At 40.1% G+C, this 64,253-nt stretch overlaps 2 protein-coding genes across 2 annotated transcripts; one reads left to right on the top strand and one right to left on the bottom strand.

Moving 5' to 3' along the window:
- Positions 1–4,097: 4,097 nt before the first annotated feature.
- Positions 4,098–31,825, top strand: LOC132823434 (ubiquitin-conjugating enzyme E2 A-like). Its single transcript, XM_060837271.1, has 6 exons — positions 4,098–4,364; positions 7,874–7,954; positions 12,327–12,352; positions 13,932–14,021; positions 17,428–17,516; positions 29,126–31,825. The coding sequence occupies exons 1-6, from the start codon at positions 4,321–4,323 to the stop codon at positions 29,252–29,254; spliced, it is 459 nt and encodes a 152-aa protein (XP_060693254.1). The 5' UTR covers positions 4,098–4,320; the 3' UTR covers positions 29,255–31,825.
- A 23,479-nt stretch (positions 31,826–55,304) lies between these two features.
- cdkn2aipnl (CDKN2A interacting protein N-terminal like) lies at positions 55,305–61,856 on the bottom strand. The gene is made up of 3 exons (XM_060836834.1): positions 61,561–61,856; positions 60,795–60,894; positions 55,305–56,209 (listed from the first exon to the last, which is right to left on the bottom strand). Exons 1-3 carry the CDS (start codon positions 61,773–61,775, stop codon positions 56,201–56,203), a joined length of 324 nt encoding a protein of 107 aa, XP_060692817.1. The 5' UTR covers positions 61,776–61,856; the 3' UTR covers positions 55,305–56,200.
- Positions 61,857–64,253: the final 2,397 nt, after the last annotated feature.

The raw sequence follows: 64,253 nt of genomic DNA, 5'->3' as shown, positions 1-64,253 counted from the left end.
CCACCGAGCGGATTTATTTTTAAAATTACAGTCAAAATAAAACCAACCACGGATAAAGTGAGCGTAATGTGCTGCTGTTCTAAATTTAACCAATATTATCTACTCGGATGAAAGGACACGGACTGCCTGACACTTGATGTTTGTTTATATTGAGCAGTCTCTCTGCACCTCTGTCTGCCCTCAAGTGCAAATGGTATATCTTTCTCCTCCAATGCAATGTCTCAACAGCCTCTAACATTTTTCACTTTCACCATATGGAAATTACTGGGCATTTAAAGTCATGGAGTTGTACAGACCCTTCAGTCCAACTCATCATGCCATTTAGATATCCTAAATTAACTATCCCATTTGCCCTTCTAAACCTTTCTTATTCATGTACCCATCCAGATGCCTTTTAAATGTTGTAATTGTACCAGACTCCACCATTTCTTCTGGCAGCTCATTCCATACATGCACCACCCTCTGCATTAAAAAGTTGTCCCTTAGGTCCCTTTTAAATCTTTCTCCTCTCACCTTAAACCTATGCCCTCTAGTTTTGGACTCCCCCACCCCAGAGAAAAGATCGTGGCTATTCACCCTATCTATGCCCCTCATGATTTTATAAACCTCTATAAGGTCACTCCTCAGCCTCTGACACTCCTGGGAAAATAGACCCAGCCTATTCAGCTTCTTCCTATAGCTCAAATCCTGGCAACATCTTTGTAAATCTCTTCTGAACCCTTTCAAATTTCACAAAATCGTTCCGATAGCATGGAGACCAGAATTGCACGCAGTATTCCAAAAGTGACCTGACCAATGTCCTCTACAGCCGCAACATGACCTCTCAACTCCTTTACTCGATGCATTGACCAATAAAGGCAAGCATACCAAATGCCTTCTTCACGATCAAAAACAGAAGTTGCTGGAAAAGCTCAGCAGGTCTGGCAGCATCTGCGAAGAGAAATCAGAATTATCATTTCAGGTCCGATGACCCTTGCAGAGGGTTTCTCTTCACAGATGCTGCCAAACCTGCTGCGCTTTTCCAGCAACTTCTGCTTTTGTTTCTGATTTACAGCTTCCACAGTCCTTTCGGCTTTCTTCACTATCCTATCTACCTGGCACTCCATTTTCAAGGAACCATGAACCTGCACTCTTGAGGTCTCTTTTGTTCAGCAACACTCCCCAGGACCTTATGATTAAATGTATAAGTCCTGCCCTGATTTGCCTTTCCAAAATGCAGCACCTTACATTTATCTAAATTTAAAACCATCTGTCACTCCTTGACCCATTGCCCATGTGATCAGGTTCCCATTGTACTCTGAGGTAACCTTCTTCGCTGTCCTGTACGCCTCCAATTTTGGTGTCATTTGCCAACTTATTAACAATACCTCCTATATTCACATCCAAGTCATTTATATAAATGACAAAAAGCAGTAGACTTAGCACCAATTCTTGTGGCACCCTACTGGTCACAGGTCTCCAGTCTGAAAAGCAATCCTCCACCACCATCCTCTGTCTTCTACCTATAAGCCAGTTCTGTAGCAAATGACTACTTCTACCTGTAACCTGTGTGATCTAACCTTGCTAATCAGTCTACTATGAGGAACCTTGTGAAGTCCATACAGATCACATGCATTACTCTGCCGTCTTTGTTACTCCTACAAAAAAACTCAGTTGAGTTAGTGAGACACGATTTCCCATGCACAAAGCCATGTTGATGATCCCTAATCAGTCTTGTTCAATTAAGTTGCTTCCACAAGTCAAAGCAGACAGTAGAATCTTGTCTATAATATAAAATTTCATTTAAACTTTATCTTCTTCAATCTGACTCTTTGAAACAAATGAAATTATTAATCCTGTGTTCATCCTACAAATAAAATCTTCCTGCAGTTCAGAAACCAACAGCTCCGATTATTGCTGGGAGTGTTACAAACATGCCCCAGTTCCATGTCAAATACTAAATGTGCAATCGGACCTTAAAGATCCACAAACCTCATGAATAAAACAAGTCGAACACCATAATGTGAAAAGAAAATTTGGCTCCATGTCCCAACTACTATCTGTGGCTCCCTTGAGTCACATTAATGTCCCTGTGGCACATTAAAAATCTTGATAGAATCACTCTGTAATAATCCCCATAATACATCCTGTAAAGGGCAGTATGGTGGCTCAATGATCAGCACTGCTGCCTCACAACTGAAGGACCCGGATTTGGATGCCAGCTTTGGGTGAGTGCCTGTGTAGAGCTATCATGTTCTCTCTGTGTCTGTGTTGGTTTCCGCCAGGTACTATGGTTTTCTTCACAATCCAAAAATGTACGGGTTAGGTGAATTGGCAGTGCTAAATCACCCATAGTGTTCAGGGATGTGTAGGTTAGGTACGGTAGGGTAGGGGGATGGGTCTGGGTAGGATACCCTTCAGAGGGTTGTTGTGGACTTGTTGGGCCGAACAGCCTGTTTCCCCTCTGTCGGGATTGTATTCTGTGAATTTGTGATATTCATAAATGATGTTGATGAGAATGTGGCTTTGGATGCTAAGTAAGTTTGTGAATAATACAAAAATTGAGTAGGGTGGTTGTCAGTGAGGGGGAAAAAAATGCTAAGATAAAGGATACAAATGGATTGTCAAATCGACAGATCAGCAGCTGGTGGAATTTAACCCTGATTAATATGAGATGATGCACTTTGGAAGAAGTAACAAGAGAAAGAAGAACTCAAATTATGTAGAGAGGATGGATAAGCTCAGGTTGCTTGCTTTGGAACTAAGAAGGTTTAAGGGACCTAATAGAGGTGTATGCAATTATGACTGCAATGGACAAATTCAATACAAGTCAGCTTTTCCCTTTAATCAAAGGGACAGGAAGAAGGCAGAGATAGACTTTTAAAGAGAAAAGCTGGAGGTTGAGAAAGGGTTTGAGGAATTTGTCTTTTAGCCAGAGATTGGTGAGGTCAAGATTGCACTGCGGAAGAGGATAGTTGAGGCGGGTAATCTCACAACCGAGCAGCAGTACTGCATGATTGTGTGACTGGAAGTGTTCCTGCTTCCTCTCCAAGCAGCCGCCCTGTTTAACTGCTGCAAATCAATTGTTAGCACAGACGCAGCGGTCTACAGCGAATATATTTGACGATCCTCACTCCACTCAGGCATAACCACATAGGTTCTCATACTATAACAAGATCTTCCTCCCGCCTCCACCAGGGAGAACGGAGTAGACGAGCGTCTCGTCTCAGTCAGTGCCCGGGACACGCCTGCACGATCGACCGCGAACGTCACACGGGACACGCCCACCAGACCGACCACGCCCCCCACAACGTAAACGTCCCCACCCACTGACCTCGCTCACCACATGGGACACATCCACTCCCACCCACCCATGACAATGCTCCTCACCCTTTCACCGCACCGCTACCCCTGCCCATGCCCCAACAACAACACACCCTCCCATCATTCCGCCTCCTCATGACGAGGCCGCGCCCACCCCTTCTTCACCGCCTCCCGTTACCAAGTAACGTCCCAAAGTTCACCGACACCTCAATTACGTCAGAAGTCGGGAACCTTCAACAAAATAAGGGGGTGGAGGAGAATGATCCCCTCCTCGCGAGACCGATTAAAACACATGCTGCCGTAAAGTGTAACCCATCCATCAAGTTCTGTAGACATAGGGAACAGTAAAGACCTGATAACTATCTCAGAATCCACATTGCCCCCTCCCCGACAATCTCAGAATCTACATTGACACCCCCATCCCCTGCAAAGGTTAAAGTGGGCTGAGCTGCATACCCCTTTCCTCTTCCCCCTAAGCTGCGTTTGGATTATGATTGGATAAAGTCCGACCTAGACCAGTTCCGATTGGTGTATTAGACGTGATCCATGATTGGCCGTGAGTATTGACATCACGGAAAGGTGATTGGTTGATGATGTCAGTACCGACTGGTAATTGGCTGAAGGCGTCAGTGCCGGGTACATCGCTGGTCGAGGGCGTCAGGACCGAGCTGATGATTGGCTAATGTGGTCATTGCCGGACGGATGATTGGTTGATGGGATCAGTGACGAGCTGGTGATTGGTTGATGGGTTTAGTGCCGGAGTGGTGATTGGTTGGTGTGCGCCGGTGCGGGTGGGGACGGAGGCAGGCTGGCCGGCCGCTGTTTACCGGGAGCGGGCCGTCGGAGGGAGGAGGGCAGAGGCAGAGAGTAGACGGTGCGCCTCCTCTGCTACCGCCAAGTGGAGCTCGCGGTCAAACCGGGACACGGCCGCGTTTCTTTTGTAGCTGTGAATGCGGGATCGTTGAGGTCGGTCACCGCGAACTGAGTGGCTTTGCCGCGGCTTGATTTGTTGTCGCTATGTCCACCCCGGCGAGGCGGCGGCTGATGAGGGACTTCAAAAGGTGAACACAAATACACATACAAATATACCAAAAGGATCGGCCCGCGGGTGGGAGTTTGTCTAAGTGTCCAGCTCGTTGTTATTTAATTTGGGGGCTGTGTCTGCTAGGCCCGCCGTGTCGACCAGGCCTGCGGTGTGGCCAAGGCTCAGACAGGTAGCTCCTCTGCAGAGGTCGGCCAAAGTAAATGTTAAACCAGGCCCTCGGGGCTGCTTGGGTTTGGAGTGCAGTAGCCCTGAGAAGGTGCAGTGTGTCCGTCCATATGTCTGTGGCAGTTTCGAGTGGTAGGGAAATACTGTGTGTGTCAGTCAGCAAGCAATGACACTGCTGACTTGGTGGCAGGGTAAACAGGGCAATGTAAATCTACCTCGAAAATAAGCAAGTGCGAGGTTTGTGTATTAATTAATACAATGCATGTACTTACTATTGATTTCACAAATTAGTCCTTAAAATTGGAACAATATTAGAAGCACTGTTATAGTGCTCGTCACTTGGATGTTATTTTGGGGAAATGTGTCTTAACACTTTAGTGCTTCATCTACCTCCCACCACCAGTGCTTTTTTTTCCCCCCTCCCAGGTGAATGACTCTACAGATGCTGTTAAAAATTATACAACACCAGGTTATAGTCCAACAGCTACCTTATGAAGGAGCAACATTCCAAATAGACGTTTTGGACTATATCCTGGTGTTCTGTGATTTTTAGCTTTGTCCACCTAGTCCAACAACAGCACTTCCACAACATGTCTACAGATGCCACCAAGTTGTTGCATTGTCTAGATTGACATCCCTCATGAATGAGCACAAACAGTATGTGCTGGCACAGTGCTGCCTTGCACCTTTCAACCAAGGGTCACGAGCAATTCTGTGTTGTAGCTTGAGATATCCTGAGATCGTTAAGGATGCCATATAAATCCAAGTTGTTCCAAACCAAATATTCTACCTGAGTAAGTGTACTTACACTCTTTCAGCACATTGCTGATTGGGCTGGATAATGTTTTCAATGATTCACACCAGAATTGTACTTTGTTAGTCACAGCTTTATAACTTCAATTGTCCACCAACCCAACTGTTTATCACCATAAGTGCTTCACCTTGGTATCATTTAATTTGCCCACATTTGGAAACAAAACATTTGAATTGAATTGCTGTTTGTTTTCAAAGTTTGTAGACACAGTGCATCAAACAGAGGTATTTAGAAACTGTAAATTGGAGGGTCAAGATGGCTGAAAGTTCTGTCCTGAGTGGAGTAGAGAACGCGATATACAAGGGAAGCCAAATTATGGATGCAAGAGTGAATGTGAAGGCAGGGATTGTTGTAGCGAGAGTGTAAGATTACTGAGTGGTTTGTAGATGAGTCAGGATGTTAAATTATAACCTCTTGTGTTAGTTTAAGCAGCATGCTAAAGAATTAGAACTAAATTTTCAGTCCTCTGAGCCTTGGATTGTGTTTATCACAAGGATGCCAAAAGAAGTTAAACTGTATTTCACTTTTTGTCTTGGCTGAGGTGCATGTGCAGAAACTATTCAAAAACTTTCATCTTTTGTGTCTGTCCTGTATTAAAGACATTGTTGAATCTGGAATTACTTTGTATGTTAAAAATGTTGTAACATATTTGTGAAAAGCCTTCTCATCAACTTATCCAAGGACTTTTGAAGATTCCAAGACATGCATGGAGAATTTTTTTAAGATGCATATTCATTTATGATTAGTGTACACAAAGTATTGAAAGTGTAGGATATTGACAATGTAATCCATTCTGTTGTCCAGTTTCCAGATCTGCACTTCCATCAGATTTAACTGTCACCAAGATTAAACTTGATTGACATTTAACATAACCGTTTTTTTTCTTGTTACTCTTTTATCAATCGTTTTTCAACTGAATGAAAACTATAAAATTGAACCTATGACCTTCTTTATGGTGCTGTCTTGTCCTTAGTCTACTGATGAGCATGTGTACTGACTTATTAATGGGGGGAAATGTCTGTAAATTAGTTAGCAGTTATTTTTAGACTATCAAAAGTGCCATAATTCAGAGATTAAGTTGAAAATCTGACAATACCAGGTTATAATCTAACTGCTTTATTTGAAAGCACTAGCTCTCTGCGTGTTGCTCTTTCACCAGGTGATTGTGGAGTATAAGATCGTAAGACACAGAATTTATAGCAAAAGTTTAGAGTGATGCACTCCAAATTATAATTCAGAGAGGTGTGTTACAGGTACAGCTTGGTAGGTGGTAAGGTGTCGGTTTATGACCAAACACCTGTTTTGACCTTCTGGCTCCTCTTGGACTCCAGAGGGTTTGGTAAGGAAATAGTTATCATCAAGCAGTCTCTGATAGACAATAGCTCATGCAGGCCACATTCTACCCAAACAGCTTCAACATGTCCCAGAAAGAGAATAAACACATGAAGGGTACTGTGTGTCTTCAGCAAAAGTTCTTCTTAGGGTCAGACTTAGGAATGTTATTGGAACAAAGGTATATCAGAGTTGGAAGCATTAGACAATCGAAATGTGTGGTCTTGCATTGCAAGAAGCCCATTGCAGTTTCTGATAGGTAAGTGTGGAGGAAAGCTTAACTATCAAACATAATTTGCAAAACATCCACCACACATACAATACCTGAATGATGTTTTATGTACTTGTTATATGCAGCATTTTTTCCATCCTAACAAATATGTTGTGAAACTGGATGAAAGCAATTAAGAAATGTGACATTTACAGATAACACCAATTAAGCACATGAGATCAAGCAGCTAAGGTCTTGTCTCTCATTTAAAAAGAGGGTACTATCTCTTAACTCATTTAATCTCATGAGCCACCAAGCTATGCCTCTATTTATACTGTCCATTTTCTAAAAATAGCTTGTTTTAGAATCTATTTTAGAAGTATTATGAACTTGGATGTTCCAGTAATTCCTGTCATGATGAGTTGGCTTTCACTTCTCTCTAGGTTTGAGAATTATATTGAAGACTACCTTAACCTTCACCACTTCAGTTAAATGATTTTTCGTTACATGACCAGCTTTCAGCTTTAATGGCACAATCTGTCAAAATCTAGGATAGTTGTACCGAATATAAGCAGTATTGGTTGGCTGTCCCTCAGGATTAGGTAGAGCAAGGCATGACTCTAATGTTTGGGGATTTGCTGCTGTTGAGGAATGAAAATATGAATGGCATCCACCCAAGTGGCTGCTTTGAGCATAATTCTTTAGCTGCCAGTAAGATCTGTTTTGCTTTCCCTAATTTGTTAGAGTATCATATTCAAAATAACAACAATTATAATCTGAAAATCACAATTAGAGGGTGATTTTTAAATACAATACTCAAATTTGTGTGAAACTCATCTTGAAGTCATGTGCATATCCCCATCCCCTGGGAAATCTGTGTAATATCTTGTAATAGAAATCCCACTGAGTGTAATTTTTTTTATTCTGATTTAGCCTTACTACAGGTTATTATTGATGAATCAGAAATGTTAAGTTTGAGTTTTAAAATGTACTGTCTAACTAGGCTACAAGAGGATCCTCCAGCTGGTGTTAGCGGAGCACCTTCTGACAATAATATTATGTCCTGGAATGCAGTTATATTTGGGTGAGTAATGGAATGATGATGGGGATATATGTCGCTTTGGTTTAGTGCTAGTTAAGTGATGTAGCTAAACAAAAACCTCCAGCATTTCTCATATTTAAAAACCAGAACATAACTCAAGACCCCACCTATTTTGCTCTTAGCTGTTAGAAAAGGAGATTGTTCGTTTACATGCTTTTTGGTAAACATTCATCTTAGTCAATTTACTCACTGACCTCTTTTTTTCACCTATTTTTGTATATTCCCAATTAAAATTTAGCTGATCATTGTCAGGTGGGAGTGCCAAAAGTAAGCCCACCAACAAAATAATACTTAATTTAACCATGCAGTTTCTATGTATGTTACAGACCTTGCACAAAACAAGGCAATTCTTGAAGGTTACAACTCTGAATATACAAGAATGAATAATCACGCAGTAGGCCACTTCAAGATTTTAAAATCCATCTTGAGGAAGTGTGATGCAGTAGGTCATTTGTATTTTGTTGTACTGCAGATATTGGATTCAAATTTATCTCCTGCTCATGCAATGAGATCTTGCTGTCCTGTAATAAAATGTAGAGCAATCATAGATGACTTTGTAGATGTAAGTCCACAGAACAGAGCTGCTCATAATTTCCTACCAATTTAGCGCTACCACCCAGAGGAATCTGTTAGTTGATCTATGAAATAGAGTCATCATACCATGCTGAACTTTAAAAACATTAGCATATCTTCTTTCTTAGAAAAAAATTAGAAAGATAATGAGATTTTGATACATCAGTGCCAAAATAAGTTTCGTATTTATACTGAATTCTTTAAGTATGAAAATAAAGAATAGTGAATTTGATAGCTAACATTTTTCATACATGGAAATATGTTGATGTTTTCTTTCTGATTTCATCCTCTGCTATTACTGATTTTAAGACGGTGCAAAAAGCCATATATCAATTGTAAGTTTGTACAGTGACCTTCCAACTTCCCAGATATGTGCACATCTAACTTGAATACTTTAATTAGTGTGGTTAGTGAAGAAGGTTGCCAACCTCAGCTGACATTTTTAATCTCTTTCTCGTTAAAGAGTGCAAATCTCTTGGACCTTGCTTGTCCAAGTAGAATAAATTGTAGTCTATTAGGGATGCAATCCAGGCATGACTACAGCCCAGATTTTGTTTCCAACGGTGAAAGAACAGTTCATGTCTCTCTCAGCTGCCCACAAATCTCATCAGAGATTTCCTCTAAGCTTGTTTATTATCCAAGTGGCCACTCCTAAAGGAGATGTGGTGTCTGCGACAAATAGCACTGAGACTCACTGAAGAATCTTCACAGCATTTTCTTCAAAATTTCAAACACTAAGCTATCTCAGGACTGAAACGTGACACTTTTAACATTTGATTTTTCAAGACCTAGAAAGTTTTTCAATACCGATCACAAGTACCCAATAAAATCTCATTCCTCAATGCTGTAGCCAAAATGTTTCCTGCAAATTTTAATATGGAAGTAGAAGGAAAGTTAATTATAAGAAATAGGTGGAGCTGAAGGCCATTTAGACTATCGATCATGCTCCCCCATTTGATAAGATCATGGCAGACCTTGTTGTGGCCTTAACTTCACTTTCCTCCCTGACCCAGTCACCCTCAAATCCCTTGTAGATCAAAAATCTTATCTAACTTAGCCCTGAACACATTATGAATTGTTCCAGCTCCCACGGTTCCCTGGGGATGAGAATTCCAAAGACTCTGAGAAAAAAAATCCCTTTCATCTCATTGATGGGGGAGTGGTGGGGGAAGGAGTCCATTGTTTTTTAACTATGCTTCCAAGCTTTAAAATCTCCCATGAAGGGAGATGTGCTGTGGGCATTTACCCTCACGAACCCTTTAAAATTATCTTTTTCAAAGATAAAACTCCCACACCACTAGGTTATAGTCCAACAGGTTTATTTGGTGGCACTAGCTTTCGAAGCACTGCTTCTTCAGGTGGCTTATGAAGAAGCAGCACTTCGAAAGCTAGTGCCTCCAAATAATTCTATTGGACTATAAATTGGTGTTGTGATTTTTTTTTAACTCTGTCCACCCTAGTCCAACACTGGCTCCTCTAACTCATTTTTCTAAACTGCAATGAATATAAGCTTGTCATCTTCTGTTGACTTCTCCACCTCCTGGTGCCTGGCTTGCTGTGTTCTTCCAGCTTCCTGCCTGTCTACTTTGGATTCCAGCGTCTGCAGGGTTTTCTTTTGTCTCTAATGACTATAAGCTCAGCTAGCTCAACCTTTCCTCATAATCCAACACTCTCACCCTAAAAATCAGCTTAGTGAACTTTCAGTGGCCTGCTTCCATGTACCCAGACTGACTTTAATTTTGTTCCCTCATGCCAATATCATTTCTTAATACAGCCTTGATATCATCCTGAACATCAATTCCACCTCCTGCTGCTGCTTGTCTGTGCTTTGGAAATAGTGAGTACCCTTAGAAATTTCACTGCCCAGTCCTGGTCTCCCTGCAACCGTATTTCAGTAATCCGCACCAGGTCGTACCCATTGGTATGGAGATAAAAGCAAGGAGAAAAAAACTGTATATTCCTCCAATTGTGGTCATTTTCAAGACCCTGTTTGACTGAGCAGTTCCTATTTTATGCTCCATTTGCATTTTTAATTACTTGATATACTTGCATGCTGACCTTTTGTCATTCATACCCAAGGATACCCTGATCCCTGTCTACTGCAGAATTCTACAATCTGTCTCCATTTAAATAATAAATGTTCTTCTTTCTGCCAAAATGGACAAGTTATACTTTTTCACATCGCACTCCCTCTGGCATTTGTTTTAACCCACTCACTAAACGCGTCGATATCTCTTCAACACTTTGTATCGTACTCTCCAATTGCTTTCCTACTTACCTTTGTCCCATCAGCAAATTTGGCTACAGTTCATTCTGATCCTCATCAAAGTCACTCATCTACATTATAAATAATAAGTCTCAGTACTGACCCCTGTTACAGGAGTTTAAAGTTTGCCAACCCAAAAATGAACTACTTACAATGACTTTCTGTTAGCCAGTCATCTATCTATGTTGATATTTTATCCACAACACCATGAAATTGAATCCTGTCTGGAAACATTTTATGTGGCATCTTACTGCATTCCATTTGAAAATCCAAATTTACTACATCTGATGGTCCTACTTTATCCACCTTACTTAGTACATCTTGAAAGAACTCCATTCAATTTGCGAAATCCTGTTTCCTTTTCACAAAATTATGTTGACTCTGCCTGATTGTATTCTGTGCTAAGTGTCCTGCTACTATAGAGGAATCTCGATTATCCAGCATTTGATTATTCGAATATCGGATCAGCCGGCAAGATTGCAAGGTCCTGATGCTTTGCTAAACTGTTATCTGGTTTTTGATTAACCGTGCAAAATACTCCCAGCCCGTGTCCTTTGGATAATCAAGGTTCCTGTGTACATATTTAATAACATTATTCTAACATTTTCACAGTGACAGATGTAAGACTAACTGGTCTTTGTTTTCCTGCTTTGTGTCCCTCTTGAATAGTAATGTTGCATTTGTAGTTTTCTAAACCATTGTGGTTCTTTTGGGGCCAAGTCTGTTGCCAGGGGTCCCCAATACCACATCCTGTGGGTGAACAGGGTATCCCCTGAGAGCAGCTACTAGATTACCGTATCAAACTCTGTACAACAATGGAAGTTCAGCACTGAAAACCTCACTGTTACTTTTGTCACAAATTCTAGGCCAATTTCTTTGTTCTCTATTGCAATGCGTGATGTAATTATTCAAAAATTGAGAGTGCTGTAATATTTTAAAATTGTACAGATCCAGATTGTTCACAGATTATAGCAGACATTTTAAAAGGTTATTTTCAAAGTTTGCTGATAAATGACTAACATGGTAATTAATCATATTTGAACAGTTAAGGAAAATAGTAGTTGTTCCAATCATCAATAGTGAGAGTTAACTTCTATAAAATTGGAGAATGTCTAAACTAAGGCAAATTTTAGTAAGAATGGAAAAAAAACCCAGAAAAAAGGAAGAATATTTATGAATCTGTTCTAGGAAAGCGATAACTGTAATCATTCCTAGTAGATTCTCCTTGGGAGCCAATTCAGAATAGTTGTGGGATACTGATGTGGCCTCTGTTATCTAAGTAAGCTGCAGATGACTTGGTCAGTTTGTCACGGCATGTGGTAGAGCAATCTTAAGTTGCGCAAGTTCGTAGTAATTTAAATACTAAATGTTAATGCACTGGTTTTAAAATTTGTGTGCAAATTATATATTGGCTTCTTTTATTCTGCTGTTTAGAATATACATTTATGTTGGTTCCTGATGTGTTTCAATGCTTCTAATGGTTTTTAATTACTTCTTGACTTTATCTGCTTCTAGACCAGAAGGAACACCTTTTGAAGATGGTAAGTTAGCATTGCTGAACGAAACTTCCTGAATCAATCATTTTTGTTAATTTATTTCAGCAAAAAGGTGGGAAAGCAGGACAGAAGATTAATCTGCTCAGTTCTGCATGTTGTTATCTGGTGACTTCTGCTGCTGAAATTGAAAACTAATTGTGTTGACAGTTGCCAGCATGGTCTTGGGTCTTGCTGCATATCATATTGGTTCATTTACATGTTGGGTCACTGAAGTGATTTAACACTCTTTAAAAAGATGCTTGACTCCTGATGTATAATAAGCAGCCAGAAGAACACAATACCTTGACACAGTATAATGCACACATTTCTAATGATGCATGGAAGTATAGTGACTGCTAATTTCTCGAGTAGCAATATCAAAGACCAAATGGAATGAAGTTGCCATTGGAATGGCTAATATTTATTGTCCGTAGCCAGGCTAGAAGGGGGACTGTTTGTTTGTTTTTCTTGAATCATGTCAGTCTGCATGGTGTATGTGCATCTACGATTCTATTAGGGAGGCATTCCCACCTTATGATCCATTGATAATAGAAGGGACAATATATTTCAACACCAAATTATTGTATGTTTTCAAGAGGAAGTTGCAGTTCTGGAATTGCTGTGGACCTGCTATATTTGTTATTATATCCAAAGCGTAAAATTGCATTTAAGTTGCAGATCTAGGAAGCACTGTTGAAGAAGCAATGTAAATTATACATGCTGCAACTACTATATCACTCATGATTGGAATTAATATTTAAGGTAGTTAGTTAGGCACTGTCAAGCCAGCTGCTTTGACCTGGACAGCCAAAAGAATGGTAATGACGGTTCGGGTCGGGTTCATATTTGGCACTGGTAATCCCTTTGCATGGATTTGTATTTGGGAGTGTTTATTTCCAAAAAAAAAAGCTTGTCCATCAAACATTACACTACAAGATCCATCATGCAATAATAAGGCAGAACAGCAGAAATAAAGAGGAACAAATCTGCAATCTGAATCCTGTGGCCTCAAGAGGCATCCTATCCCACAAAAATCTGTCGGTCAAAATCAACCTGTTAAGTTATGTGGAGACCCATAATAGAAATATGTGACCGTGAGTAGATACCATTCCTGAATCAAGGGGCAGATGAAGACAACCGTCTCAACTTGATGCAGTAATCAGTTATAGGTTGTAGGATGTTTTTACAGGGGAGAGTTGGACATAAAGAAAAATCTTTGGGGGAGTGGGGGAGAAAAATGCATATTTAAAGAGAAGCTTTTATGGAGCTTTCAGAATTAATGCTTAGTATGTGTATCACTGTATCTATTTAGGAATTAATGCTTAATTTAGGTAATACATAGAATTAAAGTACCTATAAAATTTTATAGAAATACCCCGTATGTTTTATAGTTAGAAGGAATACTTACCAAGGTTTTGTAATGTATTGCATACTCTAAAACAACTTCTTTCCTTGGGGCAATGTACTGAGGAGATTGAATGGGAGGATGATGGTTCTAATTCATAACTAATATTTCACTTGGCAATTCAGTTTTTTTTGTTGATATACAGGTACAAGCAAGAATCATTTGTTTTTCTGTTTATAGGTACTTTCAAATTGGTCATAGAATTCACAGAGGAATATCCTAATAAACCTCCAACTGTTAGATTTGTATCAAAAATGTTCCATCCAAATGGTAAGTGTTTAAACTTGTTCTTTAAAATGTAATTGATTCGTAGTGGGATATAGTGTCCTGACACCTCTCTGGTTTCTTGACCGTTCCAGTTTGCCATTCTTCAAATGTGAGCCAAGGTAATTACCTAATTGAGACTAACTGTGGAAACCACTATAGCAGATCTGAACTTATAGCTTGAGGCACTTTTCCAAAGAGGACTTTTGCACAATAATTAGGAACAGGAACTTTTCTGTAGCAAGCGCATGAGCTCATCGGGTAGAATACACAACAGGGAATGTTGTAAGTGTTTATAGGACCTTGATATTTGTAACCCTTCCTGAATCTGACCCATCTTCAAATGTTGGGATAAAGAAACATTTGTTTTTCTAAAAAAAATCCTTGCAGACTTTGGATAATTGTGCACACCAGGAAGATCAAACTCCAAGGGTAGTCTTTTATAGTTCATTACAACAGGTTGTTATGCTACAGAAGGAAGCCATTTGGCCCATCTTGTGTGTCAATTAGTGTCATCTTCTTATTGTCTTCAGATAACCCTATGCCTTGGTTCTGTTCAAGTAACCATCCAATTTCCATTTTAATGCCTTAATTGAACTTGCCTCAATCACATTGTTAGGCAATGAATTCCAGACAATACATATTCACTGAGAGAAAAAGCTTTTCCTTGCACTGCTTTTACTTATTGCCAATTCCTTCAAACCTGTACTCTCTCCTTTATCTTTTCATGAGTTGGAACAGATATTCCCTATCTCTCCTGCTCCTTCATGATTTATAATAATTCTGTCAGATCTCTTTTCAGCCTCTTCTCTCCAAGGATAACAGCCCTTATTTCGGCAATCTACCTTCATATTTGAAATTTCTTATTCCTGGAACCATTCTCTTGAATCTTATCTTTTATGCACTCTCTGCAGTACCTCACATCCCTCCTAAAGTGAGGTGCTCAGAACTAGTTACAGCATTTGAACTAACTACTAGAGTCCCACTGCTCCTGCATCTCCTTTATTTGTACCCTCTAGTTTACATTGTTTCTCCATCTCTGTCTCATAAAGTGAGAAATCTCCGTTTCTTCACATTGAACTTCATCTCTCGTTGACTGCCCATTCAACCAAGCTGTTGAGATCCTTTTTTTTTTATGTTTTGTGCTCTCCTCACTTATAACACTTTGAAGTTTCATATCATCTGCAGGTTTTGAAATTGTCATGTATGTCAAGGTTTCAACTCATTAATATGTGTGAGAAAAGCAAGGGTCCCAGCACTGACTCCTGGGAAATTCTTCAACAAATATTCCTCTAACTTATGTCCTCCTTCTTCATTCCATGAGCTATAAAATTTGCAGACAAGTCTGTGTAATGCAATGTCAGATGTCTTTTGCAGTCCCACACTCACCACCACAAGAGCATTGCCTTCATCAAACTTCTTTGTTACCTCATCAAAAAACTCCCTTAAGAAATCCATACTGGTTTTCATTAATCAGACCTCAGCTTGTTTCTAAAAGTCTTTGTGGCACTGAACTAAATTGGTTGGCCTTTCATTACCAGGCTTATCCTTACACCCTTTTTGAATAATGTTAACAGGTCTCCAGTCAAGTGGCATCACCCTAAATCCAAGGAAACCTGGAAAATAATGGCCAAAGCCCCAGCATTTTCCAATCTCACTTCTCTCAGTATCCTTGTGTGCCCTGGTCCTGGTTCCTTGTCAACTTTAAATACTGACAGGCTATCAATTATTGACAACCTATTTAATCCCACTACCGCATCCATTTGAAAACTTCTAGTGCCTAAGTTCTCTCTTTCATCAAGACCTAGGTAGCATCTTGATAAAGACATGTGCAAAGTATTCATCTAATACCTTAGCTATGCCTCTCCCTCCATGTATAAATACTCTTTTCGGTCCCTAATTAGCACTATTCCTCCTTTTCTCATTCTTTTACTGTTTCTATCACTACAAATGACATATAGTTTCCCTTTTTTATATTAGCTACTTGTCTCATTTTGTACTCTCTGCATTTCTCTATTTGCTTTCTCACCTCTCTAAGGTTTCTAGACCTAATCTGGTTCTCAAATATATTTTCTGTCTGACATGGAGCACAGTTTTTCTTCTTAATCATCATTTAATCTCTTTTATCATCCCTGGAGCTCTGGCTTTGTTTGCCTTATCTTTCACCTTAACTGTGCCTGGGCCATCTCCTCTTTTTAGGTAACCAATTGTTCAATTACTGTTTTTCCTGATTACCCATAGCTCCTACTTAGAGGAGAAAGTGAGGTCTGCAGATGCTGGAGATCAGAGCTGAAAATATGTTGCTGGAAAAGCGTAACAGGTCAGGCAGCATCCAAGGAACAGGAAATTTGACGTTTCAGGCATGAGCCATTCATCAGGAATCGCTGATTTCTGATGAAGGGCTTATGCCCGAAACGTCAAATTTCCTGTTCCTTGGATGCTGCCTGACCTGCTGCGCTCTTCAAGCAACACATTTTCAGCATAACTCCTACTTATTCAGGTTAGATCTGTGTTTATGTTGAAGTTAGCTTTTCTCCTGTTAATTGTTCAGCCTAAACTGTGTAATGCAGACACTAATGTACCCTAAATGTTCACCCACTGAAACTTGATCCACTTGGCCCACATTATGCTCAAGAACCAGGCTTGGCAGTGCCACCTTTCCCATTAAACTGTCGTTAAAGTAGCAAAAAGCTATTTGCACCATCCTCTTGCCCCCAAGGAAGCTGTTGTACCCTACTTATTCAGAGCTCCCTGGAGCTCTGGGTATCGCATACAGTTCTGGTCACTGCATTATAGGAAAGATGTGGAAGCATTGGAAAGGGTACAGAGGAAGTTTACTATGATATTGCCTGGTATGGAGGGAAGGTATTGAGGAAAGGCTGAGGGACTTGAGGATGTTTTCATTAAAAGAAGGTTGAGAGGTGACTTAGAGACATACAAGATGATCAGAGGATTAGTTAGGGTGGACAGTGAGAGCCTTTTTTTCCTCTGATGGTGATGGCCAGTATGAGGTGACATAGCTTTAAATTGAGGGGTGATAGATATAGAACAGATGTCAGAGGTAGTTTCTTGACTCAGTAGTAAGGATATGGAATGCCCTGCCTGCAACAGTAGTAGTCTTGCCAACTTTAAGGGCATTTAAATGGTCATTGGATAAACATATGGATGAAACTGAATAGTGTAGGTTAGATGGGCTTCGGATTGGTTTCACAGGTTGGTGCAGCATTGAGGGCTGGAGGACCTGTACTGCACTGTTATGTTCTTTATCATATCATGTTGGTTATTGTTGCTCCCTGGTCAATACCCATTTTTGTTCAATATATTCTGAAAACAAAGTGGTAACTGTAGTTTTCATATCTTGTTTGCTTTACTGTTAGAAACAAAATTTTCTACAGTGTTTTTTTGTTTTCAGTTTATGCAGATGGCAGTATATGTTTAGACATATTGCAGAATCGATGGAGCCCAACCTATGATGTTTCATCAATTTTAACGTCTATTCAGGTAATTTTTCTCTCATTTATGTTTTCTGATCTATCCAACCTATGAAACTGAATTTTTGAAGTCACTTGCAGTTGTGTTCATAGTTAATTTGGTTCTTTCTCTACCAACTGCAAATTGATAGTTTGTCTGCACATCAAATGATTTTAACTTGCTCTATACAGGGGAATGATCTCAAAACTGATCTTCCTGGAACACTAGTGTTTATTTTCTACCTGCTGATAACCATCCTTGAGCCACTAATTTGCTTTCTATCCTTTTATCATTTACTGTCCACAATATTCCTGATGAAGGGCTTATGCCCGAAACGTCGAATTTCCTATTCCTTGGATGCTGCCTAACCTGCTGTGCTTTAACCAGCAACACATTTTCAGCTGTCCACAATATCTCAGCTAATTTATTAACAGGCCTCTAGGGCAGCTTGTTACAAAATACCCTTTAACAATCCTAAATATCTAACACTCATTGTATTATATTCTCTTCATCAATATGTTATGTTATTCATTGAAAGAACACTATGTAAGGTACGATTATCTTTTATAAATCATAGCTGGAAGCTTCTAAAGGGAGAATATCTTTCCAAATCAATACTTCGCTGTGTATTTTAATCTTTGAGTTGTACCCACTGCTAATATCAGGGTGGCTAATATGTGGTTACCAGATTTACCCTTTTCTCACTCTTGATCAGAGGTGCTAAACTCGCAACCTTCATGTCTAAGTGAAGTTAAAGTTAGAATTAAGTTGTTCACTCTTATCATGTTATATCCTTTCATTCCACTATCTTTTTTTCATGAAAACAGAACCCCAGGTACTCATTGATGTTAATTTGTACTAAATTTTCAATGGTCCCTACACTTTCTTTAATTGTTTTTGCTCCAAACTTGTTTAACCTTTTGTTTGCTTTGATTTCTTTGTTTATATCTCTATACATTTTTACTCCTGTTGTTATACTGTGCTTGATTTTTCCTTTCGGTCTTAGATTTATTAAATCCACAGGCCTGTTTTCAATTTTTTTTATTGCTCATCTCCAAAATTCCAATTGTTGAACTTTATTTCTAATCGAGGAATGCTACTTTGTATGGTGTTTTTCCATTCTCAGTGCAGATTTTAAATTTATTATCCAGTTTTTGACTCCCTAATCCTCTAAATGGGCAGCTGCTCTCCAAACCTGTCTGGTACCTTAACTTGAGTAGTAGAAGGGGATACCAGTGGTAGTGATCATGAAATCTGAAATGATTTAAACAAATCTGTTTGTCTTGTGTCCTTGGGAGAAGTGAAATCTGGCTGCCTTTCTTAATCTGCCCTACATATTACTTAATATCCTCAAGCAGCTCTTTAAGCGGCTTTTTGACCTGCAAAGTGAATTAAACCACTACAGAAGAGTTGTAAAGCAATAAAATAGATGGATTATCTGACATTTATGTATGCATTGAAATGAGAAAAGCACACCCATCCCAATCAATTCTTATTCATTAGCATGTGAGCACCTATACCTGAATTGGAAGGAGTAGATGTGGTGATATGTGCAGAATAATGTTTTCAAGCAGTATCCCTGTCTCCTTTATCACCATCCCTGGATAAACCCTTTAGTTGACAAGGCATTAGAGCCACCAGATCGTCACAATGATTTGGAGTCAGGAGGGAATGACTATGGTAACTTTCAACATTGATCTGAGATCCAATAAAATCTCATGGCACCAAGGGTCAGGGAAAATCTTGCGGGTTGTCATCTTATCTTGCCTCAATTGACAAATCTTATTCCTTCAAGTTGAACACTACTTGGAAGTAGCTAGATAATAGATGTGCTGCAGCTGGGAAACTTCAGTTTTCATCACCAACAGTGGATCAGTGGCACTAAACTGGCAAAGTCCTGAAAAGCAATCTACCAGACTGGGCATGCAGTAGTTGGTGACGGAGCTAACATTGGAAAACTTTTTGGTCTTATTCTCACCAAACAGGCTATTGCTGATCCATTTATCCTTTCCAGTAATAGTAAAAGTGATCACTGCAGAATCTTTATGGTGTAGAAGTCCTGTCTTCACAAAAAATCCCTACTCTTGACTCAAGACTTCCCTAAGTGGAGGACAGGTCTCCAGTGGGGTTGTGAGCTGAAACTTTGGCATCAGGAGCTCTGAGGCAGTAATTATTGTCATGGAGCTCTCACTAGGTTATATCTGCTGCATTTCTGCTCGAGCAAACTGGCCTCTCAGAGGGCCTTCCTACCTCGCAATTCTCATTGATAGTGTCAAATGTTTACTGGCCTCTAATTGGGATCACAATGGGCAAAAGGTTGTGAAGTGCTGTTCTAATGAGCAGCTAGGGATGGGCAATAACTGCTGGTCTAGCCTGTGACACTCCAAGCCCATGAAGAAATTTAGATTAGATTAGACTTACAGTGTGGAAACAGGCCCTTCGGCCCAACAAGTCCACACCGACCCGCCGAAGCGCAACCCACCCACACCCCTACATTTACCCCTTACCTAACACTACGGGCAATTTAGCTTGGCCAATTCACCTGACCCGCACATCTTTAGACTGTGGGAGGAAACCGGAGCACCCGGAGGAAACCCACGCAGACACTGGGAGAACGTGCAAACTCCACACAGTCGGTTGCCTGAGTCGGGAATTGAACCCGGGTCTACAGGCGCTGTGAGGCAGCAGTGCTAACCACTGTGCCACCGTGCCGCCCACAAATTTAACAAGCATTGTCTATTGTGCTATGTTATGTTATCACTGTGTTGAATAAGAGAGGTTAAGAACAGATGTAGCTCAAAAAAGTGCATCACTGAGGCACTGTGAGCCACCGCAATCTAGAAATTTAATTGTCTAACACATGCCTCGCTACACCATTACCATCAAGCTGGGCAATTGACCCTGGTTCCATGAGGAATCTGGGAGACCATGCCAGGAACAACAGCAAACATACATAAAATGAGGAGTCAACATGGGGAAATGCAGAACTGAACATATGCTAAACACCAGAGGCTGCATGCTTTAGTCAGAACTAAGCAGTCCAGTAACCAACAAATCAAATCAATGGTCTGCAATCCTCCTATATCTTATTGTGAATGGTAAGCAATTAAACAGCAATGGAAAAGGGGGAAAGCATTCTGTGAATATCCCCATCTCTGATGGTAGAGCCCAGCATGGGTCCTGACCTGGGATCCTGCTAATTTTATTTTCTTCTGCACAGACTTCTGAGGTTTTTGTGTGGCAATGCCTTCAGGAATTGGAAGTCCTCACGGAGCTGAAAGGGAATGTTGCTTCTGACTTCAGTACACCCAAGCATGGACAAAACTGCTGGGTTGGAGTGACTTCTCTTGAAACCTAGACAGCACTTGAAAGAGTGTTCCTCTGTAGAATCCTAATAACATTGTAGTAAGGAACTGAGAGGGGTGGGGAGGGGTGATGGTGTTGTGGTGGCGGGCAGGGAAACTAACCACCTGCTGTAGTCATATCTAGAACAGATGAAGATAGTTGTGATTTTCAGCAGCCAATTAAAATGCCAAAGCACTATTGCAGGAGTTGTTCAGGGAAATAACCTATATTCCATAGTCTTCTGCTTTGTTAATAACTTCCCCATTATAAGGTTAAAAGTGGGGATCATTCAGAAAAATAATATAATATACCATGGCAGGGGGCCATTCAGCCCATTTAATGTTATACCTCTTCTGATGAACTGTCCTGTTAATTCCAGTCGCTGCATTTTTTCTATTAAGTATTTATCCCAGTCCACTTTGAAGGTCTCTCTTTAAAGTCTTTCCAACACCCTATTAAGCACTGTATTTCAAATCCTAATTATCCTTATCCTTACCTTTTTCTTTCACTTAAATCTGTATCCTCTGTTAGTGATCCTTCAGCCACTGAAAGGTTTATCCAAACGTTTCATGATTTTGAGAATTGCTACCAATTCTGCATTTAGTCTTCTATACTCTTAAAGACACAATATGTGCTTCTACAGTCTAATTCTACGGATTACACTTCTACACTATAGAAGTGTAATCCGTTATCCTATAAATAAGACCATAAGACATAGGAGTGGAAGTAAGGCCATTCGGCCCATCAAGTCCACTCCGCCATTCAATCATGGCTGATGGACATTTCAACTCCACTTACCAGCGTTCTCCCCATAGCCCTTAATTCCTCGAGACAACAAGAATCTATCAATCTCGGCCTTGAAGACATTTAGCGTCCCGGCCTCCACTGCACTCCATAGCAATGAATTCCACAGGCCCACCACTCTCTGGCTGAAGAAATGTCTCCGCATTTCTGTTCTGAATTGACCCCCTCTAATTCTAAGGCTGTGTCCACGGGTCCTAGTCTCCTCGCCTAACGGAAACAATTTCCTAGCGTCCACCCTTTCCAAGCCATGTATTATCTTGTACGTCTCTATTAGGTCTCCCCTCAATCTTCTAAACTCCAACGAATACAATCCCAGTATCCTCGGCCGTTCCTCATATGTTAGACCTACCATTCCAGGGATCATCCGTGTGAATCTCCGCTGGACACGTTCCAGTGCCAGTATGTCCTTCCTGAGGTGTGGGGACCAAAACTGGACACAGTACTCCAAATGGGGCCTAACCAGAGCTTTATAAAGTCGCAGTCGCACATCTCTGCTTTTATATTCCAACCCTCTTGAGATAAGAGACAACATTGCATTCGCTTTCTTAATCACGGACTCAACCTGCATGTTTACCTTGAGAGAATCCTTGACTAGCACTCCCAGATCCCTTTGTGCTTTGGCTTTACTAATTTTCTCACTATTTAGAAAGTAGTCTATGCTTTTATTCTTTTTGCCAAAGTGCAAGACCTCACACTTGCTCACGTTAAATTCCATCAGCCATTTCCTGGACCACTTACCCAACCTGTCTAGATCCTTCTGTAGCCTCCCCAATTCCTCAGTACTACCTGCCTGTCCACCTAACTTCGTATCATCTGCAAACTTCGCTAGAATGCCCCCAGTCCCCTCATCCAAATCATTAATATATAATGCGAATTGCTGTGGCCCCAACACTGAACCCTGTGGGACACCGCTCGTCACCGGCTGCCATTCTGAAAAAGAACCGTTTATCCCAATTCTCTGCCTTCTGTTAGACAACCAATCCTCAATCCATCCCAGCAGCTCACCTCGAACACCATGGGCCCTCACCTTGCTCAGCAGCCTCCCGTGTGGCACCTTATCAAAGGCCTTTTGAAAGTCTAGATAGACCTCATCCACTGGATTTCCCTGGTCTAACCTACTTGTTACCTCTTCAAAAAATTCCAACAGGTTTGTCAGGCATGACCTCCCCTTACTAAATCCATGTTGACTTGTTCTAATCAGACTCTGCTCTTCCAAGAATTTAGAAACCTCATCCTTAATGATGGATTCTAGAATTTTACCAACAACCGAGGTTAAGCTGATTGGCCTATAATTTTCCATCTTTTGTCTTGATCCTTTCTTGAACAAGGGGGTTACAACAGCCATCTTCCAATCATCTGGGACCTTTCCTGACTCCAGTGACTCTTGAAAGATCTCAACCAATGCCTCTGCTATTTCCTCAGCCACCTCTCTCAGAACTCTAGGGTGTATCCCATCGGGGCCAGGAGATTTATCAATTTTAAGACTTTTTAACTTTTCTAGCACTATCTCTTTCATAATGGCAACCATACTCAACTCAGCCCCGTGACTCCCTTTAATTTTTGGGATATTACTCATGTCTTCCACAGTGAAAACTGACGCAAAGTACTTGTTAAGTTCTCCTGCTATTTCCTTATCTCCCATCACTAGGCTTCCTGCATCAGTTTGAAGTGGCCCAATGTCTACTTCTGCCTGTCGTTTGTTTCTTATGTACTGAAAGAAACTTTTACTGTCATTTCTAATATTACTGGCTAGCCTACCTTCATATTTGATCCTCTCATTTCTTATTACACTCTTTTTGTTATCCTCTGTTTGTTTTTGCATCCTTCCCAATCTTCTGATTTCCCACTGTTCTTAGCCACTTTATAGGATCTCTCTTTTTCTTTAATATATTTCCTGACTTCCTTTTTCAGCCATGGTTGTCTAATCCCTCCCCGGATAATCTTTCTTTTCTTGGGGATGAACCTTGGATATTTGAATGGCTAAATGTTTCCAGTGGCTTGTACCTCTAAGACTTTATAAAAGGCAGTATTGTATGCTATACTTCTATTTCATTGGTAAGCATGACTTCTTAATTTCAGTTTTCTGCAATCTTAACTGAACTTATTGGTCATCATTAGAAGTTATTTTATTTGGTGCAAATATAGTTACAGAGCCGAGCGATAGTCTTGTCAATGCCTAGGTGGAGTTCTTTAAGCCAACGTTCAATTTTGGTTGGTGGACCTTGCTCAACAATACAAGTCTTGTTTGCACTTGCACCTTGGATGTTCTTGGCAACCCCATTGTTGGTGACTTTGCAGAAGCCAATTCGCAAAAGATTTAAAATGGACCATTGTTTCAATGGGCAATCAAAGCAGGTGGATGAACAATAGGGTTTATAATGCAAGATTTATTTCTTCTGGAATTTTTATTTGCTGTGTTTATTCTCCTGTTTTAGGTCCTCAATTTCTTGCACGTAGATTTAATTCTGGACTCCATGTGCTGACACTCAAAACAATTTATTAAAAAGCTTAAATTAAAAATGAAAAGAATTGAAAAAGTATAAATGTTTTTTAAAAAGTGTTAAATGTATTTGTTTTTATTGCACATGTGATGTGGCATGAGGGAAGATATGTTGCTAGTGGGTTAAGAGGGTCAATGAAAAATAGCATACTTGGTTTCGAGTGAATTGCCTTGTGCCTGAGGAACTTGGAGCAGTTTTTGTGGGACAAAAGCAAAGTTTTGCAGATGCTGTGAATACTCATGCAGATCAGGCAGCATCTGTGGAGACAGAAAAGAGCGTTAGTGCTTTAGTCTGCTTTTCACCAGAGCCTCGAGCAGAGGGAGAAGAGGCAGAAAGGACCAGGCAGGTGATTGAGGTGAGAGTACGTAAAGGGGCAGGGTGCACACAATGACCCTGTGTGGTGAATGTGGGTGAGGGGCAGGTGATGGCTTTAGGGTATGTAGCTGGGTGGGGATACAGGGCAGTGAACATACGGTGGATATGGGTTTTCATCACAGGATGACAGATGAGGATGGAAGAGGTCTTAATGTAATGGAGATGATGGAGAGATACAAGGGGGAGAAGAGGACAGTTAATTTAAGCAGCCTTAGTGAATTTCTGCAGTGCATCTTGTAGATGGAATGCACGACCACAAGCAATGAATATTTCTTAGTGTGTGTCAGTCAAGCGAGTTGTTTTATTTTTTATGGTGTCAAGCCTCTTGAGTGTTATTGGTAACTCTACACACCCACACTCCTGACTTCAATTGCAGACAGGCGTCAAGAGGCTGGTTACTTGTCGCAATATACTAGACAAGCTATTTGATCCAAAATGTATATACTCCGTTCCCTTCATGGTCAATGGTGGGGAATTAGATTAGATTACTTACAGAGTGGAAACAGGCCCTTCGGCCCAACAAGTCCACACCGACCCGCCAAAGCGCAACCCACCCATACCCCTACATTTACCCCTTACCTAACACTGAGGACAATTTAGCATGGCCAATTCACCAGACTTGCACATCTTTGGACTGTGGGAGGAAACCGGAGCACGTGGAGGAAACCCACGCAGACACGGGGAGAACGTGCAAACTCCACACAGTCAGTCGCCTGAGGCAGGAATTGAACCCGGGTCTCTGGCGCTGTGAGGCAGCAGTGCTAACCACTGTGCCACCGTGCTGCCCAGTTCAGAATTCAGAAATGTTAATGGGGAATTCAGAAATGTTAATGCCATTGCATTTCCTGTTGTAATATTAGTTTCTCTTGTTGACAATGATCAATGCTTGGCACTTGCGTGGAGTGAACATTACTTGCCACTTGTCAGCCCAAGTTGGGATTAATGGGAGTGAGCTCATGTGTGGAGTGAGTTGGTTAGAAGTAGAGAAACTTTTGGTTCCAATAGAGTTGTAGTGAAGTAAAGTGAAGGAATGAATTGGGAGTTGGGTAGAGCAGTTTGGAGTGGCGAAGAATAAGGGGCATCTTGAAGAGTTGTGTGCTTTACTGACCTATACCACTGATTGTAGCAAGCTGCCAACAATTTTGAGAGAATTGCTAGAACTTTTGATCTTGTAGTGAGAATTTGCTTTTCCTTCGAGTTATGCATTTACCATGCTGTATTTGGACATGGATGTATCCAGTATCTGAGAAATCGTGAATGGTGCTGTGTGTTATGCAAGCATCAGCAAGTGTCCTCACTTTGGGCACTGGGGGAGGTGGGACCTGTACAAACTGGCCAGGTTACACCTGGGCAGGACCAGAACTGATGTCCTTGGAGGGGTGGGGGAGAAGGGGGGGGTGTTGTTAGAGTGGTCGGGGAGGGTTTAAACTAGTGTGGTAAGGGAACGTGAACCAGAGGAGTAAGATTGTAGATGCAGAAATTGAGGGAGATGTATAAACAAAGACCAACATTACTAAGAACAAAAACAGGCAGGGAAATGCTGCTGCAAAGAGCAGGAGAGTTTGTCTGAAATGCACATGTTTCAATGCAAGAAATATAATAGGCAAGGTAGATGAGCTTAGAGCTTTGGTTAGTACTTGGAACTACGCATTTTTGCAATTACAGAAGCTTGGCTGAAAGAGGGACAGGAGTGGCAGCCGAATGTCCCAAGATTTGGACATTTACAGGTGTGATAGATGGGGAAGTAAAAGGGTTGGGGGAATTGCATTACTGGTAGAGGAGTATCTCTCAGCTGTACTGAGGGAGGAAACATCAGGACTTGTGTAGGGAGGTAATATGGGTAGAACTCAGGAACAGGAAAGATGAAATCACAATGCTGGAGTTATACTGCAGGCCTGTCAGCAACAAATGGTAGATAGAGGACAGAATATATCGACAGATTTTGGAAAGATATAAAAACAGCGGTTGCTCTTGTAGGTGATTTTAACTTGCCCTATATTGACTGGGACTCACTATGTGCTCGGGACTTGGATGGGGCAGAATTTATAAGGATCATTCAGCTATGATTCTTGACACAATATGTAAACAGTCCAACCAAGGAAAGGGTTGTACTGGACCTAGTTTTGAGAAATGAACCTGGCCAGGTGAGTGAAGTTTCAGTGGAGGAGCATTTTGGGAACAGTGACCATAATACTGTGAGTTTTAAGTTTCTCAAGGATAGGGATAATAGCATTCCTCAGGTGAAGGTGTTAAATTGGGGGAAGGCAAACTCCAACAATATAGACAGGAACTGGAGAATTTTGATTGGAGGTGACTATCTGAATGTAAATCGGACATGTATGGAATGAGCTGCCAGAGGATGTGGTGGAGGCTGGTACAATTGCAACATTTAAAAAGCATTTTGGTGGGCATATGAATAGGAGGGATTTGGAGGGATATGGGCCAGGTGCTGGCAGGTGGGACTAGATTGGGTTGGGATATCTGGCTGGCATGGACAGGTTAGACCGAAGGGTCTGTTTCCATGCTGTACATCTCTAATCCACCATTATTGTGCCTGTTGCAGTTAGTCACTTGAAGTGGAGGGGTGCCAGTGTTGCTAAGAATTTGGAGCCGGGAGGTGAGTTGGTCAGAAAGCCTGTAATGATGCATACTGTTGTGTTGAGCACAGAGGAGGCAGATTGGTGCCATTGTGGATCAGAGTATGCAGTTAAGTATGCAGTGACAAAACTGGAGGTCTTTGATGTTTTGGCCTGTGAACCTCATGATGAGCTGGCCAATTTACCGAGGATGATGTAGTGGGTTTTAATGTTCTGCAGTCCTGATGAAATACTGTTGGCACAACGAATTTTGTCAAGAGTGATGCCTAGATTAAACAGGGTGGGGATTATGCTTATTACTAATAACATGTATATTTGGAGAATGCTGCAATAATCTTGACTAGTTGGGTATTATCATAGTTTGGAGTTTCTGTCGCTCAGTTTATCTTTGCAACATGTTTTGTATTAGGTTTGGTCAGGATCTGCTTATTCTATCACTTACAGTCAAGTGATTGGAGTGTGAATGTTTCTGTGGTTACAGCTTACCCAGACTGGTGCCTTATGGTAAAAGCAGTTTTTTGTTTGGTGTTCATTTATCATCCCAGAATAAATGTTGACAGGCTTTTTTTATGGCTATGTGGTACTGATTATGAACCATATCAAAATACCATCATATATGTTGAAAGATTAAATAATCACATGACTTTTTAAAGAAAAAGCAAAAACAAGTTGTGACTGATCTAAACAAACCTCTTAGCAAGAAAAAGGAATGATAAAAATCTGAATATGATTTAATTGGTTAGAAGAGAGGACCCTCCCATTCAGCCTAAACTAGTTAGCTTCTTAATTTCTCTCTGTCCCACCTACCAACCATTTAAGTGGTTTAGAGATGAGAGTTTGGCAGGTTTAGCCTAGTTCTTTGTGCAGTAGAGATTGTTGGTCAGTGTTTAGCATTAATAGATTGTTAAAGGTGACATGTTTAAACTAAGTGTTCAGTTAGTTCATGCTATATTTCATCTGGTGGCATTCAATATTTTGATACTCTCCTTCAAGTAAAGGAAAAGCACAATTGATTCTAATTCTAACTGTTCTTACATAAATAATTGTAAAATTTGTACGTACATTTTAGGGAGGCAGTGGCATTGTGATGTCATTGGAAGGTAAACCAGAACCCTGAGCCAGTGTTTTGTGGTCATAGGTTCAAATCTGACCGTGCCAGATGTTGAAATCTGAATTAGCAGCAAGTTATTGGTGGCCATGTAAATTCTGATTTTTTTTTAAAATCCCATCTAATGTCCATTGGAAATCTTCCTGGCTTGACCTGCATATGATTCCAGACCCAATATATTGGGCAGTGAAAATGAGAAATAAAATCTTGCCGAGCCAGAGATGCCTACTTCCAAAGAACAAGCTAATAAAAAGTAAAAAAAAAAGTTACCTCTCAATAAGGCCAGTAAAGTGAGCTAATGTAACCCAAATTCATATACCTTATTATTACTTATTTGAATTTGGCATCTGATTCTGTGAAAGTAAATAGAAATGATTATTTCTGATACCCGACACTGACATTCTCACCTGTTAGTAAAATTAACTCCCCAATTCATCTGCCAGTTATGCTGCTGTGTCTAAAGTTTCTCATATGATTAATTCTAACCTCCAACTTTGTCTGAGAATTGATGTTAAATGGTAGTTGCACAGTGGATGTGAACAAGAATCTCCTGTGGTGTTGTCAAGAATCTGAAAGCAACTGGGTCCAAATTGTTATTGGCAGTTTGGAGGGTGGAACGTTTAAACAAGTGCCCACTGCTTCACCTGCAGTGTGGTACAGTGCTTTTAACTGGTCAGAGTGGCAGGAGACTTACTTAGTTTTGTTTACTATTAGAAAAGCTTAGACCATCAAAATGAGTGCTGAAAATGTGTTGCTGGAAAAGCGCAGCAGGTCAGGCAGCATCCAAGGAGCAGGAGATTCGACGTTTCGGGCATGAGCCCTTCTTCAGGAATCAAAATGAGTGGTTTGGTGTGAAATGTCCAAATTTAATCCTAACCTTTTTTCCTTTTTCTTTCTTTACTCCTCTAGTCCCTACTTGATGAACCAAATCCAAACAGTCCAGCAAATAGCCAGGCTGCACAGCTTTACCAAGAAAACAAACGTGAATATGAGAAGAGGGTATCTGCTATTGTAGAGCAAAGCTGGAGTGACTGCTAACCTATAGCGAGAAGAATCCTCTGCCAACTGCCCGTGCATTATCCTACCTGAGTAAATGCAAACAGTGTCGTAAGACTGGCAAAGAAGTCTGCGTACCTTCTTTGTTGACATTCTTAAGGAATTTTAGCCCTTTATCGTTTGTGCTGTTAGAGGGTTCTTTTGTTGCATGATGTGAATTTTTAAGCAGTATTTGATAAACTCGTACACTCGGTGATCTCTTCCCTTGTTTTGGCATCACCACTGACCCATCTTTACATCAACTAATGTATTAGCACCTTATTGACATGAGTGAGTGTGAATTCTTGAATTGTGAACAACAAAGTCTGATCTGCATCAGAGCAACTTCTAGTTTTGGGATCCATTAAACAAAATTTCTAGTTTTATTTTTTACAAATGTCCTGAAAATTAGCTGTAACACCTAAAGGACATTGAGGTGGAAGACAATTAAATGTAATTTGCTCAGCAATCGTGAACAATCTGTTGTGGCATTCTCTTAATAGAACTTTCAATCTAGATTGGTTATGAGCTGACACTGTCTTTTCATACAGTTTTGCAATACAACTAAAATAGATCCAACAGAAGAATACATTTCCACATTATCTTGCAGTTTATTTTGAGGGTTCTTGTAAGGAATGCATCTATTTTATCACATAGGAAAACTATACCATCTGCCAGATCTGATTGGTGCAACATGACTGGAAGCATCTGTTTACAATAAGCACTTTGTATGTAGATAAATCAGAGAAAGCTTAAGTGTGTAAACCAGGCATGAGACAGGCTTTTATTATTTGGGTGCCCACCAATTTGTAATTGCTGGTGCTTCTATTATTTGGACACACACAGAACTACAAGTTGTTGTTTGTGCCTGCTATGATTGATGGCTCTCTGCATTTTGAAAAATCTCTCATTTGTAACTGCTCTGTAAAACATGTCCGTTTCTGTGAATCAATTACAATATGTTTGGGAAGTACTTTGAATCTTCTTTCATACAGACAAATTATTTAGCCAAAAAGAATCTCTTCCCTTAACAAATTATTGACTGTCTCACTCAAAGGCATTTGAGAGGTGTGATCTAGTAGTTGCTGTTAAAGCAAGTGAATATTTTTTATGCAAGCTTGGATAAGTAGAGCATGTATGATCTGATTGGAAAATATTCACAGTCAAATCTGATCTTCTCTGATTCCCATTCTGTTGCATTTTAATTTAAAGACTTTATTTTTGATAAATTGATATTAGACATCTCATTCTACGAAAAGCAGAGAAATTCAAGTTGTTTTTGAAAAGAACAATAATCATAAATTACTATTCGTTTGGTATCCTCTTGATAACGTCATGATCTGACTAGTTGCTACTGTAAGTGGAGAAAACATTCTAGCTCATTCCTGTGCCTGAACAAAAACAATTCTGTGCTTGGCAATCTTGTGTATGTATAAAGTGGTGAGTTTCATTTTTAGATGCTTTGTTTAAGCTCTATTAAACAACCTAGAATAGCAAAAAAAATCCCACAATCTTCTAACTTTGAATGAAATGCCTTCTAAAGAGTAAACACAGCTTTGTTTTGCCAATTTTGAGAGATAGCTGAGTCAATTAACTTCTGAATGTCTTCATGAATACCTCTTATGCCACGGTGGAATAGTCTTACCCCGCAAGAAAGGATGCTTTCCTGACATGTGGCTACATTTCAAGGAAAGCCAGCTACCAAACCTCCCTCTTTCCCAGATGATTGCAAAGCTCCATCACTATTGGGGTAGATGCTAAGCAGGAAAAGACCCAGAAATTTGTTTATGTTCCAGCAGATAATACTTACAGCCTTTATCATTGTTCAAGATAACTTTCATAGCCCAAACAATGATCAATCCCTTTGTGGAGCTTTGATTTAAGTAATGCACGTGTGTGTGGAAAAAAATTTTAATTTTTTTTCTTTTGCAGTAATTGATTGTAATTGCCCGTTGTTTCTGTTGGAATGTTGTCACGTTTTTCAAATGGTTAGATTTTCTGCTGTGGTTTATGAAAATTAACTACTTCTGTTCATGGTGTAAAAAGGACTTATTTTATTCCTTCTTTTGTAAAGTTTTTTTTTCAAAACTTAGCCCCCTTTTAAGATTATCAAACATTTTTGTACCCTATTCTCTAGTACTTTTTTTTATATAAGGAAGTCAGTGAGAGAAGTGTATTTATGATACTGTTCCAATAATTACAAAGTAGTACCTGGTTGCCATTTATTTTGCTGAAGAAAAATTATTAATTCACTTAGTGTAACAAATGTTTTGTACAGAAAGTGATTCTTGATATTAACTATGTAATGATGTTTGCTGAGGTCGTTTCCCCCTCTCTTTTCTTTTCTCCTCCTCCTTTTTCCCTCCATGTTTTTACTCTTCCTCTTGGAGGCTTGGAAGACAATTGAGCAACTGATGGGTCTTGTGTTTCATTTTTATAGGTAACATGGCGAGAATGTTCATAGCCCTCTGTGCGCTCTGCAGTTTCATGATGCTTGTATGCTGTACAATATGTATTGATGCAAACACCTTTTTTCAAAATTTTTTTTAAATAAAACAACTTTGAGAGTATAAATGCTTTAAAATATATAGTGAGGAACTTTTGTATTTGCTGTTCACTGTCAAAGACTACAGAACCAAATGCTGAAGGCAATTTTTCTATTTTGATTCATCCATTTAATGAGAGTCTCGCATCAACCTTGGGTGGCATCCAACTGGTTCTTCAGTGATTTCAGGGTTTCGTCCACAGCTTCTGTATCTGGTCATTACTCTACACATTGATCACCACTGATAATTTTATCCTTGGGTTGTTTGAACATCTGAATGCAAATTCTACTCAAACAAGTTAAAGTAAATTCTGAGGTAAACTTTTTCTAAATCCAAACATCTTTGACACAGATTTGTCTGTTAAATGCCTTGTTTTCAAGATGAAATACGCAAGTTTCTCCATTCTTTTCTCAGAAGAATGGGGATATCTGTGTGATTATGTACTTGAATGCCTTTCTTGTTTCTTAGTACAAGACGACAATATAATATTTAAAGTACAGTTAATGTTAATCTCAAAGTTGATTTGTTTCCTACTTTGATTTGTGTTTCCTTATTTATGCTCTGTAATATGACCTTTTGTTCACTTCAGACTCATAGAATCATTACAGCAAGTCTGTAGTCATTTATTGCATTATGTCTGTACCAGCTGTCTATGAGCCTTCTCCCTGTATCCTTCCAAATCTTTTCAGGTAACTATCCAATCTTGTCTGAAAGCCATGATTGAATTTGTCGTCACCATTTTCTCAACATTGGCTAAGTAAATTTAATGTTGTGTTCCTGGATGTCTTAACTAGTTCAAAGTCCATCTTGGAGTAGCCTCACTTTCTATATAATGAACTTATTATGATCCCAGCTTATGTGAATGAGTTATTTTGCAAAAATTAATTTTGACTTAATCGAGCAAGTGAAGAAGTTAAATAAATTGTTGAATTGTGGTTTTTGTAAGGAAGAAAACCATATTGCCCAGGGCAACATTTATGGGTTCATTGCTCATTTATGGCTGAGGCTAAATTAAATTTAGGCTGACGGAAGTAGAAATGAGTTTGAAGTGGTCACAGATTTACGGAAAGATTTTGCCATGTTTTAAGTGGTTAAAGTTCATAACAAAGTGTGTAAAAGTCTATGAATATGTGTAATATGTTTCTTAGTTTCTGTAGTTGGTTTTATAATCTTGTACTATTTCAATTTTCTCAGATGTATAGCTGTGAAATGTGGTACATGGCAGTTAATCACTAGGCAGTGACACTACGTACTCTAAGGATTTTCATGTATTTATTTACCGGTGCTGCCTTATTTTGGTCATGTTGCGGCTGTACAGGACATTGGTTAGGCCACTGTTGAAATATCGTGTGCATTTCTGGTCTCCTTCCTATCGGAAAGATGTTGTGAAACTTGAAAGGGTTCAGAAAAGGTTTACAAGGATGTTGCCAGGGTTGGAGAATTTGAGCTATAGGGAGAGGCTGAACAGGCTGGTGCTGTTTTCCCTGGAGTGTCGGAGGCTGAGGGTTAACCTTATAGAGGTTTACAAAATTATGAGGGGCATGGATAGGATAAATAGACAAACTCTAGTTCTGGACTCCCCGACCCCAGAGAAAAGAGGGCATAGGTTTAGAGTGAGAGGGGAAAGATATAAAAGAGACCTAAGGGACAACTTTTTCAGATAGAGGGTGGTACGTATTTGGAATGAGCTGCCAGAGGGAAGTGGTAGAGGCTGGTACAATTGCAACATTTAAAAGGCATCTGGATGGATATATGAATAGGAAGGGTTTAGAGGGATATGGGCCGGGTGTTGGCAGGTGGGACTAGATTAGATTGGGATATCTGGTCTGGATGGACGAGTTGAAGCGAAGGGTTTGTTTCCGTACTATACATCTATATGACTCTAAGAAATCTATGCCGTTGGTAAGGTAAGAGTCGAACTGTTATAACAGGGATGATCTTACAAAGCAATTAGCATTTTAAAAAAATGAATCAGGAGGCAATAGGAAGTGACGCTACTAAAGATGGCTATTACATTAAAAGAAACCAACTGGGAATTTAGCAGAGTACTGTCCAATCCAAGAGTAACCATGGACTAATGAGTTAATTGGAATTCAGAATGTCTCTGATCATATATTGGGTAAAGTGGCTTGCTAATGAAGCCTAAGGGTTTTCATACACAAGAAGGGAGACTAAAGATGACAGGAGAATGTCAGACAACAGAAAAAATAAGTGTCCAGTCAACCAGTGTCATGAACTGATATCTTAAAGTGGATGAACTATAAACCACTGCTCTTAAGTTTTACTTTTGTACTTGTAATAAACTTAATGAAAACATTTCTACCTGGAATAAGTCTTGTAACTAATCAGGACAAGCAAACTTTTAGATTGGCTGTCTCCAAAATGAACCTATAATTACAATTGACATATGACTTTGATCAGATGGGCAGAGTCGTTTAATTTAGATAAATGTGATGTGCTGCATTTTGGGAAGGCAGATCAAGGCAGGACTTGTACTCCTAATGCTAAGGTCCTGGGGAGTATTGCTGAACAAAGAAACCTTGGAGAGCAGATTCATAGTTCCTTATAGTGAAGTGGCAGATAGACAGGATAGTGAAAAGACTGATTGGTACACTTGCCTTTATTGGTCAATGCATTGAGGAAAGTAGTTGGGCAGTCATAGTGTAGATGTACAGAACATTGGTTAGGACACTTCTGGAAGACTACATTCAATTCTGGTCTCACTGCTGTAAGAGTGAGGTTTGGAGCAAAAGGCAGAGGCTGAATAGGCTGGGACTATTCTCCCTGGAGTGACTGAGGCTAAGGGGTGGGGTGACCTTTTATAGAGGTTTATCAAATCATGAGCTCATGGTTGGGGTAAATAGACAAGTCTTTTCCCTGGATTGGATGAGTTCAAAACTAGAGGGCATATGTTTGGTGAAAGGGGAACAATTTAAAAGGGATCTAAGCAACAACATTTTCATACAGTGATTGGTGTGTGTATGGAATGAACTGCCAGAGGATGTGGAGGAGGCTGGTACAATTCCAACATTTAAAAGGCATCTGGACAGGTAAATGAATACAAAAGGTTGAGGGGGATACAGACCAAATGCTGGAAATGGGACTAGATTAATTTAAGATATCTGGTCAGCACGGACAAGTTAAAACAAAGGGTCTGTTTCCATGCTCTATGACTCTTGAGTAAAAGGAACCTCTGAAACTTAGACAGTAATACTGAATACTTCAGATGCCAGAATGAAACTTGGCTCAGTAGATCATAAGTTTTATTTTGGGGTATCTTGGTTAGTCACTAAACACATTTACACAAGGTTGCCAATATTCTTGAACAAGACATTGCACCCTTCTTGTACACTTATTGTATATAAAACCAGAACTACATGTATTACTCCACCCAAAAGAAATATTACTCCTATCTTAGCTCTTTAATCTTTAACCTTACAGTTCTCCCTGGACTGCTGAAATATGTGATTTTAGTTCAGTTTTGATGGCCTAAGTCTCCAATTCTGACAGTTTGAGAACATCTATACAAACTAGGTGGCACTGTGGCACAGTGGTTAGCACTGCTTCCTCAGTGCCAGGAACCTAGGTTCCATTCCAGCCTCTGGTGACTGTCTGTGTGAAATTTGCATGTTCTCCCCGTATATGCTTGAGTTTCCTACTACAGTCCAAAGATGTGCAGGTTAGGTGGATTAGCCATGCAAAATGCAGGATACAGAGATAGGCTAAGGATGTGGGTATGGGTGGGATACTGTTTGGAGGAGTGGTGTGAACTCAATGGGCTGAATGGCTTGTTTCCATACTGTAGGGGTTCTATTCTATGAAATTGTCATAGAAACCTAGAAAATAGGAGCAGTGTTAGGCCCACTTTACCCTTCAAGCAGATTGTCATTCAATGTGATCAAGACTGATCCTCTATCTCAATACTGTATTGCTGCTTTTTCCCCATATGCTTTGATGCCTTAAATGTCTTAAAAAAAAACTCAGTGCTGACCTCCACAGACTCTTTTTTTTAAATCCTACCCCTAAATAGTCTATATCACATCCTGAAACTTTGTCTCGGGAAATCATCATCCTCTCACAGTTAATCTGTTCAACCCTGTTGGAATGTTTCATGTATCAATCACAATATCTCATCCCACAAGTCGGCGGCACGGTGGCACAGTGGTTAGCACTGCTGCCTCACAGCGCCTGAGACCCGGGTTCAATTCCCGACTCAGGCGACTGACTGTGTGGAGTTTGCACGTTCTCCCCGTGTCTGCGTGGGTTTCCTCCGGGTGTTCCAGTTTCCTCCCACAGTCCAAAGATGTGCGGGTCAGGTGAATTGGCCATGCTAAATTGCCCGTAGTGTGAGGTAGGGGTAAATGTAGGGGTATGGGTGGGTTGCGCTTCGGCGGGTCGGTGTGGACTTGTTGGGCCGAAGGGCCTGTTTCCACACTGTAAGTCTATTCTAAGTCGAGTGAATACAGGCCCAGTCGAACTAATCTCTCCTCAGGACAGTCTTGCCAACCTCTGTATCAGCCAAGTAAACATCCACTGCACACCCCCTATTCTATGTATATCCTTTCTTAGGCAGGTGTGCTCTCATCAGGGCCCTGAATAACTGCAGTAAGACATCCCTACTTCTGAACACTCATTGGCATTCATTGTAGAATGATACCATTTGCCTTCCTAATTGCTTGCTGCACCTGCCTGTATGCTTTCATTGACTGGTGTACAGTAGGTCTCTTCGTACATCTGTATTTCCCAATATATCTTCTTTTAAATAATAGTTTTTTGTACCAAACTGTATAACTTGACGTTTAGCCATGTTGTGATGCACCTGCCATGTTTGCTAAATCACCTTGCTGTTAGTCCTGCCCAATTTTGTAATTTCAGCAAACTTGAAGGTTTTGCATTTAGTTCCCTCATCCAATGTCATTTATATTTATCATGAATAGCTGGGGCCCCAAGTACTGATCTTTGTAGTATGCTATTCATCACTGCCTGCCACTCAGAAAAAGACCATTTGTCTCCACCCTGTTTCCTGTATGTCAATCAATTCTTGATCCATGCTAATATCCCCCCATCCCACTTCAATTTTTCTCATCAACCTCTTAAGGAAGATGTTATGATAATCCTTCACAAATCCAAATTCACCCACATCCCCTGGTTTTTCTTCATCCATTCTACTTATTACATTGCCAAAGAAGAAAAACACTGGTTGATTTGTTACGTATGATTTGTCTTTCATAAACCCATGCCGGCTTTGTTCAATTCCATTAATGCTTTCCAAGTGTTCTGTATTAAGTCTTTGTTAAATTTTCCCCATTACTAATTGATCTTTTGAGTTTATTTGGAATAACAGAACTGTGGATGGTGGAAAAGCTCAGCAGGTCTGGCAGCAGCTGTGAAGAGAAGTCTTGAGTTAACATTTTTGGTCTGGTGACCCTCAGAACTGATGCTAGCTAGGAAAATGTCAGTTTTTATGCAGAAGTTTGGGTAAGGGAAGGGATGAAGGGATGTGTAAGGAATGAACAATAGATAGAGTCAGAGGATCCCCAATTGAGTTGGTATTCTTCTAACTTACACTGAGCTTCCAGCCTTCTAGACTCAATATCAAGTTCAATAACTGTAGGGCTTGAATTCTGTTATGTCCTAGCCCCACCCCCATACACTGGACCTTGTGATCATATAGTAGAAAGTGAGGACTGTAAATGCTGGAGAATCAAAAAAAATCCCTAATGAAGGGCTTATGCCCGAAATGCCAATTCTCCCGCTCCTCGGATGATGCCTTATCTACTGTGCTTTTCCAACAGCACACTCTTGACTTGTGATCATATAGTCTGCTATTACACACAACCTTTTGTTAGCCGCTAACAGTCTCCATTAACAGCTATTCACCCTCCTAGTTGGATTGTTATCCACTCCTTTGTCCAACTGTTCTCTCTTTGACCCCTCTCCCCAATCACCTGTTGTTTTACTCCTTTCCCCTCCCATTTAAAAAATGACATTTTCCAGTTACCATCAATTCTGAGGAAGGGTCACTAGACCCAAAACATTAATTCTGATTCTCTTGACAGATGTTGCCAGACCTGCTGAGCTTTTTCCAGCAATTTCTGTTTGATCTGTTATTCTCTCTTCTCTCCCTCCCTCCCTCCCTCTTTTAAATAGTGAGGTTACATTTGCCACCCTTCAATCTGTAAGAACTGCTTCAGAATCTGTAGAAGTTTGGAAGATGAGCACCACTACATCCAATATTCTCAGGGCCACTTTCTTTACTACTTGGGGTATAGATTATCACACTATATTGATTTGTTAGCATCAGCCTTTAATCCTAATAATCTCTCCAGCATCATTTTCTTGTGACTTCTGATTTTATTAAATTCTGCCCTCACTAGATGCTTGGCTCTTCAATATTTATGGGATATTACTTTGTCCTCTTCTGTGAAGTTGAAATGAAAACATGTTCAATTCTTCTGTTTCTTTGATCCCGGTGGTAATTTCTCCAGTTTTGCTGTATGGGATCCATGTTTGTCATCTTTAATCTTTTTCTGTTTATTTATTTGTAGATGCTTTTATGTTTTGATGTTCCCTGAAATTTTACTCCCACATTCTATTTTCCCTTCTGGATTACACTTTTTATCTTCTGCTTTGAAACTTCACAAAAGTCTTCCTCCTTCATGTTTTCCTGTATGTGTTAAACTCAGTAGTGTTTTTTTAAAATTAATTAACTCCAGTATCTGACTAGGCACTTAAATTGAATGTTTTCTTGGAAATTAGGCATTTAAATTTTCTCTCCAAATTGACTTTCTGAACTTTTCTTTTTACCTTTACAGAACGAAAACCAAACCCATCTACCTCAACTTTAACACTCCAAATTGTGTAATAAATATTAGTCTTTTATCAACCACCTCCCTTCCCCCAGGAGAAGAAACAAGTGTCCTTAGTAGTCATTTTTAGTTTTCTCTTTCTTATTTCAATGATTTTACTTTCCCTCACTTCCCCACTGTCTAATTCAACAGGCTTGAAATTCTGTTGCAACAGAGCCAGGAAATGGAGTATGTTAATCCTGTAAGCTTTTGATTTCTTTTACTTCTGGTTGTTCCAACACTGTCAATGAAACCAATATTTTTGAACCAGCTGGATCATTCCCAAAGATTATGTCCTTCTATAGGGATTTCTTGCACTATTCTGATTCCAAAATCTCGACTGACTAAGTCATTCTTAGTCTAACTCTTCTTAATTGGACTAGTTTGAAAATTATCATGTATACCCCCAATTATACCTATGGAAGATGATGCATCATCAGCCCATTATAAGTGACTGACTTGGGGAAATGTCTCTACCTTTTGAATTAAAATATTCATAACCTCCAGTTACCTTGTTCTCTTTACCAATAGGTGAGGAAGAACAGTCTTTACTATCCTGAGTTATCTCTCGCTAGTATGATTTCATCTCCTATTTAATGTCTAGTCTTCCTCCTTTATTATTCTGGTGTCTTTGTTTGCTCCCTAAAATGTCTTTTCCATTTCCAGATTTTCCATTTTTGCAATTTCCTTCTTGATTTCCACGTGATTATTATAAAGACAGTGATTTTTTTTCAACATTTTTCCTGTGTTTTTCATCGTACATTGAAATAGGAGGAGAACTTTTAAAAAAACGAAGTATTGCTCAAGAGATTGCCACGTGTTTTTTTTAAAGGAAGTAACCTGACTCATTTTAATTACTGTTTACGCAGTTTCTGGTTCAAGCAATAATAGAAGGTGCCTGTTACTTGGGGGAGAAAGTGAGGTCTGCAGATGCTGGAGTATCAGAGCTGAAAATGTGTTGCTGGAAAAGCGCAGCAGGTCAGGCAGCATCCAAGGACCAGGAAATTCATTATAGACATTTCGGGCATAAGCTCTTAATCAGGAATGAGGAAAGTGTGTCCAGCAGGCTAAGATAAAAGGTAGGGAGGAGGGACTTGGGGGAGGGGCGATGGAGATGTGATAGGTGGAAGGAGGTCAAGGTGAAGGTGATAGGCCGGAGTGGGGTGGGGGCGGAGAGGTCAGGAAGAAGATTGCAGGTTAGGAAGGCGGTGCTGAGTTTGTGGGATTCGACTGAGACAAGGTGGAGGGAGGGGAAATGAGGAAACTGGAGAAATCTGAGTTCAGCCCTTGTGGTTGGAGGGTTCCCAGGCGGAAGATGAGGTGCTCTTCCTCCAACCGTTGTGTTGTTATGGTCTGGCGATGGAGGAGTCCAAGGACCTGCATGTCCTTGGTGGAGTTAAAGTGTTGAGCCACGGGGTGGTTGGGTTGGTTGGTCCAGGTGTCCCAGAAGTGTTCTCTGAAACGTTCCGCAAGTAGGCGGCCTGTCTCCCCAATATAGAGGAGGCTACATCGGGTGCAGCGGATGCCTGTTACTTGGAGCCTAGGATGTGTACAAATGGAGCTGATTAATCTGTGAGCTAGTGACCAGTCACCAAGCACCAAATCCTTTTGCCTGTCATCAATTATGTAATTGGCTCCCAGATAGTTTTTCCCAATCTTGTTTGCATCCCCAACTACCAGATCTCCACCAGCCTAGGAGCTGTTTTTGATCTCTGAAGATTAGATTAGATTCCCTACAGTGTGGAAACAGGCCCTTCGGCCCAATGAGTCCACACCGATCCTCCGAAGAGCAATCCCCCTCTGACTAATCCATCTTGCACTACAGGCAATTTAGTACGGCCAATTCACCTAACCTACACATCTTGAGACTGTGGGAAGAAACTGGAGCACCCAGAGGAATCCCACACAGACACTGGGAGAACGTGCAAACTCCACGCACACGATTGCCCGAGGCTGGAATTGAACCCAGATCCCTAGCGCTGTGAGGCAGCAGTGCTAACCACTAAGCTACCATGCTGCCCCTTTTATTTTATCTTCAGTTGTTGAAAGTTGTGATTTTTTAATTTATAAATCAGGGGCATTGTATATGTTCAAACTAGCCACCCTGCCCTCTTGCAAACCAATGATAGTGTCAGGAGTAGGAAGACTGAGAAGCAGCATTCTGCTAAGCAGAAGGGCCATCTCAGTAACCCTGTGAACGGGAACCACTGAGCTTTTCAGTTTTTCTCTCTGGCCATAACATTCTCTCCTCTTCCCCCCCCCCCATTTCCTGTCTGTGTTTGTGTTTATAGGAGGGAGTTTATAAGCGGATTAGACTTTGTAGCTAGTGGAGTTATATAGCAATGCTTCATTGTTGTTTATCTGTACTTAGACTTGATATTTTTGATTAATAGTAAGTCCTATTAAGTACAGCAACCAGGTCCATGTTTTCTATCGACCTGGATGTAAAAAATGGGTAAATTGGGGAATTCTGTATATTTGTAAAAATCTTTAATTTTTGTGATGACTCCAGGAATAGCAGGGCATGATTTCCAGTGCATTACCCAAGTGAGGCATAACATTTAGAGGTATCATAGGTGCCTGGCAGAACTGATTCATCTTGGACCTTTGATACCTGACTTCTATCCTAAGAAATCTTAAGACTGGAATGCTACTTAGTCATTATTATTTCCTTGGTGTTCTCTTAAAATTACCTAAGTGATCAAAACTGTTGATCCAGTGGTATTTTCTTTTGCAAAATCTACAAATGTGCAATTTTGTTTCTTCCTGTTATCCTGCATTTTAAATAATGCGCTTCAGGGACAAGTTCATAGTTTAAAAAAATAAATCAATCCTCATACTATGCTCAAATCTGTAGATTTTATTTCTTCTAACAAACTGGTGTATACATTTACAACTGTCAAAGCACCCTGTAACGTTAAGGTCCAAACATTTTTTTTAACTGCTTCAGGTTCCCAGGTGCATTTGAAATTCAATATCTGTTCCCTCCATTATCTGTAAATTTTAAGCACTAAATGTTGATTTCTAGTTATATCAAATCCCTCATTAGAATCACCTACCTCTATTTTCTTCCTTCACTCTAAACTTTGCACTTGCCAAGTCACTTTGTGAGTTCTCTCCTTTAAAAAGCAAACACTTTTAATACTTTTTTAAAAAGTCTTCGTTTTTCTTTGCCCAACTCACCAATTCTGCATTCTTATTTACAGAAGAACATAAGAAATGGGAGCAGGAGTAGGCCACTTGCCCCATCAAGCCTGCCCCACCATTCAGTAAGAACATGGCTGATCTTTTTGTGGACTCAACGCCTCTTACACACACACTCACCATAACCCTTAATTCCTTTACTGTTCAAAAATATAGATTTTTAAAAGAGTCTTATTAAAAAAGTACTACCCATAAAATTCATGGGGGACTTCAATATGCAGGTGAATGGGCAAAATCAGATTGATAGTGGATCCCAAGCAATGAAAATTGGAATGTCTGAGGCTTTGTTTTGGAGCATCTTTTGATAGGTTCCACTACAGAACAGGAAATTCTGGATTTGGTGATGTGCAATGAGGCAGACCTGTTTAAGGAAGTGAAGGAAATTCTAGGGGTTAGTGACCATACTATGATAGAATTATCCTGCACTTTGAGAGGGAGAAGCTGGAATCAGATGTATTAGAATTACAATTGAATAAAAATAGCTACCAAGACATGAGGGAGAGGCTGGCCAGAACTGGTTGGAAGAGGAGCCCAGCAGGGAAGACAGTGGAGCAGTATAAATGTTAACAACTGAGAATTTAAATTACTGTTTAATGTTACCACTCTCCCTTGAGATCATAACACCATGAACATCCAGAAGGTTTTTGGTAACATGCCATATAACAGACTTGTCAACAAAGCTGAAGCCTTTGGAAGTGTAGCAATCCTAGCAGCATGGATATGAAATTAGCTAAGTGGCAGAAAATGATCCAGATGAGTGATTGTATACAGTCCTCTAGACTGAAAAACGATGGGGAGTTGGTGTTATATGCCAGCCTATTAGTCCAGAGACAATAGTAACGTTCTGGGAACTCTGGTTTGAATCTGCCATGGCAGATGGTAGAATTTGAATTCAATAAACACTTGGAATTAAAAGTGTAATGGTGACGGTGAGATCATTTTCAATTATTGGAAAAATCTACATGGTTCTCTAATTTCCTTTAGGGAAAGAATCTGCTGCCTTTACCTGGTCTAAAGGTAATTCCAGACACAGAAATGTGGTTGACGCAACTGCTGTCTGGGCAGTTCAGAATTGGTAATGTGTGCTAGCCTACCCCATATCCCAGGCATAAATAAAAATATGGGATTCCTTGCAAATCAGGCTGCTACTCAGACTGATCTGAGCACAACACCAGTCTGGTCAGAATGAATTTATTGGAGTCAGTAAAATGGCTGCCTGCAATGTATGCGCATCTCGTGATCGAGGTCACATGACTACAATAAATCATCGGGAGTCATAGAGATGTACTGCATGGAAACAGACCCTTCAGTCCAACTTGCCCAGGCTGACCAGATATCCTAAACTAATCTAGACCTATTTGCACTTGGCTCATATCCCTCTAAACCCTTCCTATTCATAAACCCATTCAGATGCCTTTTAAACGTAATAGTACCAGCTTCTTCCTCCACTTCCTCTAGCAACTCATACACACACCACCCTCTGCATGAAAAACATACCGCTTAGGTCCCTTTTTAATTATTTCCCCTCTCACCCTAAACTTATGCCCTCTAGTTCTGGACTCCCCCACCCCAAGGAAAAGACCCTATTTATGCCCCTCATGATTTTATAAATCTCTATAAGGTCACTCTTCAGCTTCTGATACTCCCCAAGGAAAACAACCCTAGCCTATTCAGTCTCTCCCAATAGCTCAAACCCTCAAACTCTGGCAATATCCTTGTGAACTTTTTTGAACCCTTTCAAGTTTCACAACATTGCTCCCGATGAGAGGGAGACCAGAATTGTGCACAATATTCCAAAAGTGGCCTAATCAACGTCCTGTGTAGTTGCAACATGAACTCCCAACAGATATATGTTCGATGCTCTGACCAATGAAGGAAAGTATATCAAATGTGTACATTAATGTATTTCAATCCAAATAGAGACTTAGTTATACAAACAGAAATGCTGGAGAAACGTAGCAGATCTGCCAGCATCTGTAAAGGGAAACACAGTTAATGTTTTGAGTCCAGTGACCCTTCTTCAGAACTGAAGATAGTTGCAAAGGTTTTTTGCTGATAACAGGATGAGGGACTGAAAAGAGTACATAAATGTATTATTCATTGAATTTGACAGTATCGGCTGATCTTGGGTATTGTAAAAAGAGGCATAAATTGGAAAATCAAAGAATTGATGAAATTGATCAGTTTAAAGTGGAGTGTTGTGTCCAATTGTGGTATCACACATTAGGATGGAAGCAAGGGCTTTAGGGAGGATGGTGTTTTGTGGTGTTCTTCTTCACATTGAATTCCCACTTACATGCTGAAGTGGTAAATAGTGGAGGCTCAATTGGTTTGAAAATTATAAACCGGTTTACTTAACACAAACTGATAAAGTGACCCATGACACATCCTGAGTCTGGCACATTTCTGTTTGGTCTTCTCATAGTCACTGGTCATGTGGTGTCATCCTAGTCATAGACTCATTAACACAGTCAGTTCTCCAAGTACTAACACAGCATTCATTTCTTTTCTAAGATATAGTTACGTGTAATGTATGGAAAAAAGCCTTATATGTTAGACAGTTTGCAAAACTAGTTACTCAAATAAGAATTGCAAAATTTCAGCTTCAAGTGTCTAAGATTCAGTAAGAGATATAGATGCTTTAACAAGCCTTCCAGATTTCGTGGTGATCTAATTTTATGAAAGTCAAGGCTCTACATTGGCTGTTCTTATATTCGTGCTAGTCTTGTCATTGTTGTTAGTATTATTTTGGTCCTGATAGTTTTCTGCACCTTCATTATCTGAGCATAACTTCATGTGTTCTATGAACTGCTAGAGTACTATACAATTCCCTGAATTGGCTTCAGTTTCTTCTCAATGGTGCTTTGTAGGATCTGTCCACTTTGTTTACCACTGCAGGTAACTTGAGTAGGATTATGATAATGACCCTAGTGTCTTATGCCAAAATTAGGCAATTGCAAACTTGACCAGCATATTATTTTCATTGTCACTTGTTTTTTTTTGTGTGAAGTTTATTCTGTATTTTGGAAAACATGAACAGGTGCTGACTTGAGAAGGTTATCCTAACTTGCCTGACAAACATTATCTCTATTGGCAAGGCTTCTTATCCAGAGGTGTAGTATAACAATATCTTGTTTTATTGCCCTGTACTTCATGTTAACCACTTAGTCAGCAACATTGTTGGATCTGTGATAATGTTGTGGGGACGTAGAAGTTCTGATGATGCTGTGGTTGGTGATTGTAGCAAGCTGCAGAAATCTTTCTCTATCATCCTCCAGCCTATATATACTATCCTGTGCCAGGTATTTTGTTCGCTGTATGCCCATATGCCCTTGCTGCAACTGTGACGTGATTCTGGTAAAGAGCATCAGGCATAAGCACTTCTTTCCGTGTGTGTGTGTATGCACACAAAAATATAAATAAAAAGTCCCTTGAGATACCTGCTTCATCTGTGTTTGGCCAAGATCATCAGAGGGGGTCTGGCACTCTTGCCTCATATCAGGCCACATCTCTCTGATAACTTTCCATAATGCCTTCAGTTGTGCATCATTAGCTGTTTGTGCTGACCTAAGTTCTTCAAAAAGACCTTACTCCAGTTTTTCACCTGGGTGTCCATCTGTAAATCTAGCAGAATTCCTGCACTGTTGTTCAGATTTGATAATCTGCTTTGCTTGTCTGACATTCTGATTTTGGAAACGGGCTTAGAAGATTCTGAAGTCATACCCCCTTTAACTTTTACTAGAAGATGCACTTATCAATTGTTAACACAAAATTATTTTATTTTCACTGATTGATTGTGATGGGTTTCTACAGTGAATTGCTGACTGAAAAGGAATATGTGGAACCTTATGATATCAAAAACTAGAGCAAATGTTTCATATTCCTTGATTGCACTTTCAGATCCAAGTACAACCAGCTTGCCATATGGCATGGTGCATCCTCCTGGCCTTTTCTAAAATGTTTCTACTTCTAGCACAGTCTTTTTCCTTCGTTTGTGGTACTGTAGGAATGATTCTTACATGTGTTGATAGTCCTCCTGCCTTACATATAGGATATCTTTCCATAACAGCTCCTTAACGATGATGCTTTGTTGGAAACATCTAGTACTTATGCTGTTACAAAATTTTTAAATTGAGACATCGATGAAGATCACCTTTGTCTCGGGAAGTAGGCATGCACTGTACACCTTCAACTTTACCTGGGTTGAGACAGATCCCATTACTGTATGGATAAAATGAAGTGTTGATCTGACCCACACTCATGGTTTTTTTTTGCTAATGAAGGATAAGTCTTTCAGGATGAGCTGCTACCATCAGTGAATATTTTAATTGTGCTCTTCCTTAGTTCTGCCCAATATAAGATCATAGAATTCCCTGTATGAGAGCAGGCCGTTCAGCCCATAGAGTCCACTCGACCATAGCATCCCACCCTGACCCACCCCCTACCCTATTCCTGTAGCCCTGCATTTCCCATGCCTAATCAACCTACCCTGCACATCACAGGACACTACGGGTAATTTAGCATGGCCAGTCCACCTAACCTGCACATCTGTGGACTGTAGGAGAAACCCATGCAGACAAGAGGAGAATGTGCAAACTCCTATGGAAAATAAAGAACATGAAAGCATGGGAAGGGTTAAAGCATGAAGACCACTGGCAATCTGTGTTCTGTGGAAGGCAGGATGGGATAAGAATAGTGGAATGCTCTTACACCAATTAGCAGAGTAAGGTTAAGGCTGAAAGGTCACTATTGCAAGATGAGATAACAGTAGTAGAGGTAGTTTTCTGTTAAGTGTTATTATGACAGGATTGGGACCATAAATATTTGGGACATGGCATTTAAAATATTTTAATTAATGGTTAATAGAGTCAGCTTGAGACAGACTATTGTAGTAGATAGAATAGCTAAATATGTATCATGACAGGTTTGTCTGAAATGGAAGTTCACTGTAGCAGATTTAGCAATAAATATCTAACTGTGACATTAATAACATTAAGTAGAATGTACAAGTAAAGAGATAATGGGAACTAACATTACTGGTTTATTGTGTAGCTAGAATGAGGTACTTTGATTAATATAGTTGGACATGCTGATAAGCTAACAGAAACATGATTTAAAAACATATTCAAAATCCACCGACCCTGAGGTTCATGGGCATTCAAGAATCTGCTTTCTTGGTGTCACGGTTTTTTGTTTGCAAATAAAAGATCTACTTCTTGAAGAACTCGCTGCATCTCCTGGTGAATATCTATATTTCCTCCATAACACTCCACACGGACAGGCAGAATCGAATCCAAGTTACTGGTACTGTGAGGCAGCAGTGTTAACCACTGAGCCATCGTGCCACCCCATGATCAACCATATACATACTTTTTGATTCTGTCCATATACAGTTGGAACACGTTATGATTGAGATTAAAAGGCAAAATCTTGTATCAATCCTCTAAATGGTTTCTGGCTTGGGAAAGAATTTAGCTCCTGATCAATTTTGATTCAATTCCTCTAATGTTGCAATTTTGTGTGGCCTTCTGTTTAGAGAGATGTTTATATATCTTGTGTCCAAACATGCCCTGATTATGCCATTTTGTATTAGTACGTGATGGAATTGCACCAGTCTGTGCAGATGTATATGATGAAAAATATAATTACAGTCCATAGCAATCAACTTGCTCTTAAGTTTTTGTAGTTGTCAATGCTACAATTTCTGGGAAGGTCCATTGACAGAGATGCTTTTTTTCTTTCAAAGATGTATCACGTTTGAAGTTTCCTATGGCAATGAATCTGTCTTGCATATTTGTTGCAAATCCTAAACCAACTCAATTTGAGTATTTTTGGCCTTGCCATGAGGTTGCAAAAAAAGGTTTATGAGAATACGTAGAAGGATGAGGGGCTCCAGTTATGGGAACAAATTAGGGAAGGTAGATTTGAGTCCTTAGTGAAGAGAAGGTCATGAGAAGACACTAGTGTTTAAAAAATGATGAGGGATTTAATCAGCAGATAGACAAAAAATTCAAACTGACAAAAGGGCCAAGGACTAGATCTAAAGTAAATAGCAAAAGAATGAATAGCAACAGGAGAAGCAATATTTTTGAGCAGTGAATATTTAGGATGTGGAATTAATGAAAGTTTGGTGGAGGTAGATGCTATTATGACTTTCCAAAGAGAATTGAATGAACACTTGGGAAAAAAAAAGTTGCAGAGCTATGGAGAAACAGCAGGGAGTGTAACTAGCTGAATTACGTCCTATCCCTGTAACCCCTGTACTGGTTGAGGTCACAATGGAAGTCCCGCTTCTTGACCTTAATTGGATGAATCCATATTTGGAAAATAAACACAGATGAGGAAGACTTGAACTCTTGTCGCACTTTTCAGGACATTAGGATATCTCAAAGCACTTTACAGCCAGTAATTGACCTTTTGAAGTGTAGTCCCTGCTGTTACATAGGAAAAATAGCAGTCTATTTGCACGCAAAACAACTCTCACAAAAATGCAATTTATAATGACCATATAAATTTGTGTGTGTGTGTGTGTGTGTGTGTGTTGCTGATTTGAGGGTTTTCCACACCTTGGGTCATGGTACTGCTTTAAGTGAATATGCTAATCAATCATTCCCTGTAGCCATGAGGAATACGAGCACCAGCATACTGGACTGAGGATGTGAAATGAAAATCTCTTGAAATTCCTCTCTGGCATAACCTCTCATTTATTGATTACAGACAATGTATCCACATTTGCCTCTATCCAGCATTGTGTAGTTGATCTACTGACAAGATCTTTTAAGATAAAAGCAATCTTAGCAACTACAGTGACACTAATTTTTAAAATGTTTCGCTACCTACATTTTAACATGAACAAATATAACACTGAATTTTGAGCATGATGGTGCAACATTACAAATACTACCCATGCATCTTTTCACTTTTACTGTGCTAAAAATCATGTTCACCAAGCAGTTGGTCAGATTATTCTCACCGGATCAACTTAGGGGTGCACAGGTTCTGGCCATACATCTCAGGAGAGAGGCTATATGTAGTTGAGATACTATCTTGAGAGGATAGGAAGCATGAATCTAGGTGCTGTTGTAACTATGTTAGGTGATAACATTTCCCATCTAACATGGACGAATGAAATATTTTTTCCACATAATTTCACTGACCAACTGTTGTTGGAACTGGGTTAATTAAAAGGTAATGCCCAAAACGTCGATTCTCCTGTTCCTTTGGTGCTCTCTCCTGCTGCACTTTTCCAGCAACACAGTTTTAAGCTCTGATTTCCAGCATCTGCAGTCCTCACTTTCTCTTAATTAAAAGGTAAAGTTGCTACAATCTCACTTTCTCATTAGAGAGAGGAGCAACTGATGCTGAGTTTAATCTGACAGTCACCACACCCCAGGCAAGGAGCAAGGTCAAGAAGTGGGACCTCAACCAGTTTAAAATTGATTCTGTACTATTGACATTATGCTGCATGGAAAACCAGCTGCCTAGCCAAATGATTTTCCTACTAGGTTACTTATGCTGTGATCTGACCATTAGGAAATCAACAATAGCAAGTTGGTATCCATATTCTTGCTGTTTTCTATTTGAGGCAGCTTTTGGTTTCTGGCTAGAAATAAGGGAAGAATAACTAAACCTGTACCTAACCACCCTACCATTTTGTTTTGACCTCTAATAATATGCCCAAGCATGTTATTTTAATTCCCCACTGACTTTGTTAGTTAAAAACATCACATGGTGTAACATTACTCTAATGCAGCCAGGCTGCACTGAGTTAGTTATTCTTAGCCAGCCAGCAGCATAGCTTAAAATTTGCATCATCACCTCAGGGTGAAGTGAAAATAAGTCAGTCAGAATTCCTGGATACTGAGGCTTTGCCAGGTATAGAAGTGATGGATCCTGCTGTGATATCCAGCACTCTGAAAGAGCTTGTTTGGTATGCACTAAGGTAGGCACTACCCAAACGGGAATTAGCACCTTGATGGGGAGAAAACTACAGGAAAGTGGATTCAGTTCTCTGTTTGTTAGGTAAAGGTATCAACAGATTATGAAGTTTGAAAAAGTCAGTTTACTAAATTAAGCTTAAAATGAAGAAAGAATTTGTATTTGTAGTGTCATACATAGCCTTATGACATCCAAAAATACTTTAGTCAATAAATTACAGCCACTGGAATTTAGGAGGTGTGATACCTGATCTGAATGAATACCAGAGCAGGGTCAAAGTGATGAATGGCTGATTCCTGCTCACAGTTACTTTGTTTTTACCAATACTCATCACAAATAAACAGAAAACATTTCACTACGTATAGATGGTTAAAAAGCCCACAGAATCAAAGTACAATTAAACATTAGATAGCAGCATTGTACTACAAACATGCTTTAGATTTTTCCTCACCATTGAACTTCTCCAAGATGTGGAAGTGTTGGTGTTGGATTGAGGTGGACAAAGTCAGTACTCCAACACGTTTATTTGAAATCACAAGCTTTTGGAACACTACTCCTTTGTCTTGTGATTCAAATTAACCTGTTGGAGTATAACCTGGTGTCCTGTGACTTGCTATGTTGAACTTCTCAGTCATCTTACCATAGGAACGAAGGCATTATCCCAGAGATGGGAGGGAAGAATCAAATATGCCAAACCTCTAGCAGATTGCTCTGGTTTAGGAACAAGCTGGACACCAGCAACATCCTGGTCAACCTCCTCTGCACCCTCTCCAAAGCATCCACATCCTTTTGGTAAAGTGGCAACCAGAACTGCACACACTATTATTCCAAATGAGGCCGAACCAAAGTCTTATGCAACTTGTACTCAATACCCTGTCCGATCAAGGAAAGCATGCCATATGAGCACTCTATCAACATTACAACCTTTGGGGAACAACAGATCTGAACACCTAGATCTCTCTGTCCATCAATTCTCCCCATGACTTTTCATTTTACAGTTTACTGTATAGTTCACTAAATGTAATGATGTTCTCATATCTTCTCCCCATGACCTTCTAGATGGCCATGGTCATGATGTCTCAGAAGCTTTGGTGAACTTCTGTAGTTCATCTTCTATATAGTATATACTATTGCTACTGAACATTGGTGGTGGAAGAAGTCAATGTTTGTGAATGTATTGCCAAACAAGTGGGCTGCTTGATCTTGGATGATATCAAGCTTCGAGCCTCCTATTGGAGCTATACTCATCCAAGCAAGTGAGGAGTATTCCATCACACTCTAAATTATGTCTTGGAGTTGGTGGACAGACTTTCGAGAAGATTTGTAGCTCAGGTTGAGGTTCTGGATGGAAGTTTGACTTGGAAGGTTTGTTTTCAGATGTTTCGTCACCATACTAGGTAACATAGAACATAGAACATAGAAGGATACAGCGCAGTACAGGCCCTTCGGTCCTCGATGTTGCGCCGACCGAATCCTACCTAACCTATACTAGCCCAATAACTTCCAAATGCCTATCCAATGCCCGCTTAAATGACCATAAAGAAGGAGAGTTCACCACTGATACGGGCAGGGCATTCCATGAACTCACAACCCGCTGTGTGAAGAATCTACCCCTAACATCTGTCCTATACCTACCACCCCTTAATTTAAAGCTATGTCCCCTAGTAACACCTGACTCCATTAGCGGTAAAAGGTTCTTAGTATCTACCCTATCTAAACCCCTAATCATCTTATACACTTCTATCAGATCTCCCCTAAACCTTCTCTTCTCCAATGAGAACAGCCCCAAGTGCCTCAGCCTTTCCTCATAAGATTTTCCTAGCATTCCAGGCAACATCCTGGTAAACCTCCTCTGCACTCGTTCTAAAGCTTCCACATCCTTCCTATAGTATGGCGACCAAAACTGCACACAATACTCCAGATGAGGCCTCACCAGAGTCTTATACAACTGCAATATGACCTCAGGACTCCGGAACTCAATTCCTCTGCCAATAAAGCCCAGTACGCCATATGCCTTCCTCACAGCACTATTTACCTAGGTGGCAACTTTCAGAGATCTGTGTACATGGACACCAAGATCCCTCTGTTCATCCACACTACCAAGTAGCCTACCATTAGCCCAGTAATCCATCATCTTGTTATTCCTACCAAAGTGAACGACTTCGCACTTAGCTACATTGAATTCCATTTGCCACATTTCCGCCCAGCTCTGCAACTTATCTATATCCCGCTGTAACCTACCACTTCCTTCCTCACTATCCACAACTCCACCAACTTTTGTGTCATCCGCAAACTTGCTTACCCAGCTTTCAAGTCCTTCCTCTAGATCATTTATAAAGATAACAAAAAGCAATGGTCCCAAAACAGATCCTTGTGGTACACCGCTAGTAACTGCGCTCCAAGGTGAACATAATCCATCAACTACTACCCTCTGTCTCCTTCCAGCCAGCCAATTCCTAATCCAGTGAGTTTCTGGATGAAGCACTGGTGGTGTAGCTCACTTTCTATTTATATGTTTGAGCTTCCTTGGGTTGATAATGCCGTTTCCTGTTTTTCTTAGGGGGTGATAAATGGGATCCAAGTCAATGTATTTGTTGATAGAGTTCTGGTTGGAAAGGCCATGCTTCTAGGAATTCTTGTGTGTGTCGGTTTGGTTTCTGGATGTTTGGTTTGTCCTCGGATGGATGTGTTGTTCCATTCAAAGTGATATCCTTCCTCAATCCATATGTAAGGATACTAGTGAGAATGGGTGATGTAGTTTTGTGGTTAGTTGATGTTCATGTATCCTGGTGGCTAGTTTTCTGCCTATTTGTCCACTGGTCACAGGCAACATTCCTAACCTCTGACCTGCTCGTGCAGTATTTATAGAGCTGCTCCAGTTTACGGTCAATGGTACTGAGGGTTTCAGTAATGGCAAGACCTTTGCTTGCCAAGGGATGATGGTTAGATTCTCCCTTGTTGGAGATGGGCATTATCTGGTATTTATGCAGCACAAACCATTACCACCATTTGTCAGCCCAAATCTGGATACTGTCCAAGTCTTTTGGACACAGACTGCTTCAGCATCTGAAGAGCCACGAATGGTATTGAATATTGTCTAAACATTAAGGAATATCCCTACTTCCACTCTTTCAATAGAAGCAAGGTCATTGAAGCACATAGAGACGGTTTAGCCTAGGTACTTACTCTAAAGGTGTTCTAGTCGTGTCATAAAAAAAAATCTATCAAAGAATTTCTTAAGTGGAAACGACTGACCAACAATCACAATCATGCTCTCTGGAGGCAGATGTGACTCCAAACAGTACCCACCCCACAACAATTACCATTGACTCCAGCTTTGCCAAAGGTTCCTCAATGCCACACCCAGGCGTTTTCACCTCTGGAATTCAGCTCTCTTGTCAGTGTTTGAAATGAGGCTGTGAAGTCAGGAGTTGAATGGCACTGGCAGATCCAAGCTGAGTGTCAAATCAGCTAGTTACAGCTAAGATAGCGTGATAGTACTGAAGATGGCACCTATCAATATCAGTGATTCCAGTGATCGTATGGTAAATGGCCAAATTAGATTTGTTCTTTTTTTTTCCTGGGAAGAGTATTATAGTCTGGTAGCACAAGGTAGGAATCAGTGAAGGCAGTGGATTGGCTGGGAAGTGAATATATCCCAAACTAGGTTGACATTAGTAAATGTACAAATATTACAACCTTCTTACTGCAAAGAGTTAGGGAATGGAACAACAGAAGCAAGGTGTGTTGGCATCACCACTACAGAGGAACCTCGATTATCCAAAAATCGGATTATCTGAAGATGATTTCAAAGTCCCACTAAAACATCACATAAGAGCTAAGTGTATTTGATTTACTGAAGATATGAAATGCTGGCAAAAACAAAGAAACACAAGCAGCTCAAGCATCAGCAACTGGATATTTTTTAGGTAAGGTTTTACAGTAAATATGTATTTTATAGTATTCCCAGCACTTTACCAGGCTGTTCATTTTTTAAAAAAAGGCCAAGAACGTAAACACCCACACGCTGTAGGGCATCCGTCAGTCCTTCTATCCCAGAAACTGATACTGTAAATGGTCTTGTAATCATAGAAGCTGTTCGGGCCCTTGTTTAATGCTGGGACTTCATGGTAAGGGTTTAGTTCTTATTTAAATCTGTAATTTGCAGACTGCAAAGTTTAGTTTGTCTAAATGGCACTCATTAAAATTATAGATTTAAACTAATTCTCCAGTAGAGTACAGTGTTAGATCAGTATGCTTCCCCTGCTTAAGCTAAAATCGATTATCCGAATAATGAATTATCCAAACGAAATAGTGCTCACCCATCTCATTCAGATAATCAAGGTTGCTCTGTATTCAGAACTTGGCTTTACTGCACAGTTGAAATGCCCGAGGAAAATCAATTACAGAGGCTTGACAATTTTTTTTTAAAACCAGAAGACAGACTCTATTTAAATGTTAAATAGAATAATGGATTGTAGTAAATGATAACCCCATCAGAAAATACTAAAACTGAAATGAAAAAGACAAGACACATCGCCAAAAGATAAACAATTGTGATTAACAGATGATGCATGAAGTAATATGCTAAAAATCAAATATCTGGCATTAAGAACATAACACCAGTGATGAACTTTTCTACCAATTTTAAAAAGAATCAGAGTTGAAAAAATATATACAGAACAAGGAAGTCTCACTAAAAGAATACCCAAGAAGTTTCATACAGAGAAAGCAAATTGGTACAAATTGTAGGATCCTTCCACAACTAACAGAAATTTACGTGTACCTCCATCAATGTCATCTGCTGTATCCGTTGCATCTGATATGGTCTCCTCTACATTGGGGAGACAGGATGCCAGCTTGCAGACCGTTTCAGAGAACATCTCTGGGACACCCACATCAAGCAACCTCACCACCCTGTGGCTGAACACTTCGACTCCCCCTCCCATTCTGCCAAGGACATGTAGTTCTGGGCCGCCTCCTTTGCCAATTCTTTACCACCCGATGCCTGGAGGAAAACACCTTAATATTCCGAGATGATTCAATGAGATCCACACTGAGCAAATCAAAAACCTAACCCTTGGCGATCAATTTCTGAGAATCCATCAGTCAGACTGCTTAAATCAACACAACCTTATCTCTCATGTTTTCAATGACAGTTATTCAGACCAATATTTGAATGTAAGGTATATAATAAATGCAATTAAATTGACAGAATCTAATGTCAAAAATATTAATAGCATGAATTCCAAATCAATGAAAAATATACACTAAAAACATAATGAAGTCAATTTATTGCCTTGGGCAATTATATAATTATGTCCCTGCACATACTGTTAACAAAACCAGTGTAAAAGTGTTAAAACAGAAGTCAAAAGTAGATATTTTCTACATCAAAATGAATCAGATAACCATAGAAGATCAAAATTGAAATTATGACAAGGTATTAGTGTAAATCATTGATTCAAAAAGGGCATTGATCTACAGAATCAGTACCATAAAATAAATCCAAGATACTTTCAGTCATGAGGGTGTTTAATTGGACATCCAAGATTCTTAACATTTGAAATCTTAGGTTTCATCGTATCTTAAACCATAACAAATAATACATTGAGTTTCGGTCAAGAAAAGATACATCAGACCTTTATCACAAAGTAGAAATCCAATTGATACATCTTTAAAAATGAATATTTTCGCTATCAAACTGCTTCCCTCCCCCCAAAAAAATCCAAATATACACATTAGCAAGAACATGGAAATGGAAATCCAGAATAGGTCAGAAAATAACATGAAATGTATTGGCTTGTTTATGGTAGAATCAATTTCGTCTACAAACTAATTTAACAAGTAAGATCATAAATAGATGTTGGACCTTGCTCTAAAAGCCAAACAGCATCATACAATCTACTTTGAGATGCAAATGGAAAATATTAAAATATTCCTTTTCCAAACTCCAAACAGTTTTAAAAGAAAAACATTTCTTTCTCCTCCTGCAAAAGGCAGCATCATGTAATGATCAATTATTTAACTTTGACCCAGGAATAGAGAGTGTAACCTGGTTATCAATTTAGCTGATGCAGTCATACAGCAAACATTTAATGCCAACTCTAAAATCATTCAACATTTTGATCCTGGCTGATGATATTTTACAACGTTCCTTCCATTCTCTAAGCAGGTCTGTACCTAATTCCCACTTACAACTGTGTAAGAGAATTACACAAATCTTCCATAATCTTTACGGTTAATAAATGTAACCATATTAAAAGAATCTGGTAGGAGATTCAGATTAAAGATCTGCAATAAATTTGACTCTTTGGGTACAGCGATCTCCGTATATCTTCTCTGCAACACCTGGGGAAGCTTACAGTATAAACAGCAGTTCCATCAAAAGATCTCTGTCCTGGTGCAGTCTTTTACTTTCTCTGAAAAATAAAACAAGCTTGCATTTATATAATATATTTCATGATCATCTGAGATCTCAAAGTACTTTACAGGCAATTAATGTAATATAGTAAATCCAGCAGCCAATTTGTACACATCAAACTCTGATGAGCAATAATGCGATAATGACTAGACAATTTTTGTTGATGTTAAAGGATATTGGCTTCAAAACTGGGGGTATCTACCAATTCAAAATAGTGCCATGAGATCTTTTACATCCACCCTATAAAGGCACCTCTGTGAAGTGCTGGTCTCCACAATGTACTGAGGTGCCAACCCTGACTTCTGTATTTTAGGAGAGTAGACATAAATTAATGTACCACTTTTCCTCCACCTATCACACTTACTAGGGAGTAAAACAGCATTAAGTTCCACTGTGATAATGCTGTCACCTTGCACAGGTCATTCTGTTATAATGTTTTGTTAACACAAATTCACTATAACACAATTGACAAATTGGGGACACTGTTTCTAAAGTGTGATGTTTTAAAATGTGTACTGTATTGGTTATAATGCAATTCCAGCACCTTTAATTTAAATGTGATTTATTTATAATATGGGATTGCATGAGAACAGAACTACTGTGTAATAGTAGAACTGACTGTACTATCATTTGGTATTTGATTTCTCATGAGGTAATTCAACATCTAATACATTTGTGTTCACTTCAAGATGATCCACTAAATACTAAAAATCAAAGATCAAGATTTTTTAACTTTCTCAGAGTTTGCCTGTCATAACTCGATAGCAGAATGGATTTCATACTAGTTTATCATTCCCACAGCCTGTGGAACTTCCCATTTTATCTGATGATAATATGCTAACTCAACTAGATGATAAGGTAGATATTGTCTATGTCAAAACAATGTAAATGACTGAAGATCAAATTGAAAACATGTCAGGATTAGGTAACCATCACATGCATTCTCAATCATATTGGTTCAAAAAGTGCACAGATCTAAAATGATCGAATCCTCCACTTAGTTCATCGTTAATCACACACCATACAGTTTATTTATAGAATGCAACAAAAATCTTGTAATACATCCAAAATAGTTTCAGTCACAAGATTGTTTAATTCAGCATCCACGCCTTTAAATGTTGGCAATCTTAAACTTCATCACATTAAATCAAACAAGGCAACAAACATATTGCCTTCTGTCCAAGAACACAGACATATCAAGCATTTATCTGGTGGGAGGAACCTAACTGTTGAGAACTAGTGTTTTTAATACGAACCTTCCTCTAACCTTAAATTAAGTAATCAGTATTCATATTGACCACAACAGTGTTAGGAAATCAAAATCTAGTAGGTCAGCAAATAACATGAAATATGTTGGCTTTTTTATGGCTGAGGAGTCAATTTCACTGACAAACTATTTTGAGACAGCAAATCCTAAATAGATCTTTATATCCATTTAAAAGAGGCTGCATTTGTTGCTAATGCTGGAGCACATGCAAAATCATAGCAAACCATCTATGTGCCTATCAATCTTTGTCCAGCAACCTGGCAACTGCTTTGCATTTTCTTCCTCAAAACAAATAAATGAATTCATGCCAACAATAAGTTATCTGGATGTAGATTTGCTCACTGAGCTGGAAGATTCATTTTCAGACGTTTCGTCACCATACTATGTATCATCATCAGTGAGCCTCTAGATGAGGTACTGGTAATATGACATGCTTTCTATTTATGTGTTTAGGTTTCCTTGGGTTGGTGATGCCATTTCCTGTGGTGACACCATTTCCTGTTCTTTTTCTCAGAGGGTGGTAAATGGGATCCAAGTCAATTTGTTGATAGAGTTCCCACTGGAATGCTATGCTTCTAGGAATTCTCATGCATGTCTCTCTTGTTGTTAAATGTATTACCATTTCTAATTGGTTAATAAACCGTCTGCTGAATTACATTTTGTGTAACTTGTGTCATGTGATTTCAAGTTTAATTACAGAAAACCCAGAAGAGGTTTCAGTAAAACCATATCAGAGTATCATACTTATGTTGAGAGTGTAGTGCTGGAAAAGCACAGCGAGTTAGGCACCATTGAGGAGTAGGAGAATCGACATTTTGGGCATAAGCCCTTCATCAGGAATGGCAGCATCCGAGGAGCAGGACCTGCTGTGCTTTTCCAGCACCACATTCCTGTCTCTGATCTCCAGCATCTACAGTCCTCAGTTTCTCCTAGTATCATACTTGCGTCCTCTCTCCTGTCCTCACACTTGATTTAAAACTAAAGACATTGGATAACTAATTAATTGGCAAATTGTAGGTATAAGTCCATCAAAATATATCTATTTCAAATGTAACTATATATTAGAAAGCTAAAATGTTCAACAGATTGGTGTGAAACCCATTCCATTATGAACTGTCACAACAAAGTTCTAATGGACTGGAAAAGTCATGATTTGATCAGTTTTTTTAATATTACGTGGATTTTTGTAAAGTGAATAAAGAATAAATATATTGAGGATGTTAAATCTATTTCAAATGTCTAATATAAAGAACAATTGAATTTTTAAAGGAAAGCTCTAGGGAATACTCAATGAATGATCCCACATTTACACAGCTTTCAAAACAAAAGCTGAGCTATCCAACCTTTTTCACATTATTGCCCTAAATTTCATTTTTTTCTTAGGCAAAGGCCAACGTGCAAATCTCAAAGGTCAGGTTTGGCACAACAAACATGAACTTCCCCAAAAAAAATCAAAGCAATAAATGGATCATTTACATAAAAATAACAACGACCATTAAAAGTAACAAGCAGCACAGCTAAACAGTACTAAACACCGAAGGAGAATCAGAGACAGACTAGGCCCCAAGTCTTGATTACCAGAGAAACAGCTGGAGGCTGAGCTAAGGAGTTTAACTAACACTGACCTTGTATTTGCCTCTGGTGGTGAATGCACTGAGCTACCTGGAAGAGTTTTCTGCTTCTCCTGACCTGTTTTCTGGAGGGGAAAGTCGTGTGGATGTTCACTCCTAGTTTCAAGGGTTGACACACTCAGTCACTAATAGTAGATTTCATTCATTCCTGCACAGTCACGTGTGAACTTTTTACCACTGACAAGGAATGTGGGATTGTGAGAAACTAAGCTCACACACTTCAATAATTTCAGTCCGAGACAAAATCTGAATCAGTAGTGTCCTTTATTTTACTCTTGCAAGAGGGTGTGATGTCCACTGTCTACAAGGCAAGGGACACATACACTGATTTCAATAAATACTCGATATTTATATAATTTGGTTTCTATTTTTTTTATTTCATTGCTCCTCCCCTGTTTACATCTTCCACTTCCCTAAGACCGGCACCCATTACTCCTGTTTATCTCTTGCCTTATCCAGCCTTGTCTGTGACAAAATGCTTATTTCTGGCCTCACAAGGCCGTTTGACCTCATCCTACTGTGGGTCATTGTTAGGCATATCCTTTCCTTACCATTATCTACTCCCTCCATATGTGCCTCCCCTACCATACTGATCCTTAAGACCCTTTTAATTTGGAGTTTGTTCCTGTGTTTCTGTAAAAGTGGGAAACAGATGTTTATACCTACTGTTTGTACAGGTGTATCTAGCTTAACTGCCTCCCCTCACAGCATCTTATCTATTCGCCTGTAACATCTACCATTGTTTTGCAGTCACGTTTCATTCTTGCATACAATTTTAGCTAATACAAAAAATGATTATGTACTTCCTCCACATAGTTTCCATTCTTGTTGACTCAGCTCTTAGCTGAAACAATTACACACTGGTGTGAGTTCATTTCCTTTGTATAGGTAATTATGATTGCACAAGTAACACTACTTTACCTATATCCCACAGGATGGTTGCAAAGGGACCAAGTTATGTTTCTTTACTCCATTCTGTCAGAGAATCCAGCTAACCCTTTCGTAGTCTCTGGCTCCTCTTGGCCTCCAAAGCCTTTTCACGAACCTGACCCTTATATTCCTATATGGGTCAGCACCTACATGAGAGGGCAATGCCTTTAAAAACAAAAGACATCACTTACCTCCATGGTGCTCATTGTTCCATCAATCACAGACAGTTTCTCTCCTATATTTTCTGAAGATAAATTCACTAACTGCCAATAAGGAACAGCCTGTGATTGGAGGTGCAGTTTTTTGCAGATATGTCACTTCTATTTACCCATACTTTGAACATTTACACAACCGGTTCATAGCACATTTATTTGTGGACAATGGAACAGAGAAACTGAAGGGATATTTAGAGATATATAGAATTTATGAAGACCCTTAATAGTATGGATAAGGGGGAAATGTTAGCAGAGAGGTGTCAACAAACAGGAAGCACAGATTCAAATAGCTGACAGAAAGATCAGAGAGAAGTTGATGGGGGATGTTTACATCCAGGCGATGATGGGAATCTACATCTGTCTGTAAAAGTGGAATTAGTGAAACTCTTACATTTAATAAGAAATTCAGGATATGCACATGACGTACTGTAACAAGAGCTGGAAAGTGGAATTTGACAGATATTTTCTTGACTGGCACACACATTCTGGGCTGCAGATCTCCCTTCAGTGTTGTAAATTTATTTGCTTATTGTACAGTACCTGTTGCATTATTTCATCTCTCGTGGTGAAATGTGGTGCATCTTCCACATGTACGCCATCTGCCATATCCAAAACCTTTTCCATAAGCTGATTGCTGTAACTAAATCACATAACAAAACGTTATTCACAATAATCTAAAGGTGGTGTGGTGGGGGGGAGGTGGAGGAGAATATTGCATTTGAATTCTACTAAACCCACCCCCACCCCCATGCACAGCTGTAACTTTACAAATATTTTTGAAAATACAAACATACCTTATAGCATGCATGCCACTTGTTGCTGGCCTGTTTGAAACCTGAATGGAGTAAGAAAATCCTGTCCCTGACAGAGACATGACAAGGGAAATTTACCCACTGTCATATGTTCCTGCTGAATCTCTGTCTCAGTGATCCCATGAGGGAGGGGAACTGGGCTGTCTCTCAAACTCTTGGGCCTGACAATGATGAATAACCCCTAGGGACTGCTGGGGAAAAGGACAATAACCTGTCTCGTTTCGTAGGCGAAAGTGAGGACTCTAGATGCTGGAGATCAGAGACAAGATCAGAGTGGTACTAGAAAAGCACAGCAGGTCAGACAGCATCCGAGGAGCAGGAAAATCGACGTTTCGGGCAAAGGCCCTTCATCTGAAAAGCGCCTGGTCTGGCTGGGGAGCACTCCAAGCGGCCTCGCTGCTGACGGAGACCTCCGGAGGGTCTACCTTCCCTCCCCCACCACCAAGATGCTCCGGCGTCTAGCTGGGCCCTGCCCCCTCCACACACACACTCACCGACAGCCCATGAAGACATGGTTGGACCAGACCATGGAAAGCGCGACCAGGTAATCCAGGCGGTCCCGCGGGTAATCGGACAGGTTCCGCACCAGGAAGCTCCTTCGCGCCGTCCAGTGTTTGTCGCTTTCAGACAGGCCGCGCAGCCGCTCCAGGCTGTGATCCGCCATCTCCCGGTTCCTCTTGAGAAAGTCATCGAGCACAGAATCCTCCATCTTCCCGACAGGCCACAGGGCACGACTCCCGGCAGACACTGCGAGCGGACGGCTTGCGGCGGGGGGACGGCGGAGCCGCAGTGGGGGTGGAGGGGCGGAGCCGCCGTGGGGGTGGAGCCGCCGTGGGGGTGGAGGGGCGGAGCCGCCGTGGGGGTGGAGGGGCGGGGCCGCAGTGGGCAGGGGCTTGGTGGGAGGACAGACAACGCTGGGGTGGGACCTCTCTGTGAGTCGGGTGGGACAATGGGCGGGGTGGGGCATGGTAGGGAAGGGGCGTGGCCGATGTAGACGCGAGGCTAGTGTTGGCCCCGCCTTTCGGGGCAGAGTGTGGAACAGAGGTGACTGAGCAGCCTCCGAGTACCTCACTATTTTCACTAATTTAAAAATACCTTCACCTAAGGAAAGAACAGCGCTTAGAAAGTTTGTGATTTCAAATAGACCTCTTGGACTATAATCTGGTATCATGTGACTTCTGACCTTGTCCCACCCAGGTCCTGCAGACATCATTAAAAATAGCCAACCATGCAAATAATTTGTCTCTAATTACATGATTTTTTTTGAGCTGACAGTATCTTATATGGAAGCTTTCTCTTTGAACGTTTCTTTCGAAGGCTACATCCATAAAAACGTTTATCCCTTTACTATTTCATCGATTTAAAAATTGATTTTCTGGTTAGAGGAGACTGCTGCAAGGGGACATTTGCCAGAATAGTTCCAGAAATGAGAAGTTTAATCCAGAAGTTTGGATTGGAGAAATGGGTTTTCCCCTTTGGAAAAGAAGGAAGATTTAAAGGGGACTTGAGGGACAACCTTTTCATACAGAGGGTATTTTGTGTATGGGATAAACTGCCTGGGGAATTGGTAGACAGAGGTACAGCTGCAACATTCAAGAGACATTTGGGCAGGTATGTGACTAGGAAAGGTTTAGAGGGATATTAGCCAAACGCAGGCGAGTGGAACTAAGTTAGTTTTGGAAATATGGACATGTTGGACCAAAGGGTCTGTTACACTGGATGACTATGATTCTAAAATGTTGAAGCATGGATTAATAGAAATATCCAAGATTATGACTTAAATAAAGTGGATAAAGAAAAGCTGTTCCAATTAGCAGATGATACAATGACCAAGGGATAGTCACAGACCTGTAAAATCACCAGAGCCTGAAAGGAGGCTGCTTGTCATTAAAATACCCACTTTAATTTTGAGTATTGTTAATTCTCAATAGGTATGTGAGAAATGTAAAGAAGAGCTTTTCTGTATAGTAAATGGTAATGACCTGGAACTTGCCATCTATTGTGCTGGAAGCAGGGTAGATGAATAATTTCAAAAGGAAATTGTATAGGCACTTGTGTAATCAGGTAAAAAACAATGACTGCAAATGCTGGAAACCAAATTCTGGATTAATGGTGCTGGAAGAGCACAGCAGTTCAGGCAGCATCCAAGGAGCAGCGAAATCGACATTTCGGGCAAAGGTAAAGTTAACTTAAGCAAGTAAATAGTTTAGAGAAAATAATGGCATTAAAGACTGACAAATTCCCTCATCCTGACTGTTTCCATGCTCGGATTTTAAAGGAGCTAGTTGAAGAAACTGCAACTGCATTTTCAGGAATTGTCCTTCCAGATTGAAAATTTGCAATTGTATTATTTAAGAAAGATTATACTTTAAAAAAGCCAGGAAATTATGAAGGACTGATGAAGGGCTTTTGCTCGAAACGTCGATTTCGCTGCTCCTTGGATGCTGCCTAAACTGCTATGCTCTTCCAGCACCACTAATCCAGAACTTGTGTAATCAACTTACAGGGCTTTGAAGATTCAGTGATGAAATGGGACTGGTTGGATAATCAGTGGAATTCAGCATAGACTCTATGGGTTGAATGGTTTTATGACATAAGGCCAAAGTGTTGTTGTTGATGGTACTCTTGCACACTGTCTGATCAGATAGACCTGTTAGGGAAGACCAGCTGAAGTTGTGTTCATCAAACACTTAACTGTCCAGAATTAGACTTTTAGGGCTCTGAAGGTGGAAATCTCATTCCTTGAGATCTACTGACCATCAGCATGTGGTGGTTGTTGCCAGTAACGTAGCTAGCAAATTGTTGGATTGATGAAGGAACCACACCACAGCTGAGTGAGTGGAATGGGATGTGGGGAGTTACAGACTGGGTAGGAGGGAGTAGTGCCTCAGAAGATGATGCCACATTCTTTGATCAGGTACTGAGTATTTTTTTGATGGAAGGTCACTATCCTCCTGAAGCCAACAACCAAATCTGACAGAGCTTACTTAACATGTTAGTACTAGCAGTGGTGGGATGATGTCCTTTTGTGGCATTACTTGTCCTTCTAAAGCCCTCATATGTTTGCACTGGAAGATTTTCAACAAGCCTTCAGTCTCTGGACTTAATCAAGCAAAGGTGATTGGGAGCACTGTCCCTTCCCAGCACCGTCCCATCAATTAAATTGTCTCCACTTCCAAACACACAA

This window comes from Hemiscyllium ocellatum, chromosome 16 (assembly GCF_020745735.1).
Source record: "Hemiscyllium ocellatum isolate sHemOce1 chromosome 16, sHemOce1.pat.X.cur, whole genome shotgun sequence".
Taxonomy (NCBI): Eukaryota; Metazoa; Chordata; class Chondrichthyes; order Orectolobiformes; family Hemiscylliidae; genus Hemiscyllium; species Hemiscyllium ocellatum.
The sequence above is the reverse complement of the archived record's forward strand: the minus strand, read 5'-3'. Positions and strand labels throughout refer to the sequence as shown.

Bases quoted from the DNA above. Each gene is read 5' to 3' on its own strand.
- LOC132823434 (XM_060837271.1), top strand. From the start codon at position 4,321: ATGTCCACCCCGGCGAGGCGGCGGCTGATGAGGGACTTCAAAAG. The intron at 14,022-17,427 runs GTAAGTGTTTAA...TTTTGTTTTCAG, and splicing joins AAAAATGTTCCATCCAAATG to TTTATGCAGATGGCAGTATA. The intron at 17,517-29,125 runs GTAATTTTTCTC...TTACTCCTCTAG, and splicing joins CAATTTTAACGTCTATTCAG to TCCCTACTTGATGAACCAAA.
- cdkn2aipnl (XM_060836834.1), bottom strand. From the start codon at position 61,775: ATGGAGGATTCTGTGCTCGATGACTTTCTCAAGAGGAACCGGGAGATG. The intron at 60,895-61,560 runs GTGAGTGTGTGT...TATGTGATTTAG, and splicing joins CATGTCTTCATGGGCTGTCG to TTACAGCAATCAGCTTATGG.